This window comes from Lepidochelys olivacea (genome assembly GCF_965140295.1).
Source record: "Lepidochelys olivacea isolate rLepOli2 genome assembly, chromosome: 1".
In the NCBI taxonomy this organism is placed as follows: domain Eukaryota; kingdom Metazoa; phylum Chordata; order Testudines; family Cheloniidae; genus Lepidochelys; species Lepidochelys olivacea.
This window is the reverse complement of record NC_140411.1, coordinates 6534827-6606915: the sequence shown is the minus strand read 5'-3', so window position 1 is coordinate 6606915 and position 72089 is coordinate 6534827. Positions and strand designations below refer to the sequence as shown.

Genomic DNA, 72089 nt, shown 5'->3' with positions numbered 1-72089 from the left:
GCTGGGCCATTTGCAGATGCCCCCACCTTACTCTCCCCAGCTGCTCATTGTGCTTGGCTCCTGGGTTACTTGTGACATGGCCGCCACCCACTATCTTGGCTTTGGCCCCACAGATCATCTGCCTTTCTTTCTCTCCCCATGAGATACTCTCCTTCTGATCAGAAGAAGTGCGTGAATTGGAGCCCTCTCTGTTGAAAAGTTGAAGGGTTTCCAACTCGACTTTGGAACAAAAATGCCCCCTCGCTTGCAAAGGAGCTGGAACTGGCCTGCGTACCTGGCCCACTGCCTCCAGAACTTGGAGATAGGCCTAGTTCCTAGACAGGACCCCAAACTGCAAAAGACCTGGGCACTAATCAGCACTCTCAGGAGAGGGAGAGTTAGAGCAAGAGAGGGCCTTTAAATCTATGAAGAAGAGTATGGCAGACTGTGCAGAACAGAGTAACAGAAGGCTTCATGGTATGCAGATTTCATTAATGAAGGGCATATTAAGGAAGGATTTCAACAAATAAGTAAATATTAATCACAATGATTTACTATGAAGAGCAAGGTAAACATGCTGAAAATTTATATTTTATTATGATGGTATCAATAATGAAGCCACAGTTAAAGTTGAAACAACTTTTGCTCTTAGAGCATGGATTCAATTTCTGTATCTATGAAATATGGTGTAGCCTTACCAGCACGACAAGACTTACTCTCTGAGTGCAGAATGAGTTTTCAGAGAATTTACAAGTCAACCTGCTAAGTAGTTTAGGAATGCATACACGTAGTCTTCCTCCCTTAAAACTCCTTCTTCCTTATACGTATTCCACTGAACACCCTAATTCCCTGGACAAAACAGGATACTTTATTCCAGAAGGAGAAGCTTTAAGGGTACAGGACTGCAGTTTTGCTAACTGGGCTTTTTGGGGGTGAAGAATACAAGCTTTCCTTTTGGGAGGCTGTGACCATGGTCGCTGGAGGGGCTATACTGAGAATGCTCAATCAGGGCAAACTACAAGGAATAGGGCAGACAATCCCCAAATCTGGTGCCTTATTCTTATAATTGATTCACCAAAACAGTAACCAAACAGCTTCTATAATACCTTCCTGGTTCCCAAGAACCCAAAATACAGTTCTCTTTAAGCAATCTAGCCCTTGGCTCTCACCCACACAGCCAAATCCATCTATTAAGGGTTATATAAAATCTTATTCACCATCTGTAAAGTTCTACTACTCTCAAGAGATCGGACACATTTCACACCATGTCAAATAAACACTTACAGACAATTCTTATTCACAAATCTAAGATTTATTTTAAACAAAAAGAAAGAGTTATTGTGGTATGAATCCAGATATGAATCCAGTTCACAGGTCAGTTTCAAAGCAGAAATGGTGAGGCTGCCGATTTGTAGAAATCCTTCTGGAATTAATGGAAAAACTCATAGTCCAATAGGCAGTGAATAAGCAGAGTGTTTTCAAATTCTTCCATGAGAATTGCAGGGCTAATTCACAAGTCCTCCATCTTGTTACTTGAACATCCCCTGAAAAAGCTTAAGCAGATCTGAGATAGTAAGGATCAGGCCCAAAAGTCCCTTTATAGCTGAAATTCAGCTGATTACCTCTTGTCCCCAAATGACCACAGCAGGTCTTCTTTGGGTGAAGAATAAGTAATGTGCATTTTTCCTTTGAAATAAATCTCGATTTGCTATGTCTACACTGATAACTAGCAGCATTGATTAGCAAAAGGCCATTAACCATTGAAATGGTTCACAGGTAGTTGACTAAAAACTTCAAAGAGAAATAAAGACAATGATATTATTACAACACAAGTTTCATCGAAATGGTAATATCCTCTTTTGACCTCTGAGTCAAGAGAATAGGTCATGAAACATGACTTACAGGAACTGAAATTTATCATCTACAAGCTAATTTGGTCACATTGTTGAACTTGTAATAAGATATCGGTAAACCCAGACAAATACAATTAGTATCTACTTTTGATTCTCCAACAATACAGGCCTATATTTCAGGAACTCTAGTTTATTTACAGTGGCTTTCCTAGCTATACATGAGCAATGGCCCAGGTTTACCATTTCAATACTTTTCTTATATGTCCTTAAGGGTTCCTTTTAGGGACAGAGGCACTTGGACACCATGGGCCATATTGGCTCCGAGAGAGACAGATTAGACAAACCAATCAGTGCCCACATTGGAGTCTGTTAGTGGAATAGTTTTGAAAGATCTTCATGATCCGTTTACGAATCTCTTTGGTTTTCATGCTGTATACAACGGGATTGAGCACCGGGGGGAAGAGGAGGTGGAGATAAGACAGAAGAATTTGACTCTGAGGGAGAGCCTGTTTCTTGAACCTGTGAAGCATAGACAAACTGATCAGCGGGGTGTAGAAAAGCAGGATGACGCAGATGTGGGAGACACAGGTGTTCAGAGCCTTGAGACGCTCTTGCCGGGATGTGATACTCAATACAGTCTGAAGGATCATGATGTAAGACAAGACAATGAGCACTGAGTCTAATCCCAGAGAGGAAAAGAGAATAAACATACCATAGAAGCTGCTGGGTGTTGTGTCTGCACAGGCCAACTTCATCACATCTGAATGCAAACAATATGAATAAGAGAGAGGTTGGATCGTGCTGTATGGCCACCTCTTGAGAAGAATGACAGCTGGGATATGCAGAACACTACCCCTGATTATTATCGCCAGCCCTATGTTTCCTATCCTTTCACTGGTTAAAGTCGAAGCGTATCTCAGCGGGTGGCGTATTGCAACAAAGCGGTCAAATGCCATGGCTACGAGTACAGACGATTCCATCATGGAGAAAGTGTGAATAAAGAAAAGTTGGGTCAGACAGACATCAATGCCAATTTCTCTGGTGTTAAACAGGAAGACGCTGAGCATTGTTGGCAAGGTGGAAAGAGATAAGCCAAGGTCTGTGACAGACAACAGAGAAAGGAACAAGTACATGGGCTGATGGAGATTCTGCTGTGTCTTGATCACAAACAGAATCAGACTGTTTCCTAGAATTGCAATGAGGTGCATGGAACAGAAAGGGATGGAGATCCAGGGGCCATCAGCTTCCAGCCCTGGGATGCCTGCCAGGAGGAATCTTGCAGGACTGATGTTGGTTTCATTGCAGGTTGGCATGATGCACTGGGAAGGTTCTGGTCAGTTTATTCAACCACATCCCCTACAATTAAAAGCAACATTATAAAAATGTGACACCATGACAGAAAATATGACCCATTCTGCCCCAACTCTTCAGACAGGTTGGAGTCAGAACCTTGATTAAAAACCCTGGTGGTACTCACACATCCCCAGATCAGTTAGAACATCCCATTACTAATAATATCCTGTTCTTATATAGAGCTTTGCATTTATAAATCTCAAAGTGATTTACAAAGGAGCATAAGTATCAGTGGGTCTGAGTCAAAGCCCATTGACACTCATCAGAAGGAGGATGTAGATCCTCATTTAACTGAGGGGAAAACTAAAGCACAAAACAGGTAAGTAACTTGTGCAAGGTCACTCAGGAGATCAGTGACAGAAGTGAGGTCTCCTGGCTCTCAGCTGACTGCCCCGTCACTATACTAGTCCACACCCTCTCCCCTAGATGGAGCTTGACATATGAAGACTTGTATGAACTCATTATTAAAGGGAACTTAACAAAAGGCGAGTGGACCTGCACCTAAACACTGGATCAATGATGTGTATTGTGAATGGTCCATGGGCTGAGAAGCGTTCATAGAAACTTCTCAGTGATGACTGACAGGGACTTGTCCAAAGCCACACAAGGAGGCTGTGGTAGAACAGGGAACACAATCCAGCTCTGCTGTGTTTTAGCTCTAAATAAGGATGCCCTCGCTGTTGTACATGATGTTATTATTGGAGGGGAAGGGGCCGAAAAGAAAAGGAGCCTCTGAACTCTGTGAATGTTAGCTCTGTCCTATCTTCATTCTAGATGCCTCCTTTGCTCACACTGGGTGAGATCCAGCCCTGTGGAGAGAGCCAGAAATTCCTCAACAGGGAGTTTTGCCATGGGCAAAGTTTACTGTGAAAACCCCTATCCTCAGTTCTATGCATGACTCTGAGGGACATCAAGGGGTCCAACAGGCCCTTACCCAGCAAAACCCTCATTGAAATTAAATTTTGTTGGAGCAAAGACAAAGAGCTCCATTTTCCCACTTATCTGAGCAGACACTCCAGGGGGTGTTAAATGCTAAGCAAGTACCATGCCTTCAGAAGCTGCAGGAAATGCAGGGACTGCAAGTCACCCTTTCAGAGGTTACACACACTCTCCCATTGGCTAGAAACTATGGTCAGATTATTCAGTATTTGCCACTCCAGGGTTAATTGCCCCCCTTCCTGTTAAGTGTCTGGTGCTAGTGACTGTCAGTCAGGTTAAGGGTCTAGATAGACCACAGCTGGGACGTTGTATGGCCATGCTGAGGCTCCTTCTTACCATACACAGCCCCAGGCAAGTGAATGGTACTTACAAAAAAGTGCCACAGGGAGCTAAAAACACAAGCTGGCTTTCACTGGGGTTTGGGTTCTTCACTCATGGAAAATTCCACGCTACATGGGTAATGTTTGCACCATCTGGGCCCTCAGATTGCAAGCACCACAAGGGAGGGACCTGTCTTACAAGGAGTTTGGGTCCTATATACAACAACGAATAACGATGCTGATCATAAGAATGTGCAGGTCTCATTGGTTACAGATTAAACGTTCCAAGCAGTTGAGACTGCCTGTCCCTGTCCGTGAAATAACTCCAGTGTGATCAGCGCACTTACCAAAGCCACGAAAGTAGCAGCTGGAGAGTGTTCATCCTTGACTCCTGAGGAAGCAGAGCTTGAACAGCCTGGGCAGCAGCATTCCCTCTCTCTGTCAGGCACGCAGTGCAGCAATGTTTATAGCCCAGTGGGTAAAAGCTCTGGAGGACAGATAATCAATTGGGAATCACTGTTGATCACATTGTTACCCGTTTTAGCTCGACCAGCACAAATGGAAAAGACTTAAAAGGTGAATGATTTGAAGTCTTTCTGCAGCGACTGGTGCAGTGTATTCCTTCACCCACTTACTTCCCTGGTCCTTCTCGCATGAACAGAGAGCAACAATACCCGAAGTCCAAAGGTGCAAACAATTCAATGTTTATTGGGGTGAACTTCCAGCAAGCATGATTCCAGTTTCCTTCCTTAGTATCCTCCTTCCCAGCTCTGACACCACAAAGCCTTACACCTGTGTCCCTGTTCCCATTCCTGCCCTTAGCCAAACATGATTCCAACTTCCTTACTCCCATTCCCTGTTCCCATTTCCCCCTTTAGCAAAACATGATTCCAATTTTCTTACCCCCATTCCCTGTTCCCATCTCACACACCCACATGCCCACCCCCACCCACACCCAGTCACTTCCTCATTGACTACAGATTATATAGTAAAACTTGAGCTCTGCTTAGCTATACCTTAACCAATCATTTTCCTGAAATTTAACTAACCAATCCTAACATATTGTAACATGATTATGTAACCAATTATATCCCACCACCTCAATTAGTTTACACCCAGCAAAATTAATTATACAGCAGACAGGAACAATCACAGAACCAGACAGAGATTATACAGACAAACAACAGCAAAGTGGGAACTATAATGACAAAACAATGCAGAAGTGAGGATTTCACATCCCAGCTATTGATAAGTGAGTTCTTGCCAGACAGGATGCTATCAAACTAAGTTTCCTTTTACATTTTCTAGGCACTTCCCTTTCTCTGGAGGTGATAGGAATACAATCCTGTCCTGATAGTGCCTAACAGCCCAATAGCACCTTATTTCAATGTGACTAGTTTGGAATGTGAGGATGTGACCGTTCGCTTCCCAGCTTATGGCTGCCTCTGCTGCTTAGCCAAAGGCCTGAGCCTAAGCACAGGGCCACAAACTGTCACAGTAAGAGAAGGCCCTTACACCAGCAGACAGTGGTTTTGATTCTTTCTTTTATACCTCTATCACTAGCCAAGTGATAAGAATACACCTAAATTCTTAGAGTATAGGCCTTTACAGACAGGCCTGAATATCTATATCCTAACACTCCACCCCTTTTTTTTCTTTTTCTTTTGGGATCCTCCTGCCCAGGTATCCCTGGAAAAGCATAGGACATATGGCAACATTTCCTGATAGGGCCAGGCATCAAGGTGGAAGGTGTCGATATTCCATTTGTCCCACTGCCCCTTGTGTAGTATAGTGCCCTGCACCTTCTCTCGTACGGGCATACCACACCTATTCCAATTGGTGTTCCAGACTTCCCATTATAGCAGGCCCGAGAAGGTTGGGTCCGGGTTGTCTAGTACACTGCAGGGTTTGGAGGGCTTATTACTTATAGGTTATCTCCCTATGCAACATAACACAAGTACAGTTAACAATACAAAATCCACAGCAACACCGAGTCCTGACCACTGCAGTATGGTCCAACATCCGAGACACCCCCAAAATACTGCCTCTCCTCCTTCGATGGGGTCACGATCTTGTGTCCAGTTGCTGGCAGTTGCAACGAGCTGCTCCTGCAAGTTTTGTATGCTTTTGTCCATATCACAAGTCAATTGAATGTTCACAGAGAAATGGGATATTGTCCAAACCAGCTTGACCACTTGGTATGGAATCAGGCAGTAAGCCCTGGCTTATTCACAGCAATAAGATTCACAGATCCATTTGTGCACCAAAGTCCATATAGCAGCATGTAGATGGGTGTAGTTTGGTTATGGGCTGGTGTAATTGTGCCCCCAGTAATATGTACATTCCCAGCAAAACACCTTATACACAGTACATCCAATTGTCCACCCCTTGCATAGGCCATTGATCCTGCTCCTCTATAGTCATAGGAGAGGGGCACATCCAAACATCTTCTATTGATTTACACTATTTTACACACCCCTCCATTAATTCCCAGTGAGCTTCTCCCCTTTTCATTATTTCCATAGGGCTTGTGGGGGCCACCTTAGTTGCCATTCCATTTCCAGGTACCACGGTAGCTATTACACAGGTGCTGGCCTCCTAGTTGAGAATTTGCATTCCCATACACATCTTCCCCCCCAAGGCCAGCCTTTGGAAGCCATCCCCCACCCACATCATGAGGTTTTCTGTTCATTAAAACACAACAATGCTAGCAACAAGACAAACACCACAGACAAACAACACAAAACATAGATCCATGGTATTCTGGGTTATTTTTCCGCTGGCGCCAGCTTGCTTGTAGAGTATCTGAAAAACAAAAGAAACAATTTCCACCCCCCTGGTGGGGACAGATTATTGCTTAATAATAATACCACTTTCTTTTACAAATGTCCTTGCTACTTGCAGGAAAAACAGAAGAATTACCTCCAGACTGTCCTTATTTTGTTCTATAGTCAGGCTAGTGAATTACCTCACTCACTGGTCATTTATGAAATTCATGAGATGGTGTACCTCAGTTTCCCCTCTTGTACAACAGACCAAGTTTGCAATAGTTTCTCTGCTGTACCAAGCTTTAAGTTTATTCTCAGGTAATAGCTGAGACACAGCTTCAGATTTTAGCACTGTACACACACACACACACACACACACACCCCTTAAGGTTAACCTGTCCCCCTTATTTTCAGGCTTAACTTGTTTTTTTTTTTTTCACCTCCCTTTCCTGAAGGGCCATAATCTGAGTCTTCTAGTAGCTTGTTTGCTGACCGGATGTATTCATTATTTGCAGCTCCTTTGTGCCCATCAGCTAGGTAATTTGCATTTACACACAGAGGCTTACTAGCTTGCTTTTGGATCCAAAGCTGTTAGCAGCTCAGACACTGTCTTAAAAGGGAAGCATTTTACTTCCACCAGAGTGCTGATTACTTTCCACTTTCATCGCCTGCTCCAAAACACAGCGATCTGAAAAAGAAAGCACAACCTATTGTGGCTCCTTTTGGAGCCCTATTAGGATTTTAATGAAGTACCATGTTTTATTTGCATTTCTTTTACTCCTTTTCCAATATACACTGCACATGTCCTGGGAAAATGCAAATTCCTTCCATATAGTTTAACCTCCATAACATCATATTAGCCAAATTAAATTTACACAAGGTATAACTGCCTCCCCCATGCCTACAGAGTTTTCATGCAGAACCCACCAAAGCAACAATCTGATCCCCCAGAGCCATCCCAAGGCTCAGTGTTCCCATCATTCCTCCCCTTTTCCTTTTCTTTTACCTGTGTGCACACAAACAAAATTCTGTTTTGCCTAACATCCCTTGCACTGTGATTACTCTTTTTTACACAACTGTACCCCGATTACACTTCCATCTTGTACAACTAGACACAACTAGGGGCAGCCAAATTAAGTTCCAAAAGAAACCTCTTCCATCCTTTAGTGATTTTGATTACATTACCCAATAGTAAAATAATTTTGCTCGGATTCTCTCTCTACCTGCTGCCTGCAGCAGTCCCTTATAGACCATTTCTGTGGGAAAAGGGCCCATTTTCCCTCAGAATAGCTATAAAGGCTTCTGGGGACAGAAGCGTAGTGGTGGTAGTAGCCACTCTACCTGACCCCCTTGGATAATTTAATTACCAAGCTTCCATCCAATGTGACTGCACAGAGTTGCACATACAGTTACATTTATATAACTGGGTTTTATCATTAAACAAAAACTTCCTTCTTGACATCTCACATAAGTATCCAAAGTACCCTCCATTAAAACTTCAGAAAAACAAAAGAGTGTGGAAAGGCAGGTTGCACTTTGAAACTTTTATTTTTTTTTTCCTCTACTCCCCCAGGACCAAGTCTCAGATCCAGTCTCTAAAGGTGGTCTGTTAACTCTGCTTTTGACCTTAAATCCTTTTGTGCCAAATCATCTTTCACTACCCCTAACTAATTTACAACCCTTCAGCAGCCCTTGCTGAAGCAGCACCAAACTTGAAAGATTACTGGCAGCTTCCCATAATGCTGCCCTTACTTCAAACCTCTCAAGCAGACTAAAGTGCCTCTTTTCCCTGGGAGGCATTCAGTCCCCATGGGCAGGGACCTTCTTCCCCTACCCATATACCAAGGAGGGTGGGCTCCTCAGCCACCCCCCATACCTCTGGGTCCCCTAACACTTCCTCCATTTCCTTTTTAATCTTATCCCAGGTTGACCCCTGTACCTGGTATGGGCCCTGGTCCTCCCTTATCCATTTATCCAAAAAATCCTTTACCCTGGCTTGCCAGAACCCGCAACACACCATCACGAGAGTTCGCGATACCCCCTCCAAACAGCTGCGCGGACTGTTGGGGACGGGGACTTACAGGCTGCCACTCACCTATCCAATGCGATGCATCCGAGTCACCGGCACCAAGATGTTAGGGGGCTTATTCCTTCACCCACTTACTTCCCTGGTCCTTCTCGCATGAACAGAGAACAACAATACCCGAAGTCCAAAGGTGCAAACAATTCGATGTTTATTGGGGTGAACTTCCAGCAAGCATGATTCCAGTTTCCTTCCTTAGTATCCTCCTTCCCAGCTCTGACACCACAAAGCATTACACCTGTGTCCCTGTTCCCATTCCTGCCCTTAGCCAAACATGATTCCAACTTCCTTACTCCCATTCCCTGTTCCCATTTCCCCCTTTAGCAAAACATGATTCCAATTTTCTTACCCCCATTCCCTGTTCCCATCTCCCCCTTTAGCAAAACATGATTCCAATTTTCTTACCCCCATTCCCATCTCACACACCCACATGCCCACCCCCACCCACCCACACCCAGTCACTTCCTCATTGACTACAGATTATATAGTAAAACTTGAGTTCTGCTTAGCTATACCTTAACCAATCATTTTCCTGAAATTTAACTAACCAATCCTAACATATTGTAACATGATTATGTAACCAATTATATCCCACCACCTCAATTAGTTTACACCCAGCAAAATTAATTATACAGCAGACAGGAACAATCACAGAACCAGACAGAGATTATACAGACAAACAACAGCAAAGTGGGAACTATAATGACAAAACAATACAGAAGTGAGGATTTCACATCCCAGCTATTGGTAAGTGAGTTCTTGCCAGACAGGATGCTATCAAACTAAGTTTCCTTTTACATTTTCTAGGCACTTCCCTTTCTCTGGAGGTGATAGGAATACAATCCTGTCCTGATAGTGCCTAACAGCCCAATAGCACCTTATTTCAATGTGACTAGTTTGGAATGTGAGGAGGTGACCGGTCGCTTCCCAGCTTATGGCTGCCTCTGCTGCTTAGCCAAAGGCCTGAGCCTAAGCACAGGGCCACAAACTGTCACAGTAAGAGAAGGCCCTTACACCAGCAGACAGTGGTTTTGATTCTTTCTTTTATACCTCTATCACTAGCCAAGTGATAAGAATACACCTAAATTCTTAGAGTATAGGCCTTTGCAGAAAGGCCTGAATATCTATATCCTAACAGTAACCCAATTCACAAGATGTTTTGCAACATTCAGCAATCGCCCATCTCAGAGCTGGGGTAAATGGTGTAATGCATGAGTCAGGGGACTGGCACTGACTTGCTTTCAATCAGTATTTGACCCTGATAGTTCTTGTGAAAGGTGCCAGCTTGACAGACCTGGAGATGCGTGTGCTATAAGGAGTCAAAATTCCACACATACTATTGTGGATGGACACCACCAAGGGTTTACTGTTCGGCACATGGGCGAGTGAACTTGTAGTCTTTCCATTACCTGGATTTGAAGCAATTTATTTTATTGTGCAACTTAAACAAAGCAGCCAGATCTCCCCACAGTTCAAGGGAATCTCCCACAGCCCTCAGGTATATTCTGCAGCCACAACATACATCCTCCTAGGAACAGCCAAAGACAACCCCACATCCATCCATTCTCCTCTCGTCTCCATCAAGCCCCGCTCCAACCATGAACTCATTATGCAGGCCCTTCTCCAGCCCAGTATTCCTCTCTCCCCAATCCCCTCCTCACCCTGTCACCCATTTTCCCACTCCAGGCCCCAGAGCCTTCATCCTGCCCTCTCAGTCCCTCCGTGCTGCCCTCCAGCCCCCCATCCTCCTTTGTCTGTGTTTTCACCTACCTGCATGGTTCCATTCTGGACACCAGTTCTCCTACTCCTGGCCTCTTCCACCTCCTCCCTGTCTTGACTCCAACTGCTCCCCCCATTGGATCTTTCCCCTAAATCCCCATGACCAGCTCCCCTCAACTTCTCATCAACCCTGTTCCCGAGCCCCTCACACACCATCAGCCCTGCCATATCCCCTGCCCTGAGGGCACAAGGGGGCCTGTTCCCTGTCCTGACCCTCACACATCAACAGCCCATCCATATCCCTTGCCCTGAGAGGATAAGGGGGCCTGTCCCGCACTCTGCCCCTCACACACCATCAGCCCCTCCGTATTATCTAACCTGAGAGGACAATTCTATTTGCCCTGCCCCTCACAGGCCATTGGCCCCTCCATTTCACTCTTTTGGGCAGTTGTTCAGTGTCATAAATATAAAGGGAAGGGTAAACCCCTTTAAAATCCCTCCTGGCCAGAGGAAAAATCCTCTCACCTGTAAAGGGTTAAGTAGCTAAAGGTAACCTCGCTGGCACCTGACCAAAATGACCAATGAGGAGACAAGATACTTTCAAAAGCAGGGAGGAGGGAGAGAAACAAAAGGTCTGTGTCCGTCGGTACGCTGCTTTTGCCGGGGATAGAACAGGAATGGAGCCTTAGAACTTTTAGTAAGTAATCTAGCTAGGTATGTGTTAGATTATGATTTCTTTAAATGGCTGAGAAAAGAACTGTGCTGAATAGAATGACTATTTCTGTCTGTGTGTCTTTTTTGTAACTTAAGGTTTTGCCTAGAGGGATTCTCTATGTTTTGAATCTAATTACCCTGTAAGGTAATTTTACAGAGCTGATTAGTTTACTTCTATTTACTTCTTTTTCTATTAAAAGTCTTCTTGTAAGAAAAGTGAATGCTTTTTCCTTGTTCTCAGATCCAAGGTTTGGGTCTATGGTCACCTATGCAAATTGTTGAGGATTTTTATCAAGCCTTCCCCAGGAAAGGGGGTGTAGGGCTTGGGAGGAAGGTGGGGGGGGGAGAAGTTTCCAAGTGGGCTCTTTCCCTGTTATATTTGTTAGATGCTTGGTGGTGGCAGCAATAAAGTCCAGGGAAAAAAGGTAAAATAGTTTGTACCCTGGGGAAGTTTTAACCTAAGCTGGTAAAAGTAAGCTTAAGGGTTTTTCATCCACGTCCCCACATCTGTACCCTAGAGTTCAGAGTGGGGAAGGAACCTTGACACCACCAAATGTCCAGGTGACTGAATCGCTTTCAGTACTAAGTCCTTCACGACCTAGGTTGGCTGATAGCTGATTTTCCCCATAGTTTTGTGGAGACCTTGGACAATTGGAGCAGCAGTGGAGATATTTGCCTATGGTTCATTGCCCTCATACTCAGAACAACCAAGTAGAGAAGATTTGGGTTGAACGTCTCAAACGCATGGATGCCACTCGGGACAAAGACTTTATTGAATTTGACTTCTTTTCTCTTGCTCTTGCTACATTTTAGCAAAGTTACATTTCAAATACTGTTTTCTCAGATGAACTTGATAAAAACAAAACTGTGCAGCAAGAGGAACTTTTCGAAAACATTCTTCATATTTGGGCGCATATGCCATCAGGGTTCCTCCCCAACTCTGAACTCTAGGGTACAGATGTGGGGACCTGCATTAAAACCTCCTAAGCTTACTTTTACCAGCTTAGGTTAAAACTTCCCCAAGGTACAAATTAATTTTATCCTTTGTCGTTGGAATATCCACTGCCACCACCAAACTCTAACTGGGTTTACTGGGAAACGTAGTTTGGACACGTCTTTCCTCCCAAAATCCTCCCAACCCTTGCACCCCACTTCCTGGGAAAGGTTTGGTAAAAATCCTCACCAATTTGCATAGGTCACCACAGACCCAAATCCTTGGATCTGAGAACAAGGAAAAAGCATTCACTTTTCTTACAAGAAGATTTTTAATAGAAGTAAAGGAATCAGCTCTGTAAAATCAGGATGGTAGATACCTTACAGGGTAATAAGATTCAAAACATAGAGAATCCCTCTAGGCAAAACCTTAAGTTACAAAAAAGGTACACAGACAGGAATAGTCATTCTATTCAGCACAACTCTTTTCTCAGCCATTTAAAGAAATCATAATCTAACACATACCAAGCTAGATTACTTACTAAAAGTTCGAAGACTCCGTTCCTGTTCTGAAGCAGCATGCAGACAGACACAGAGCCTTTGTTTCTCTCTCTCCTCCCAGCTTTTGAAAGTATCTTGTCTCCTCATTGGTCATTTTGGTCAGGTGCCAGGGAGGTTACCTTTAGCTTCTTAACCCTTCGCAGGTGAGATGATTTTTCCTCTGGCCAGGAGAGATTTTAAAGGGTTTACCCTTCCCTTTATATTTATGACACGCCCCCCAAATCTCAGCTAGGGTGAAACACTGGCTGGGATTTCTTCCTGGAGCTCTAGGAAAAACAGAGTTAATAAGACACATGCATCTCTAAATATACTACCAAGTACATAACGACTAACAATATTTTCTACATCTCAAGGACGATTTTAACCAGTTGATTCTGGGAAACTTTCATGGGAGAGTTCATCAGCCACTTTGTTAGAAGCTTCTGAGATGTGTTGGATGTCAAAATCAAAATCTTGGAGGCTAAACTCCACCGAAGAAGTTTTTTGTTATTTTCTTTGACGGTGTGAAGCCACTTCAGTGCAGCATGGTCGGTTTGCAGGTGGAAACGCCGTCCCCAAACGTATGGGCGTAGCTTTTCCAGAGCTTAGACAATGGCGTAACATTCTTTTTCAGTGACTGACCAGTTGCTTTCCCTCTCAGACAGTTTTTTGCTGAGAAACACTACAGGGTGGAATTCTTGATCAGGTCCTTTCTGCATTAAAACTGCTCCCGCACCACGCTCGGACGCACCTGTGGTTACTAGGAACGGTTTGTCAAAGTCTGGGGCCCTTAGTACAGGGTCAGACATGAGTGTCACTTTAAGCTTATTAAAGGCCTTCGGACACTTTTCGGTCCACTGAACGGCATTTGGCTGTTTCTTTTTGGTTAGGTCTGTCAGTGGGGTGGCGATTTGGCTGTATTGCGGTACAAATGGTCTCTAATAACTGGCCAAGCCTAAGAAGGATAGAACCTGTTTCTTTGACTTTGGGACAGGCCACTTTTGGATAACATCCACTTTGGCCTGTAGGGGGCTGAAAGTTCCTTGACCCACCTGGTGTCCAAGGTAAGTCACTCTGTTTAGGCCTATTTGACACTTCTTAGACTTAAGAAGTTAGTCCTGCCTCCCTTATGTACTCAAGGACTTTTTGTAGATGTTCCAGGTGTTCTGCCCAGGAATCTGAAAATATGGCCACATCGTCAAGGTAGGCGACTGCATATTCTCCTAATCCCGCTAGGAGACCATCTACAAGTCTTTGGAAGTTGGGTGGTGCATTCCGCAGCCCAAAAGGGAGGACATTAAATTCATGCAGCCCGACATGGGTGGTGAAGGCTGACCTTTCCTTGGTGGATTCATCTAGCGGTACCTGCCAGTACCCCTTGGTTAAGTGCAAGGTAGAGATGAACTGGGCCCATCCCAGTTTCTCTAACAGTTCATCTGTGTGTGGCATTGGATAGTTGTCTGGGCGAGTTACAGGATTTAGCTTAAGGTAGTCCATGCAGAAACGTATCTCCCCATCTGCTTTGGGAACTAGAACCACTGGAGATGCCTAGGCACTGCCAGAGGGGCGGATTACCCCCATCTGTAGCATATCCTGGATCTCCCGTTCTATAGCGGTTTTAGCTTGAGGAGACACCCGGTAAGGGTGGACCCTAATTGGGTGAGCATTACCTGTGTCAATGGAGTGGTATGCCCGTTCAGTCAGTCCTGGGGTGGCTGAGAACGTTGGCGTGTAGCTAGTGCACAGCTCCTGGATCTGCTGTCGCTGCATACGCCCAAGGGTCATGGAGAGGTTCACCTCTTCCACACCACCAGCACATTTCCCTTCGTAATAGACACCTTCAGGCCACTCAGCGTCGTCTCCTCCCTGGGCTGTAAACTGACAAACCTTTAATTCTCTGGAATAAAAGGGCTTTAGAGAATTAATATGATACACCTTAGGCTTTCGGTTGGAGGTGGGGAATGCTATGAGATAATTAACAGCTCCCAGGCGCTCCTGGACCACGAATGGCCCTTCCCACGATGCTTCCATTTTATGGGCCTGGAGTGCCTTTAAGACCATGACCTGGTCTCCTACTTTGAAGGAACGCTCTCTGGCATGTCTATCATATCAGGCTTTTTGCTCTTTTTGAGCATCCTGTAAGTTTTCTCTAGCAAGGGCTAAAGAGGTTCGGAGGGTGTTTTGTAGGTTGGTTACAAAGTCCAGAATGTTAGTTCCTGGAGAAGGTGTAAATCCCTCCCATTGCTGCTTCACCAACTGCAATGGCCCCTTAACCTCACGGCCATATACAAGTTCAAATGGGGAAAACCCTAAACTGGGATGTGGTACAGCTCTGTAGGCAAAGAGCAACTGCTGCAATACTAGGTCCCAATCATTGGAGTGCTCATTTACAAATTTACGTATCATGGCCCCCAAAGTTCCATTAAACTTCTCCACCATGCCATTTGTTTGATGATGGTAAGGAGTGGCAACCAAGTGATTTACCCCATGAGCTTCCCAAAGGTTTTTCATAGTTCCTGCCAGGAAATTAGTCCCTGCATCTGTGAGGATGTCGGAGGGCCAACCTACCCTGGCAAAAATGTCTGCTAGTGCCTGGCACACACTTTTAGCCCTGGTGTTGCTTAGAGCTACTGCTTCCGGCCATCGGGTGGCAAAATCCATGAAAGTCAGTATGTACTGCTTTCCTCTGGGTGTCTTTTTCGGAAAAGGACCCAGAATATCCACAGCTACTCGCTGAAATGGAACTTCAATGATGGGGAGTGGCTGGAGAGGAGCTTTGACCTGGTCTTGGGGTTTTCCCACTCTTTGGCACACCTCACAAGACTGGACATAGGTAGAAACATCCTTGCCCATTCCCTCCCAGTGGAATGACCCCCCCAAACGGTCTTTGGTCCTGTTCACCCCAGCATGGCCACTAGGGTGATCATGGGCTAAGCTCAAGAGCTTGGCCCGGTATTTAGTTGGAACTACCAACTGTCTCTGAGGATGCCAGTCTTCCTGGTGTCCCCCAGAAAGAGTTTCCTTGTATAAAAGTCCTCTTTCTACAACAAACCTGGATCGATTAGAAGAGCTGAGAGGCGGTGGGTTGCTCTGTGCCGCCGTCCAAGCTCTCTGGAGGCTTTCATCTGCTTCCTGTTCGGTCTGGAACTGTTCCCTTGATGCTGGAGACATCAGTTCCTCATGGGATTGTGGACCTAGGCTTGGTCCCTCTGGAAGCGATATAGGGGATGGAGCTGTTTCTGTTGACTGTGAACCGCTCTCCGCTGGTGCACTATGTTGGGATTCAGGCTCCGGCTGAGCCTCTTGTGTAGGGTTATCGGCTGCTGCCAGTTCAGGTTCGGTGGGGCCCTCTGGTGTTGAGGTTGCAAGTACTGGATTCAGTGCTGACACGGGGTCTGGTGTTGGTTGTTCGGCTGGTTCCGGTTCTGGGACTGGTTCCGTCTGGATCTCTGGGACTGGATCCACTACTGCTGTTGCAGACATTGGCCTGGGGTCCAGGTCCATCACCTCTGACTGGGTCCTGATAGAAGTTTCCGGAACAGAGCTAGGCCTCACGGCTTGTTTAGCCTGGTTGCGGGTGACCATTCCCACCCTCTTGGCCTGCTTCACATGATTGGCCAAGTCTTCCCCCAACAGCATGGGGATGGGATAATCATCATAGACTGCAAAAGTCCACATTCCTGACCAGCCCTTGTACTGGACAGGCAACTTGGCTGTAGGCAAATTGAAAGAGTTGGACTTGAAGGGTTGAATCGTCACTTGGATCTCTGGGTTGATTAAATTGGGGTCCACTAAGGAAGCATGGATAGCTGACGCTTGTGCTCCGGTGTCCCTCCACGCGGTGACCTTCTTCCCACCCACACTCACAGTTTCCCTCCGCTCCAAGGGTATCTGGGAGGTATCTGGGCCTGTGGACCTCTGGTGTGATTCCGGTGCAATGAACTGTAATCTGTTGGGGTTCTTGGGGCAGTTGGCCTTTACATGCCCCAGCTCGTTACACTTAAAACATCGTCCAGCTGACGGGTCACTGGGGCGAGGAGGGTTGCTGGAGAACGGGGTGGTGGGACGATAAGGGGTCTGGAGGGTTCTTTGGGAGGTAGGTGGGGCTTTGGGCGGCCCCCGGTAATAGGGTGTGGTCTGGGGTGGTCCCTTCTGGTCTCCGCTCCAACTGCGACCAGTTTTCTTCTTCTCTGCCACCTCCAACCATCTGGCTCCAATCTCTCCTGCCTCAATTACAGTTTTGGGTTTCCCATCTAGGATGTATCTTTCTATTTCCTCAGGAACACCCTCTAAGAATTGTTCCATTTGCATTAGGAAGGGCAAATTTACTGGAGATTCAACACTTGCTCCTGATATCCAGGCATCCCAATGTTTTACAATGTGGTAGGCATGTCGGGTAAATGACATGTCTGGTTTCCACCTTAGGGCTCTGAACCTCCGACGAGACTGCTCGGGTGTTATCCCCATTCTGACTCTCGCCTTGGATTTAAACAGTTCATACTTGTTCATGTGTTCTTTAGGCATTTCAGCTGCCACCTCAGCTAAGGGTCCACTGAGCTGCGGCCTCAGCTCTACCATGTATTGGTCAGTAGAGATGTTGTACCCAAGGCAGGCCCTTTCGAAGTTTTCTAAGAAGGCCTCAGTATCATCACCTGCCTTGTAGGTGGGGAACTTTCTGGGATGGGAAGTGGTACCTGGAGAAGGATTGCTAGGGTTTGTTGGTATATTCTGCTGGGCCTTTATCCTCTCCATCTCCTCCACATGCTTCCTCTCTTTTTCCTTCTCCTCCTCCACATGCTTCCTCTCTTTTTCCCTCTCCTTCTCCTCCTTCTTCAGCCGCATGAGTTCTATCTGTCTTTCATGTTCCCTTTGTTTTTCCTCAGCCTGAAATTTGGCTAATTCCAGCTGTAGTCGAGCTGAGGATTTGGCCATTCTAACCTCTCTGTTTTTAACTAACTTTACACCCGAGGTTTAGAAATAAACAAACAAAACTTGGCTGTAAAATTTTGCTGTGCTGGAATAGAATACCTATTCTCTGATAGTGATTGTCAGCCTACAGAAAAAGACAATTCCCTTGTCTCTGCTCTGGGCCCAAATTAAAGCAAAAAACCTCCAACTACTTGGAAACCTGCTTACCCAGCCCAAAGAAGAAAAAAAATTTCTTTTCAAACCTGTGCTCCTTGTAAAACAAAAAAAAAAATCAAAATCCTAAAAAAAACCCTGCCACTTTTGTCTCCAGGCAAATGGGTAGAGCACACACCCCCTATTTACTTTTAGGAAGAAAAGAAAAAAAAAAAACCTCTGGGTTGGAAGACTGTGAATTTCCCTGCAGGAGTTAAGTACCCTGCCTCCAGGCAAAGAAAACCTGCAATTCACAAGATAATCCCCTTTTGTCTCTGCTTGGCCACAAAGCAGAGAGAAACCAAGCTGCTTTCAGTTTCAAAGCTGCTTCCTGGACTTCCTAAAAATTCCTTTTTAAAATCTGTATTTCTAGTTCAAAAAATCTCAACTGGATCTCAAAATGATTTCAGGTTAATCCCACCACTGTGCCACCATGTCACGGTTCCTCCCCCACTCTGAACTCTAGGGTACAGATGTGGGGACCTGCATGAAAAACCTCCTAAGCTTATCTTTACCAGCTTAGGTCAAAACTTCCCCAAGGTACAAAATATTACCCCCGTTATCCTTAGACTGGCCGCTACCACCACCAAACTAATACTGGTTACTGGGGAAGAGCTGTTTGGACGCGTCCTTCCCCCCAAAATACTTCCCAAAACCTTGCACCCCACTTCCTGGACAAGGTTTGGTAAAAAGCCTCACCAATTTGCCTAGGTGACTACAGACCCAGACCCTTGGATCTTAAGAACAATGAACAATCCTCCCAACACTTGCACCCCCCCTTTCCTGGGAAATGTTGGATAAAAAGCCTCACCAATTTGCATAGGTGACCACAAACCCAAACCCTTCGATCTGAGAACAATGAAAAAGCATTCAGTGTTTTACAAGAAGACTTTTAATAAAAAAATAGAAGTAAATAGAAATAAAGAAATCCCCCCTGTAAAATCAGGATGGTATATATCTTACAGGGTAATTAGATTCAAAAACATAGAGAACCCCTCTAGGCAAAACCTTAAGTTACAAAAAAGATACACAGACAGAAATAGTTATTCTATTCAGCACAATTCTTTTCTCAGCCATTTAAAGAAATCATAATCTAACACATACCTAGCTAGATTACTTACTAAAAGTTCTAAGACTCCATTCCTGTTCTGTCCCTGGCAAGCGCAGCATACAGACAGACACAGACCCTTTGTTTCTCTCCCTCCTCCCAGCTTTTGAAAGTATCTTGTCTCCTCATTGGTCATTTTGGTCAGGTGCCAGCGAGGTTACCTTTAGCTTCTTAACCCTTTACAGGTGAGAGGAGCTTTCCCCTGGCCAGGAGGGATTTCAAAGGGGTTTACCCTTCCCTTTATATTTATGACAGGCCACTAGGGTGATCCTGGGCTAAGCTCAAGAGCTTTACCCGGTACTTAGTTGAAACTACCAAGTGTCTCTGAGGATGTCAGTTTTCCTGGTGTCCAGCAGAAAGAGTTTTCTTGTATAAAAGTCCTCTTTCTACAACAAACCTGGTTTGATTAGAAGAGCTGAGGGGCAGTGGATTGCTCCGTGCCACCATCCAAGCTCTCTGGAGGCTTTCATCTGCTTCCTGCTCGATCTGGAATTGTTCCCTTGATGCTGGAAACATCAGTTCCTCATTAGATTGTGAACCTATGTTTGGTCCCTCTGGAAGCGATGTTGGGGATGGAGCTGTTTCCGTTGACTGTGAACCGCTCTCCGCTGGGGCACTACATTGGGGTTCAGGCTCTGGCTGAGACTCTTGTGTAGGGTTATCGGCTGCTGCCAGTTCAGGTTCGGTGGGGTGATTGTCAGCCAACAGAAAAACCCTTTAAAAAAAACATAACACTTTTGCATCTGATGAAGTGAGCTGTAGCTCACGAAAGCTTATGCTCAAATCAACTGGTTAGTCTCTAAAGTGCCACAAGTACTCCTTTTCTTTTTGTGAATACAGACTAACATGGCTGCTACTCTGAAACCTAACACCTTTGTCTCCAGGCAAATAGACAGAAAAAGACTCTCGTTGCTCTTAGCTAAAAAAAAGAAAAAAACTTTGGGTCTGTAAAGACTTGTGCATTTCCCTGCAGGAGGTTAACTACCCTGCCTTTAGGAAGAGAAAACTCCAGCTCACAAAAGACAATCCCCTTTTGTCTCTGCTCTGGCCCCCAAGCAGAGACAAAAAACCCTCTAACTGCTTTCTGCTTAAAATCTGCTTTTTAGCAGCCCAAAGGAAAAAAAAATGCTTTTAAAATCTGTGCTTCTGCTTCAAAAAATCTCAAAATGATTTCAAGTTAATCCCACCGCTCTGCCACCATGTCAAGGTTCCTTCCCCACTCTGAACTCTAGGGTACAGATGTGGGGACCTGCATGAAAAATCCCCTAAGCTTACTTTTACCAGCTTAGGTTAAAACTTCCTCAAGGTACAAACTATTTTACCTTTTGTCTCTGGACTTTATTGCTGCCACCACCAAGCGTCTAACAAATATAACAGGGAAAGAGCCCACTTGGAAACGTCTTCCCCCCCCATTCAAATCCCCCCAAGCCCTACACCCCCTTTCCTGGGGAAGGCTTGATAAAAATCCTCACTAATTTGCATTGGTGAACACAGACCCAAACCCTGGGATCTTAAGAACAATGAAACAGCAATCAGGTTCTCAGAAGAAAAATTATAATTAAAGAAAAAGTAAAAGAATCACCTCTGTAAAATCAGGATGGTAAATACCTTACAGGGTAATCAGATTCAAAACATAGGGAATCTCTCCAAGCTAAACATTAACTTACAAAAAGACACAACAACAGGAATACACATTCCATTCAGCACAGCTTATTTTATCAGCCATTTAAACAAAACAGAATCTAACACATATCTAACTAGAGTGCTTACTGACTCTTTACAGGAGTTCTGACCTGCATTTCTGCTCTGGTCCCAGCAAAAAAAAAACACACAGACAGAGAGAACCCTGTGTTTCCACACACACCCCCCTCCTGCTTTGAAAGTATCTTGTCTCCTCACTGGTCATTTTGGTCAGGTGCCAGCGAGGTTGTCTTAGCTTCTTAACCCTTTACAGGTGAAAGGGTTTTTCCCTCTGGCCAGGAGGGATTTAAAGGTGTTTTACCCTTCCTGTGGCGGTTCAATACAAGACAGGACACGGCTTTAGGCAAGCAAGTGGCTGGTCTGCTGACGGGGTTCTTCTCTGTCATAGAGAACTTCAGCTGGAGACCCTCCCTCGGGAGTAAAGAAATGATTCTCTGATCCCAGAGGCTCAGGTTGTCAGGACAAACTGAGTCTTCCAAATTGTTCAGCCTGTTGACAAATGTTTGGCTGTGTGAGTTTCTTTTTTCTGCCTCCTGTACTGACTTTGGCCAGATAGCCCACAGAGCAGGCTCCAATTGAACTGCCCAATAAATCCACAGAGTCGGTTGTCAGTGAAGGAACTTGGTCAGTTTTATTGTGAACGAGGCACTGTGCTAATTCCCCAGATCAGGGTTACAGGTACACGAACACATGTATGCCAAAACAATGGACTGGCTACATGAATGGCGGGACTTTCTATTCTCTCCTCATTCAGAGAAAGACATTGCCTCTGAGATACATCTTTATGCATAGATGCAAACAAGTTAAGTATTACTCCTGATGTATCAGGGTACCACCCTCTAGTGTATTGACGTGCCACCCATTGATGTGTCCAGGTGCCATCCATTCCTTGTACATATTGGTTTCCTCAAATATCTCTATCCATTATGCCGTTCTCCTAACATTATCCTTCAGATGGGTCAGTGTCTTCCTGTTATCTTTGGGGAATGGGTTTGGCATCGAGGTGTTCTGGTATCAGCTTTCTGGAAACTGTTTGCATGTTTATTCCTGTGCTGAGCACTACTTAGGAATGTGTGTTTCTGCAATATCAGTCCTGTTCCTGCCACATTCTGTAAGCCGAGCCTGTCCCTTGCTCACAACTTAACTTTGCTTTATAGCTGCAAAGTTTTGACTCCTTTAACCCAGGTCTCAGGCCTCACACCAGGCCTCGACTACAAGGGATTATATTTCAGGCCCTCTTCCTCCTACACAGCTTAACAACTGATGATGACTTTCTTTTGTGTGTAATATACTGCCATCTGCACTGTGTGTGGGAAATGATTCCGTAAGCTATGGGAGCAAAAAGCATTTTCAATGGATCGTAGCAGCATAGCGCTGCATACCACCCATGCAGTAGCAATATTTCGTCGATTATCTGTGAGAAGTAACTGCCACCCTGTGAAGGCCAAATGACGTGATCCGAAATTAATACAGGCCAAAGGGCATGAAAAAGGATTTCTTCTCCCAGGATACTGCCATCAACAGTATTTGTCAGTGTCTTCTTGTGAGGTCTCAAGTGGATATATATCTGGCAACTCTCAATTGTTCTAGTAATTCATCTTCTCCTTCGATTGGGTAAGCATGACATTTCAATAGTGTGTACATCTTTCAGAAATCGATGTAAAAAGAGGTTGTGCTATCCTGAGTCAGAATTAGTACCATGGGGACTTCTACACTCACTGTGTGATTCCTTCACCACTCCCAGGGCCAAAATCACCTGGCGTTCCTCTCACACAGTATCCCACATTGTAGAAGGGAACAGCCATGGAATTTCCCCAATCTTTGCCCTGCAGCCATTTCAGTATGGTGCTATTTTAGGTAGGTGTGCCCTGCCAGGGTGAGAACACAGGGGAAAGGAATCAAACAACTTCTACATCTGGATATTTTGTTCGGGCTGCCGTCTCTCCCCCATACTTGCAGGTGTTTCCAGGAGTTCTCTTGTTTGGGGAGGGAAGTCACTAAATGATGTCTCACTCCACCTTATGTAGAATTAACATCGAGTGGGAATCCTTTGTTCCAAAAACCGTTCCCAATCCAGTTTGTGGAAACATACAGGTACCCAAAATGGAGTTCAGGGTCATGTGGTCTATTCACATGCTTTTGCATGCCCTGCTGAGTCATAGCAGTGATTAGCCATACACAGTCTGGAGGGTTTTCAGGAAGGCTCACCAGATGAGGGATAAGGCCAGTTCATTACCCTGAATAGGTCCTTCACAATCCATTGTCAAGACTGGAAGCATTTTGCCTTGTGGGCGTCACCCAGTTGTAACTACATTTGAAATACAGATACATAGTCAATATTCATAACTCCACATACAAAAATGGTACATGCACACAAAGAGGATAATCCTTTTCAGCAAATCATAACTTTTCCAGTAACACCTGACAAGACATATCTTGTATGAAATGTATGATAATTATGTCAGAATTATATCAGAATCATTCAACTATGAAGAATATGGGGCACAGTGTCACAACGAGGTCATGAGGAGAATCCCCTCCATGGCTTTTAAAAGATTCAAATGACAGCAGTAAAGCACATTAGAAAAGAGAATCTCAACTACACATACAAAATGATGGGGTCTAAATTAGCTGTTACCAATCAAGAAAGAGATCTTGCGGTCATGGTAGAGAGTTGTCTGAAAACATCTGCTCCATGTGCCACAATAGTCCAAAAAGTTAACAGAATGTTGTGAACCACTAGGAAAGTGATTGATAAGAAGAAAGAAAATATAATAATGCCACTCTGTAATATAAAATATAAAATATAATATAATATAATATAAAATGCCACACAACAGACAGTCAACCTGTGGAACACCTTGCCAGAGGAGCTTGTAAAGGCCAAGACCATAATAGAGTTCAAAAAAGAACTATATAAATTCTTGAAGGATACGTCCATCAATGGCTATTAGCCAGAAAGGGCAGGGATGGTGTCCCTAGCCTCTGTTTGCCAGAAGCTGGGAATGAGCAACAGGGGATGGATCACTGGATGATTCCCTGTTCTGTTCATTCCCTCTGGGGCACCTGACACTGGCCACTGTCGGAAGACACAATACTGGGTTAGATGGACCTTTAGTCTGACCCAGTAGGGCCATTCTTATGTACTTATGTTTATTTTTGTGCTGAGCTGTCATAAAAATAAAGGGAAGGGTAAAACCGTTTAAAATCCCTCCTGGCCAGAGGAAAAATCCTCTCACCTGAAAGGGTTAAGAAGCTAAAGATAAACTTGCTGGCACCTGACCAAAATGACCAATGAGGAGACAAGATACTTTCAAAAGCTGGGAGGAGGGAGAGAAACAAAGGGTCTGTGTCTGTCTGCATGCTGCTTCAGAACAGGAATGGAGTCTTAGAACTTAGTAAGTAATCTAGCTAGGTAAGTGTTAGATTATGATTTCTTTAAATGGCTGAGAAAAGAACTGTGCTGAATAGAATGACTATTCCTGTCTGTGTACCTTTTTTGTAACCTAAGGTTTTGCCTAGAGGGATTCTCTATGTTTTGAATGTAATTACCCTGTAAGGTATTCACATCCTGATTTTACAGAGGTGATTCCTTTACTTGTATTAAAAGTCTTCTTGTAAGGAAACTGAATGCTTTTTCCTTGTTCTCAGAACCAAGGGTTTGGGGCTGTGGTCACCTATGCAAATTGGTGAGGATTTTTACCAAACCTTTCCCAGGAAGTGGGGTGCAAGGGTTGGGAGGATTTTCGGAGGAAAGACGAGGAACCCAGATAAATTTTGATGGTGGCAGTGGAAATTCGAGGGCAAAGGGTAAAATAATTTGTACCTTGGGGAAGTTTAAACCTAAGCTGGTAAAAGTAAGCTTAGGAGGTTTTCATGCGGGTCCCCACATCTGTACCCTAGAGTTCAGAGTGGGGAAGGAACCTTGACAGGTTGAGGAGAGGATGGACGCAGCAAGCGGCAAGCATGGTTCCATGGAGAAGGAGAGTCAGTGAGTGTTGGGTGCAGGGCCACAAGGGTGGGAGAAGGGGAGAGACTCAGTGGGTGGCAGGGTCTCTCGGAGGAGAATGGGAGGCACTCAGTGAGAAGCAGCAGGTGGCAGGGGCCTCAGTGGAGGGTGGAGCAGGGACAGAAAGAGGTGGAGCCTGGGCAAAGCCATGGGAGAAAAGCAGAAGAGTGCTTGGGGCAGAGCACAGGTGGGGTCACCATGGCCCAGGTGTCCGCACTCTCAAAGGCGGCGGGTCAGGGGCTGCATGGCTGGGGAGGTTTAGCCTCCACTGGCCTATTCTACCCCCCACCTATGTAAGGTGGCCCTCCCTGGGCCACTTCCTACCACCGCCCTACGAATGTCCCAAGGCCTCCTTCTGGGGTAAGGCAGCCTGAAGGGTGTCTGCTCACCCCAAGGCACTTTCTGGTGGTTGCGTGTAGCAAGACCATTCTCCTACTCTCTTGGGAAGCAACTGCCTCTTTCTGTGGTATGGCCGAACCACCCGGGGACAGCTCAGTCGAAGGGCTCTCCCCTGCTGGGATAGTCCAAACAACAAATAAAGGGGATCAATCAAGCCCAGCTTTCACAGAAGAGATGAATGATTTCCTTTCAGGCTGTCCCTGCAGCGCCTCCCTTCCCTCAGGGAGAGACCTTTGAGCAGTTGTTCATGGGGAGACTGCCTTTCCTCCGATCATCTCCCCTAGAGCTGCCGGTAGCAGGTCTGCTCTGCTCCCTGGTTTGCCACAAAATGAGCTGCTCTCTTGCCTTCCTGCCTTTATCACGCACTTCTTTTCGGACTTGATTTGTCTGCCCCATTTTCCAGATAATTTACTTACTAAATGTTTGGCTTCTTTCAACTCATTTTGAAGTGTAGCTACACTTTCAGTGGCTTTGGGAAGTAATCCTGCTGCTTCGTATAGATTTGAGTCTTTGGATTGTTGCAGTTTTGAAACAGCATTTACGATTTCCAGAATCTTTCTTTGGAGCACAATATAAAACACAAAACTAAAATTTTCAACTAATTTCTTTAGTGCTGAAGGCTTGAAAATTCAACTGCATTTTTCCTCAGAAGAATGATTTCCGTGGGTGCCTTCATTGTGTGTAATTACTGAATGTGAGAGGAAGGAGTGATTCATACTGGTTGTTGATCAATTGTGTAGTCAATTGCTTGACCAAGATTTCATTTCTTAGGAAATATTTTTCAAATAGCCAAATAAACAATGACCGGTTTACAGCTCTAACCTTGTCAAAGTTTGACTCAGACTCACAATTTATCAGACCACTCTGTTTTATTAGCAAAGCTGCTCTGCTATTACATTTACAAGTGAGCCCCCCGAGTGGGGCCTGTGTCTTTTAATTTATACAGTTTTTTGGAGAACAAGTTACAGAGAAGTTACAGACAAAAGAAGAAAAAGATTTTAGTCACCACCCTTCGAGATCCCTGAGACCAGTCACGTATCTTCAATTACCTGCAACCCTTAACAATCTCCTTTAACAGCTTCCAGTTAACTTAACTAATTGCCCTTCACACCTTCCATTCTGATGCCTGCTTCTTAGACGTGCTGGCTCTATCTTAATTGCTTCTCCATTCAAAAGCTAACTGTCCCTACGTGTGCTCCCTCAGATACTTTGTAACATGTTTTGGCATGCCCTCTCATATACAATGTATCCAGCATGTCCCCTTATACAACGTTATACTTATACAATGTTATACTTCCACATCTCATAAGAAAATAGTGCAGAAAAAAGGATTTATCTGATTCCAGTATCTGGGAAGCCGTCTCGTGCAGTGGTGTTACATTCACCTTACGCAGAAAGTGTGCTCCCCAAAGTTACACCTTTCAACTTTCACCATTTATATGAAGATTTCACAAGGTACACATCTCTTTACACGTCACTAAAATCCAACCCATCAGTTTGTCCCAGTTCCCCACTATAAGCGGGAGAATGGTACTACTATTGTGGGAAACTTTCCTGGCTTCTGCACTACCCTGGTGGAATTGGCTAGCCAAAGAGTCTGAATCCTCATTTCCACTCCCTTTACCCAGAGGCCTGCCTGACCTCAAGGACTCCCCTTCCACTCTCCTGTGTGGCAGAGTCCGTGTAATTGTGACACAGCTGGGACCAGGATTCCTGGGAGGCTGAACCCCCAGTCTCATCGTGGGGGCTAGGGTGTTCCCTCGGACAGGGGCTAGGGTGTCCCCATTCCTGGGTACTCTCTTCACACCAGACCCTTCTCTAACCCACTGATCACTACATAGTTCAAAGAAAATATAATTTTTAAACAGCAGCTGTAAAAAAAGGAAAAAAATGGGAAATTTTTGCGGAAACAAGGAACCCTGCTTTGTGGGCATGGGATACACCACCAACAGCCATTTCTGGGATGTAAGAAATGTTCCCAATTTGTTCCTCACACATCCCCAGCCCAGTGCCCAGGCCCTGGCTGCTCTGTGGTGATACTGCAAGTAAAGAACCTGCTCTGGCGGTGGGCACACTCCCTCCGGCTCTAGATGACAGGACCTTTCTCCCCAGCATCTGTCCTCCCAGCAGATTCACATCCCACCTTCTGAGTCCAGCCTTCAACGCCCTCTTCTCTAGTGACGTCTCCCTGTGCTGGGCACCACAGATCATCTGTCTTTCTTTCTCTCCCCACAAGATACTCTCCTTGCGATCAGAAGAAGTGCTTGAGTTGGAGCCCTCTCTCTTGAAAAGTTGAAGGGTTTCCAATTTGACTTTGGAACAAAAATGCCCCCTCTCTTGCACAGGAGCTGGAACTGGCCTGGGTACCTGGCCCACTGCCTCCAGAACTTGGAGATAGGTCTAGTTCCGAGACAGGCACCCAAACTGCAAAAGACACGGGCACTAATCAGCACTCTCAGGAGAGGGAGAGAGTGAGCAAGAGAGGGCCTCTGAATCTGTGAAGATGAGTATGGCAGACTGTGCAGAACAGATTGAGAGAAGGCTTCATGGTATGCAGATTTCATTAATGAAGGGCATATTAAGGAAGGATTTCAACAAATAAGTAAATAATAACCACAATTATTTACTATGAAGAGCAAGGTAAACATGCTGAAAATTTATATTTTTTTATGGTGGTATCAATAGTGAAGCCACAGTTAAAGTTGAGTCAACTTTTGCTCTTAGAGCAGGGATTCAATTTCTGTATCTATGAAATATGCTGTAGCCTTAGCCAACACGACAAGACTTACTCTCTGAGTGCAGAATGAGTTTTCAGAGAATTTACAAGTCAACCTGTTAGGTAGTTTAGGAACACATATACGTAGTCTTCATCCCTTAAAACTCCTTCTTCCTTATATGTATTCCACTGAACACCCTAATTTCCTGGACAAAACAGGATACTTTATTCAAGAAGGGGAAGCTTTAAGGGTACAGGTCTGCAGTTTTGCTAACTGGGATTTTGGGGGGTGAACAATACAAGCTTTCCTTTTGGGAGGCTGTGACCATGGTCGCTGGAGGGGCTATACTGTGAATGCTCAATCAGAGTAAACTGCAAGGAATAGGGCAGACAATCCCCAAAACAGATGTCTTATTCTTACAATTGATTCACCAAAACAGTAACCAAACAGCTTCTATAATACCTTCCTGGTTCCCAAGAAGCCAAAATACAGTTCTCTTTAAGCAATCTAGTTCTACTGCTCTCAAGAGATAGGACACGTTACACATCAGGTCAAATACACACTTTCAGACAATTCTTATTCACAAATCTAAGATTTATTTTAAACAAAAAGAAAGAGAGTTAATGTGGTAAAAGATTGTTATACATACAGATATGAACAAAGTTCACAGGTCAGTTTCAAAGCAGAAATAGTGAGGCTGCCGATTTGTAGAAATCCTTCTGGAATTAATAGAAAAAGTCATAGTCCAATAGGCAGTCCATAAGCAGAGTGTTTTCAAATTCTTCCATGAGAATTGCAGGGCTAATCCACAAGTCCTCCATCTTGTAATTTCAACATCCCCAGACAATGCTTAAGCAGCTCTGAGATAGTAAGGATTAGACCGAAAAGACCCTTTAGAGCTGAACTTCAGCTGATTAACCTCTTGTCCCCAAATGATCACAGTAGGCCTTCCTTGGGTGAAGAATAAGTAATGTGCATTTTTGCTATGAAATAAATCTCTATTTCCTATGTCTACACTGATAACAAGCAACATTGATTAGCATAAGGCCATTAACCATTGAAATGGTTCCCAGGTAGTTTACTACAAACTTCAAAGAGAAATAAAGACAATGATATTATTACAACACAAGTTTCATCTTAATGTTAATATCCCCTTTTGACCTCTGAATTAACAGAATAGGTCATGAAACATGACTTACAGGAATTGGAATTTATCATCTACAAGCTAATTTGGTCACATTGTTGAACTTGTAATAAGATATAGGTAAACCCAGACAAATACAATTAGTATCTACTTTTGATTCTCTAAAAATACAGGCCTATATTTCAAGAACTCTAGTTTATTTACCATGGCTTTGCCAGCTATCCATGAGGAATGGCCCTGTTTACAATTTTAATACTTTTCTAATATGTCCTTAAGGGTTGCTTTTAGTGACAGAGGCACTTGGACACCGAGGGGCATACTGGCTCAGAGAGAGACAGATTAGACAGACCATATCAGTGCCCCCATTGGAGTCTGTTAGTGGAATAGTTTTGAAAGATCTTCATGATCCGTTTATGAATCTCTTTGGTTTTTATGCTGTATACAATGGGATTGAGGGGGGAAGAGGAGGTGGAGATAAGACAGAAGAATTTGACTCTGAGGGAGAGCCTGTTTCTTGAACCTGTGAATCATAGACAAACTGATCGGCGGGGTGAAGAAAAGCAGGCTGACGCAGATGTGGGAGACACAGGTGTTCAGAGCCTTGAGACGCTCTTGCCGGGATGTGATACTCAATAGAGTCTGAAGGATCATAATGTAAGACAAGACAATGAGCACTGAGTCTAATCCCAGAGAAGAAAGGATAACAAACAAACCATAGAAGCTGCTGGGTGTAGAGCCTGCACAGGCCATCTTCATCACATCTGGATACAAACAATATGAATAAGAGAGAGGTTGGATCTTGCTGTAAGGCAACCCGTTGAGAAGAATGACAGCTGGGATATGCAGACCAATACCCCTGATTATTATCGCCAGCCCTATATTTCCTATCCTTGCACTGGTTAAAGTCGAAACGTATCTCAGCGGGTGGCGTATTGCAACAAAGCGGTCAAATGCCATGGCTACGAGTACAGACGATTCCATGATGGAGAAAGTGTGAACAAAGAAAACTTGGGTCAGACAGACATCAATGCCAATTTCTCTGGTGTTAAACAGGAAGACGCTGAGCATTGTTGGCAAGGTGGAAACACACAAGCCAAGGTCGGTGACAGACAACATAGAAAGGAACAAGTACATGGGCTGATGGAGATTCTGTTGTGTCTTGATCACAAACAGAATTAGACTGTTTCCTAAAATTGCAATGAGGTACATGGAACAGAAAGGGATGGAGATCAAAGGACCATCAGCTTCCAGCCCTGGAATGCCTGCCAGGAGGAATCTTGCAGGACTGATGTTGGTTTCATTGCAGGTTGGCATGATGCACTGAGGAGGTTCTGGTCAGTTTATTAAACCCCATCCCTTACAATAAAAAACAACATGATTAAAAATATGTGACACCATGAGAGAAAATATGGCCCATCCTACCCCTGCTCTTCAGACAGGAGTCAGTACCTTGATTAAAAACCCTGGTGGTACTCACACATCCCCAGATCAGTTATAAAATCCCATTACGAACAATATCCTGTTCTTATATCGAGCTTTGCATTTATAAATCTCCAAGTGATTTACAAAAGAGCACAAGAATCAATGGGTCTAATTCAAAGACCTTTGACGCTAATCAGAAGGAGGATGTAGATCCTCATTTAACTGAGGGGGAAACTGAAGCACAAAACAGGCAAGCAACTTGTTCAAGGTCACTCAGGATATCAGTGACAGAACTCAGGTCTCCAGGCTCTCAGCTGAGTGCCCCTTCACTAGACTAGACCACACCCTCTCCCCTAGGTGGAGCTTGGCATATGAAGACTTGTATGAACTCATCATTAAAGGAAACATAAGAAAAGCAGAGTGGACCTGAACCAAAACATTGGATCAGAACACTCGTACGTTCTGGAAGAAGATTTCAGTCTGGATCCAGATTTCAACTTTTTAGCTTTGGTCCATGATAAAATACTAAATGGTTTAGCTATTTAACAATCTTGTGAGAGGAGAACAATGATGTGTATCGTGAATGGTCCATGGGCTGAGAAGCGTTCATAGAAACTACTCAGTGATGACTGACAGGGACTTGTCCAAAGCCACACAAGGAGGCTGTGGTAGAACAGGGAACACAATCCAGCTCTGCTGTGTTTTAGCTCTAAATAAGGATGCCCTCGCTGTTGTACATGATGTTATTATTGGAGGGGAAGGGGCCGAAAAGAAAAGGAGCCTCTGAACTCTGTGAATGTTAGCTCTGTCCTATCTTCATTCTAGATGCCTCCTTTGCTCACACTGGGTGAGATCCAGCCCTGTGGAGAGAGCCAGAATTTCCTCAACCGCAAGTGTTGCCATGTGCAAAGTTTACTGTGAAAACCCCTATCCTCAGTTCTATGCATGACTCCGAGGGACATCAAGGGGTCCAACAGGCCCTTACCCAGCAAAACCCTCATTGAAATTAAATTTTGTTGGAGCAATGACAAAATGCTCCATTTTTCCACTTATGGTATCCTAGCAGACACTCCGGGGGGGTTATATGCCAAGCAATCACCATGCCTCCAGAAGCTGCAGGAAATGCAGGGAGTGCAAGTCACCCTTTCAGAGGTTACTCACACTCTCCCATTGGCTAGAAACTATGGTCAGATTATTCAGTATTTGCCACTCCAGGGTTAATTGCCCCCCTTCCTGTTAAGCATCTGGTGCTAGTGACTGTCAGTCAGGTTATGGGTCTAGATAGACCACAGCTGGGATGTGGTATGGCCATGCTTAGGCTCCTTCTTGCCATACACAGCCCCAGGCAAGTCAATGGTACTTACGAAAAAGTGCCACAGGGAGTTAAAAACACAATCTGGCTTTCACTGGGTTTGGGTTCTTTACTCATGGAAAATTCCGTGCTACAAGGGTAATGTTTGCACCATCTGGGCCCTCAGCTTGCAAGCACCACAAGGGAGGCACCTGTCTTCCGAGGAGTTTGGGTCCTATATACAACAACAAATAATGATGCTGATCATAAGAATGTGCAGGTCTCATTGGTTACAGATTAAACGTTCCAAGCAGTTGAGACTGCCTGTCCCTGCCCGTGAAATAACTCCAGTGTGATCAGCGCACTTACCAAAGCCACGAAAGTAGCAGCTGCAGAGTGTTCATCCTTGACTCCTGAGGAAGCAGAGCCTGAACAGCCTGGGCAGCAGCAATCCCTCTCTCTGTCAGGCACGCAGTGCAGCAATGTTTATAGCCCAGTGGGTAAAAGCTCTGGAGGACAGATAATCAATTGGGAATCACCGTTGATCACATTGTTACCCGTTTTAGCTCGACCAGCACAAATGGAAAAGACTTAAAAGGTGAATGATTTGAAGTCTTTCTGAACCGACTGGTGCAGTGTCCTGGATTTAGGGGTAACCCAATTCACAAGATGTTTCGCAACATTCAGCAATCGCCCATCTCAGAGCTGGGGTAAATGGTGTAATGCATGAGTCAGAGGACTGGCACTGACTTGCTTTCGGTCAGGATTTGACCCTAATATTTTTTTCTCAAAGAGACGTTAGTTCTTGAAAGGTGCCAGCTTGACAGACCTGGAGATGCCTGTGCTATAAGGAGCCAAAATTCCACACATACTATTGTGGATGGACAGCACCAAGGGTGTACTGTTCGGCACGTGGGCGCGTGAACTTGTAGTCTTTCCATTACCTGGATTTGAAACAATTTATTTTATTGTGCAACTTAAACAAAGCAGCCAGATCTCCCCACAGTTCCAGGGAATCTCCCACAGCCCCCAGGTATATTCTGCAGCCACAACATACATCCTCCTAGGAACAGCCAAAGCCAACCCCACATCCATCCATTCTCTTCTCGTCTCCATCAAGCCCCGCTCCAACCATGAACTCATTATGCAGCCCCTTCTCCAGCCCAGTAATCCTCTCTCCCCAATCCCCTCCTCACCCTGTTACCCGTTTCCCCACTCCAGGCCCAAGAGCCTTCATCCTGCCCTCTCAGTCCCTCCGTGCTGCCCTGCAGCCCCCTGTCCTCCTTTGTCTGTGTTTTCACCTACCTGCATGGTTCCATTCTGGACACCAGTTCTCCTACTCCTGGCCTCTTCCACCTCCTCCCTGTCCCGACTCCAACTGCTCCCCCCAATTGGATCTTTCCCCCAAATCCCCATGAGCAGCTCCCCTCAACTTCTTGTCAGCCCTGTTCCCCAGCCCCTCACACACCATCGGCCCCGCCATATCCCCTGCCCTGAGGGCACAAGGGGGCCTGTCCCCTCTCCTGCCCCTCACACACCAACAGCCCTGCCAGATTCCCTGCCCTGAGAGGACAAGGGGGGCTGCCATTTGCCCTGCCCTGAGATAATCAATATTACTATGTATGAATATATCTCATAATATGTTAATCTATAGAGTAAGTGTACCCGAAGGTGTCTCTGGGTAAGGAAATAGGAAATTGGGCATGATAGGCTGTGTCCTGATTGTGGAAGGGCCAGCACCCTATAAGAGGGCAAACAACCATGCAGGAGGGGGGCTCTCTCCCCACTCTGTGGTACTCTCTTCACACCAGACACTTCCCTGACCCACTGATCACTACATTAAGTTCAAACCAAATATAAGTTATTAAACAGCAACTGTAAGAAAAATTTGCAAAAAATGGGAAAGGTTCAAGGAAACAAGGAACATCGCTCAGTGGGCACAGGGACATCACAGACAGCTGTCTCTGGGACATAAGGAAAGATCGCAGGCTGTTCCTCACATGTCCCAGGCCTCCTGCCCAGGCACTGACTGCTCTGCTGTGATACTGCAGGAAAGGCACCTTCTCTGGCAGTGGCCACACACGTTCAGGGTCTAGGTGGCAGGACCCTTCTCCCCAGCATCGGCCCTTTCATCAGCTGGGGAGAGCAAGGTGGCTTAGAGAATGACCCATTACAGATAGTTGACAAGAAGACATGAGTAACAGGAGGGAGACATTTGTATTGGAGAAATTAAATTTAGATTTTGTAATGACCCAACCACTCCCAGCCTCTGTTCAGGCCTAATCGGATGGTATCCAGTTTGCAAATTAATTCCAATTCAGCAGTCTCTCATTGGAGTCGGTTTTTGAAGTTTTGCTGCTGAAGAATTGCCACTTTTAGGTTTGTTTTTGAGTCATCAGAGGTATTGAAGTGTTCTCCAAGTGGTCTTTGAATGTTATGATTCCTGATGTCAGATTTGTGTCCATTTATTCTTTTGTGTACAGACTGTCCGGTTTGGACAATGTACATGGCATCGTTATTTTTGCCGACACAGACTTTCACAGCTACCACTCTGAAACCTGACAATCCTGAAGAGTACAAGTCAACTTGCTGCTGAATTCCTGCCCAGATCGTTCTTGACATGAACCTGGAACGCTTCCTGAGCCCTCAGGAATAACTTAAATACAGAAATAGGCAACTCACCAAAATGCCACTCTGCAGAGAGACGATATCTCCTTACTGCACCAAGAAGGCAGAGCCCTGAGAATCAGTGTATGAAACTCATGTCTGACACTTGCCATGCTGAACAGCAACTTTATGATTTTCCTGAACAGTCCCTGAAGACTGCCAGATGATTCCCAGACAATTCCCTCAGCTGTGTGAGCAGCAGGAGGAGCAGAAAATAGACATTAGAGAACTTCAGCTGGAGAGCCTCCCCCGGGAGTGAAGAAATGATTCTCTGATCCCAGGGGCTCAGGCTATCAGGACAAACTGAGTCTTCCAAATTGTTCAGCCTGCTGACAGATGTTTGGCTGTTTGCCTTCGTTCCTTCTGCCGGCTGTACTGACTCTGGCCAGATAGCCCACGCAGCAGGCTCCAGTTGAACTGCCCAATAAATTCTCAGAGTCGGTTCTCAGTGAAGGAAATTGGTCAGTTTTATTGCCAAGGAGCCACTGTGCTAATGCCCCATATCAGTGGTTACATGTACACTAGCACATGTATGCCAAAACAATGGACTGGCTACATGAATGGCGGGACTTTCTATTCTCTCCTCATTCACAGAAAGACATTGCCTCTGAGATACATCTATATGCACAGACGCAAACAAGTTAAGTATTATGCCTGATGTATCGGGGTACCGCCCTCTAATGTATTGAGATAGCACCAATTTATGTGTCCAGGTGCCATCCATTATCTTGCACATATTGGTTTCCTCAAATATCTCTATCCATTATGCCGTTATCCTGACCTTATCCTTCAGATGGGTCAGCGTCTTCCTGTTATCTTTGGAGAATGGGTTTGGCATCCACGTATTCTGGTATCAGCTTTCTGGAAACTGTTTGCATGTTTATTCTTCTGCCGAGCACAACATAGGAATGTGTGTTTCTGCAATATCAGTCCTGTTCCTGCCACATTCTGTAAGCCGGGCCTGTCCCTTGATCACAACTTAACTTTGCTTTATAGCTGCAAAGTTTTGACTCCTTTAACGCAGGTCTCATGGCCTCACACCAGGCCTCAACTACACGGGATTATGTTTCAGGCCCTCTTCCTCCTACACAGCTTAACAACTGATGATGGCCTTCTTTCCTGTGTGTAATATACTGCCATCTGCACGATGTGTGGGAAATGATTCCATAAGCTATGGACCAAAAAGCATTTTCAATGGATCGTAGCAGCATAGCTCTGCATACCACCCATGCAGTAGCTATATTTCGTCAATTAGCTGTGAGGTGGAGGCCAAATGACGTGATCCAAAATTAATACAGCCCAAAGGGCACGGAAAATGATTTCTTCTCCCAGGATACTGCCATCCACAGTATTTGTCAGGGTCTTGTTATGAGGTATAAAGTGGATATGTATCTGGCAACTCCCAGTTGTTCTCGTAATTCATCTTCTCTTTTGATTGGCTAAGCATCAAATTTCAATAGTGTGTAGGAAGAGGTTGTGCTATCCTGTGTCAGAACTAGTCCCATGGGGACTTCTCCTTTCACTGTATGATTCCTTCACCACTCCCAGGGCCAAAATCACCTGGCGTTCCTCTCACACGGTATCCCACATTGTACAAGGGAACAGCCAGGGAATTTCCCCAATCTTTGCCCTGCAGCAATTTCAGTACGGTAGTATTTTAGGTAGGTGTGCCCTGCCAGGGTGAGAACACAGGGGAAACGAATCCAACATCTTTTACTTCTGGATCTTTTGTTCCGGCTGCCCTGGTGAGTCATAGCAGCAATTAGCCATAGGCAGTCTGGAGGGTTTTCAGGAAGGCTCACCAGATGGGGGATAAGGCCAGTTCATTACCATGAATAGGTCCTTCACAATCCATTGTCAAGACTGGAAGCATTTTGCCTCGTGGGCATCACTCAGTTGTAACTACATTTGAAATACAGATACATAGTCAATATTCATAACTCCACATACAAAAATGATACATGCACACAAAGAGGTTAATCCTTTTCAGCAAATCATAACTTCTCCAATGACACCTGACAAGACATATCTTGTACAAAATGTATGATAATTATGTCAGAATTATATCAGAATCATTCAAATATGAAGAATATGGGGCACGGTGTCACAACGAGGTCATGAGGAGAATTCCCTCCATGGCTTTTAAGAGATTCAAATGATAGCAGTAAAGCACATTAGAAAACAGAATCTCAACTACACATAGAAAATGATGGGGTCTAAATTAGCTGTTACCAATCAAGAAAGAGATCTTGCGGTCATGGTAGAGAGTTGTCTGAAAACATCTGCTCCATGTGCCACAATAGTCCAAAAAGTTAACAGAATGTTGTGAACCATTAGGAAAGTGATTGATAAGAAGACAGAAAATATAATAATGCCACTCTATAATATAATATAGTATAAAATGCCACACAACAGTCAGCCTGCAGAACTCTTTGCCAGAGGATCTTGTGAAGGCCAAGACTATAACAGGGTTTTAAAAAGAACTCGATACGTACCTGGAGGTTGGGTCCATCAGTGGCTATTAGCCAGGATGGGCAGGGATGATGTCCCTAGCCTCTGTTTGCCAGACGCTGGGAATGGATGACATGGGATGGATCACTTGATGATTCCCTGTTAGGTTCCTTCCCTTTGGGGCACCTGATAATGTCCACGATCAGAAGACAAGGAACTCAGCTAAATGAGCCTTTGGTTTGTCTCAGTATGGCCGTTCTTATGTTCTTATAATCCTCTGAAAGAACTCAATGGGTTTAGATACTAAGATAGGGTGTCTTGTTTCGAGGGGCTGGTGTAGCATGCAGGGCCGCATCTTGTTCTTTGTCAATACTTTGCAACATACAACTCATGGAGGTCTCGGTGCATGGCTGGACCCGCGCCATGTTAAGCCTAGTTTGAAATAAGCTTCATCATATTTTCAGATTCTGTGTTTTGCCAGAACCTCCACTGCTGCCCTCACTTTGGCTTGTGTTGTACACTTTTCTCCCATGGTCACAAAATGATCCATTTCTCAGGTAAGTTGTTTCTCCCTGTAAGCGCGCTGCTGATACTGGTTTTAAGTTTGTTTTTAAGTACTTGGGGGAACCACACAACGGACATCTGAGGTGTCACAGTTGCTAAGAGAGCCCTTCACGGGACTACTGTAGATTCCTACAGCACCTGGTGTGTCATCCCAGGCTTCCGCTGCCACCCTGTGTTGGCCGAGGCTCCGGCTGTCCCCTTTATGCCCTCCTCTGGGTGTGCACGGCCCTTCTGCCTGAGTTACAGCTGCCTGGGTCTGAGAGCTGGAGCTCTTTCAAAAAGAACCACATAGCTTGCGCCTCCCTTTACACATTCCCGTGCCTCCCATAGTTTGAGAACTGGTGCTCTAAAGGGATCGGACTGAAAGCAACTGTCCAGGAAAAGCCCAAGAAATGTCTGTTGGAACCATTGAACTCCCATGACAGCGGCGTCATCATAACACTGGACTCGGACCGGCAAGTTTGCAGTCACCGATGTTTGTAAGTACTGCTTAAAGTTGTGATAGATGACGCCAGCATCCCCTTGCTCAGAGCAATCAATGAATCCTACAAATCGTCCCTTTATTCCCAGATTTTCTGTGTCTCTCTCACACAGAATGCATTTCTTCTGGTTTAAAACTGTGCGCTTCATCCACAATAACTGTGCAGAACCCATTCTCCTGGACTTTCTGAATGATTGCGCTTTTCACAATGTCAGCAGCAGCAACTTGGAAGAACTCTTTCTAGTTGAGCGGCTTCTGAGATGGAAAGGACCCTTCGTTTTCTTTCTGAGTGCTTCATCACACTGTGAAAAGAACTTTTCATAGTTCCAGAAAGTTTCCATAGTTTGCTGATTCTTCTCTCTCCTCCTGCCCCCGCCGTGGAATTCCTTGGTTAGACAGGGAAAGAAATATATTGGTGGTTTTTGCAGCATACTCTCCGCTTTCATGTAACACCATCTTGTGAGAATGTGACAACTGTGCCACTCGAGAGCCCACGTCTTTTGACTGTTTGAAAAAATGCCACCTTTCCGATCACTGCTTGTGTATGGCAGATTGTCTATTTTTCCAGCCTCTTATTCCACTTTCAGTGAACGCAGGGGTCTCTCAACTGGAAAACTGTCTGCAAGGAAAAGAGAAAACTGCAGCTGCCTTCTCACTGTACTCTAAAAATGTTTTGTTATATTCCAATGTAAATGAGAGAGACTGAGACACAACTTTGCTTAACATAGTGTCCGTAGTTCACTTTCTCTCCTTCTTTGGACTTTATGCCTCTTGATAATCTCAGGCATTTGCATTTCTCTGCTCTTTATTTGGTGTCTTGCTCCTATTACCTGGCCCAGCTGTGGGACTCTTGCTGGTGTTTTTCACTGGCCAGCGGTGGGGGCCTTGGTGGAGCAGGTGTTGGGGGTAGACGAGAGGAGAGGAGGCAATCAGTGAGCAGCAGGCTGGGGAGCCATGGAGGAGGGGTCGTGGAGGACAGGAGGGAGTCAGTGAGTGGTGATTGGTGGGCCATGGAGGTGGGCGGAGGAGGAGGGGAGGGACTCAGTCAGTGTTGAGTGGCAGAGTCAAGGGGGTAGGGGTGGAGGAGAGGATGGACGCAGCAAGCGGCAAGAGTGGGTCCGTGGAGGAGGAGAGTCAGTGAGTGGTGGGTGTGGGGCCACAAGGGTTGGAGGAGGGGAGAGACTCAGTGGGTGGCAGGGTCTCTCGGAGGAGAAGAAGAGGCACTCAGAAAGAAGCGGCAGGTGGCAGGGGCCTCAGTGGATGGTGCAGTAGGGACAGGAAGAGGTGGAGCCTGGGCAGAGCCATGGGAGAAAAGCAGAAGGGTCCTTGGAGCAGAGCACAGGTAGGGTCACCATGACCAAGATGTCCGCACTCTCAAAGATGGCGGGTTAGGGGCTGCATGGCTGGGGAGGTTTAGCCTCCATTGGCCTATTCTACCCACCACCTATGTAAGGTGGCCCTCCCTGGGCTACTTCCTACCACCGCCCTGCGAATGTCCCAAGGTCTCCATCTGGGGTAAGGCAGCATGAAGGGTGTCTGCTCACCCCAAGGCACTTTCTGGTGGTTGTGTGTAGCAAGATCATTCTCCTACTCTCTTGGGAAGCAATTGCCTCTTTCTTCGGTATGGCCGAACCACCCGGGGACAGCTCAGTTCAAACAACAAATAAAGGGGATCAATCAATCCAGCTTTCATATGAGAGATGAATGATTTCCTCTCAGGCTGTCCCTGCAGCACCTCCCTTCCCACAGGGAGGGAGCTTTGGGCAGTTGTTCATGGGGAGATTCTGCCTTCTGTCAGCTCACCTCCCCTGGAGCTGCTGGGAGCAGGCCTGCTCTGCTCGCTGGTCTGCCACAAAATGAGCTGCTCCCCTGCCTTTCTGCCTTTATCAAGCACTCCTTTTCGGACTTGATTTGTCTACCCCATTTTCCAGATAATTTACTGGCTAAATGTTTGGCTTCTTTGAACTCAATTGGAAATGTAGCTACACGTTCAGTGGCTTTGGGAAGTAATCCTGCTGCTTCGTATCGATCTGAGTCTTTGGATTGTCGCAGTTTTGAAACAGCATTTACCATTTCCAGAATCTTTCTTTGGAGCACAATGAAAAACACAAAACTAAAATTTTCCATTAATTTCTTTCATGCTGAAGGCTTGTAAAATTCAACGACATTTTTGCTGAGAAGAATGATGTCCGTGAGTGCCTTCATTGTGTCTAAACACTGCATGTGAGAGGAAGGAGTGATTCATACTGGTTGTTGATAGGTAAGAAGTTTTTTGCAGGAGTGGTGCGTGAAATTCTGTGGCCTGCGTCGTGTAGGAGGTCAGACTAGATGATAATAATGGTCCCTTCTGACCTAAATATCTATGAATCTATCAATTGTGTAGTCAGTTGCTTGACCAAGTTTTCATTTCTTATGAAATATTTTTCAAATGGCCAAATAAACAATGTCTGGTTTCCTACTCTAACCTCATAGGAAAATAGCGCAGAAAAAGGGATTTATCTGATTCCAGTCTCTGGGAAGCCGTCTCATGCAGTGGTGTTAAATTCACCTTACGCAGAAAGTGTGCTTCCCAAAGTTATACCTTTCAACTTTCACCATTTATTTAAAGATTTCACAAGGTACACATCTCTTTAAACGTCACTAAAATCCAACCCGTCAGTTTGTCCCATTCCCCAATGTAAGCAGGGGAATGCTCCTGCTATTGTGGGAAACTTTCCTGGTTTCTGCACTACCCTGGTGGAGTTGGCGAGTCTGAATCCTCACTTCCACTTCCTTTACCCAGAGGTCTGCCTGACCTCAAGGACTCGCCTTCCACTCTCCTGTGTGGCAGAGTGTAGCCAGACAGCCAGCCCCCCCCCCACCCCCCCTCTCAGACCAGCATTGCTGGAAACACAGGAGGAAGCAGGAACAGGGCACTTAACATATATTCCAGCACAGCCTTTGAAGCTGTGAAAGCACAGGTGTGCTGCTACAATGTGCCTCTGGGAGCAGATACAAGGATTAAGCTCACAGCAGGCAGAGGTCCTGTGACAGACATGGCTCTTAGCCCCTACTAAATAGCGTGATGCACACACACCAACATCCTAGGTGGGAAAATATTTACCCTGATAAAAGAAATGTCCAGTAGTTGAAACTTATTGTTTCTCTCCTTTGCAAGTGTAAACTACTCTTGCAAAAGCTGGCGTCACCCCGACAGACCAGCCTTAATTTGGCATAAGAAAGGAGAAAGAGAATAAAGGAGTACAGAGGTATAAGTAGGGGACCTACAGCACCATGATTTTTGAGTGCTTTTCACTGTCTATCTGCTGGTCAGATAAGTGACAGCCTCCCAAGGCTTCTGCAGCTAAGAGGGTCCCTACGCCTTGTCCCTTATTCGTCTTTCCGCGGAATTGAGTGGCCGATCCTGGCTTGGCACCGCTGGAATCGAGAGATGCAAGGAGGGTAAGAAGCACCCACACCTGATCTCCTATCTTTAGTGTACACATATTTTGAAATAGAGCTCTATACTTTGTTTTCTTTCTTTGGGATTGTGGCTTCAGTTTTGTAACTTGTTTGTGTGTGTAACATCTCTACATTTAAATAAGTAGGCACTATCAATTTTGTAACCACATGATTAGAATCTAGCTTAATAAATTTTGGTAACCATTTGTGCATAAGCCTGACTTGTTTTCTCTGGTTTACTGTAAAGCAGCCAACACAATTAAAGAACCTCAGCCGTTTTGGCTCTAAAGCCTGGCCATTAGGTGAGAGTACTAAGAGCCTAGCGTTGAGTTGTGCCGCCTCCACGGGGCAAACTCTTGGGGCACCTGTCAGTCAATCCTGGCTGCCCGCTGCGAAGGAGCTCTGAGCTCTAGCAGTTAAAGTCACGGGTGTGGAGAGGCTCTTAGTGCTGCCATTGGGGCACCTGTCAGTCAGTATTGACTGCCCGCTGCGAAGGAGCTCTGAGCTCTAGCAGTTAAAGTCACGGGTGGTTAGGACCTTGGGGCATCCGTCAGCCTAGCCCGGGCTGCCCGCCGCGAAGGGACAGTGCGTCCTAGCGGTTAAAGTCACGGATGGTATAAACGGGCATAGCTGGCACCTCACCAAACATCCTTGGCCGTCGGCTAACAGAAATTGGCGTCACGAACAGGATTGTGATATAGGCTGCACTACAGTAACACAATGAAACCAGTTATGATAAACACCACAGAATTCCCTGAGCTAGAGAAAAGTTTGACCCAAGAGGGATGGGGAAATCCTCTGTGGAGCAAAGAACTGCTGGAGAAATATTGGGGAAAACCAGCAGAGATCTGGCAGCATTTCTGTAACTGGAGAACTGCCTGCAAGATGAAGAAAGGGAAAGGAAAAGGTGCTTGTATATGGCTGCTTACTAACGTTTGGCAAGCTGCCTGTAAGGATTATCATGGTCTGGCAATAGAATTTAATAGGCTACAACAGGAAAGGGACACACTGCGCCAGGAATGCCAGAATTTAGATACCAGAGTAAGAACACTGAATAGGGATATGAAACATCTTCAGAAAAGATTACTTCCCTTAATTGAGAAAGAAGGGATAGAACGAAGGGAAAAACTGGAGACTAAAACACGCAGTATCAACCGGGCTAAAGTTGAGACTGCTCTCTGGCTAGACCCTGAGGAATGGGATGGAGACATTTGGGATTCAGCAAATGAGTCCCCCTCCTCTGAGGAGGAAGGTCCCTCTGTAAAATTAAGACCAGCTATCACACATCAGAAATCAGAAGAACATGAGGAAAATTTGAGTGGGGCAGAGCTGGATGAAGAAGGGGATGACAATTATCCATCCACCTCTTCAAAAACAAAGAAGGGAGGTAAAAAGGGAAAAGGGAGTAAAGCTCCAACACACTTTACCAAAATTACCACCCGCCAATATACTCCCATGGAGTTAAAAACAATCCAGGGAGATTTTGCTAAAAAGCCTGAGGAAGGTATAATAGAGTGGCTGGTCCGCCTCTGGGACACTGGGGGTGGATATATACGCCTGACAGCCCAAGAAACTGAGCGCCTTAACTTAGGTGCAGGAATATTCCTGGAACACTCAGAGGGGAACACCCCTAAAACACTTTGGTCTCTGGCTTGTCAATGGGCAAGAGGAATTTACCCAGCAGACCGAGATGAACCCACAGTAATGCACTGGACCAACATAGATGAGGTAAAAACAGCTCTATTAACTGTGGCTGTCATTAGCATGCTTGGCCAAAACCCTCAAGAGTTAGCCTATGACAGTCCATGGGAGGGTCAGGTAGATGTAGATGATCTCAGACCCCTGCTTAAGGGAGTTCCGAGTAACCACAGGGCTATGGCACTGTCCCTTAGATCAGAAGCTGCAGCACATAACAGTACCTTTCGGGCACTGCTAAACCTTCTGGTGTCATACTTTAGAGAATTCGGAGACATCAGAGCACTGACAGGCAAAGCTAAGATGCGTTCCCTTCAGGGAAACAAGGGGGCACCATCTAAAGGACATAAAAACAAGCGAGAGCCAACCCAGGAGGAAAAGGAGCTTAGAGCCAAGTTGTGGAGACAATGTCTGGCTTTAGGTTATCCCAGAGATGTGATAAATGGACTGCCCACAGAGCGGCTAAAATTATTCACCACCTTTAAAAGAGCTGACTGGGAGACAACTCATGCGACTCCCAGTGCACCTCTGCAGCTCTCTCCTCTTTCCCCACCTGCAGACACCCGGTATACTCCATTGCTGCGGCAACTGCAAGAGTTACCAGAGCAGGGAAACTAGCTTGCGGGGGTCAATCTCCTCTCCTAATAAACCAGCTTAAATCCAAAGAGGAGAAAACAACAGCAAAAGACCCCCGGATACATGTAACTGTAAATGACAAACACATTATTCCTTTCTTAATGGACACAGGGGCTCAAAGGTCCATGATTAAGCGAGAAAGTTTTCAGGGCTCGCCGCCTACTGGCGGAAAGCAGGTACTTGTTACAGGGTTAAATGGCAGTACCATAACTTACCCATTAGTTAAGATAAAACTGGATATTCCCTTGCAACCCCACCATCAGCCCCGAAAATATGAGGTGATTTTGGGCAATGCCAACATACTGGGCATGGACGTTTTAAGAGGAAAGAAGGGAAGGATTAATGGGGAAAGATGGGCTTTTGGAGTCAGTTCTGTTCCTCATGCCACCCACCTGGAAGAGGAAAGCCCTCCCCACTATTCTGTAAACTTACTTAGCAGCACGCCTGCTCTCCCGCCCTCAACAGTAACAAACACAAAGCAGTATAATGTCCCAGCTGAGGCCATAAGCCCTGTTACTGACCTGATCAAAGATTTGGAACAGCGAGGAATTTTAATTCGTACCCACTCTAGCTTTAATTCTCCTGTGTGGCCCATCAAGAAACCAAATGGCAAATGGAGACTCACTATAGACTGTAGGAAGCTAAACAGTAACACTGGACCATTAACTGCAGCAGTCCCTAGCATAACAGATATTGTAAACACCATGCAAACCTGGGATAAACCCTGGCTAGCAGCATTAGATGTAAAGGACATGTTCTTCATGGTCCCTTTGCAACCAGCTGACCAGGAAAGATTTGCTTTTACTTGGAAAGGTGTACAATACACTTTTACCCAAATGCCACAAGGGTTTAAACACTCACCCACTATTTGCCATGGGGCACTGGCAAAGGTCCTAGATGACCTTATCCTGCCACCCAATGTACAAACTGTGCAATACATTGATGACATCTTAATAGGTGGGAAAACCTCAAAAGAGGTACAGGAGGCTATGAATCAAACCAAAGGAGCACTAGAAGCCCTTAATTTAGAGTTACCAGCTGAGAAATGCCAAGGTCCCTCCCAAGAGATAAAATTCTTAGGTACTGTATGGATGGGAGGTAGGAGGTCTGTGCCTAATGACACTGTGCAAGAGCTAAATCGGGCACCCTCCCCTGAAAGTAAAGATCAATTGAGACAGATTTTGGGAACCCTGGGGTTTTGGAGAAAACATGTACCTGGCTTTGCCATTATCACCAGACCATTGTACAATTTGTTAAAGAAAAGTGCTGCCTGGGAATGGGCTCCTGCCCATGAGGAAGCCCTCAGGCAACTGATAGGGGAGATACACACCTATCAGGCTCTGGGTCCCATACATCCTGAAGCCCCACTCCATTTGTACCTAACTGTGGGAGCCACTGGAATGTCTTATGCTCTCTGGCAAGAAAGTGACACTGCTCCCAGACGACCAATTCAGTTTGGTTCCACGTCATGGCAAGGGTCACAGGCTAACTACACGCCTTATGAGAAGGTGCTTCTGGCAGCTTACACAGCCTTGAGAGAAACTGAGGAATTAACTCAGGATAAGGACATCACAATTCACACTCCTCTTCCAATCATTAAACCTATATTGGAAGGGAAAGAGTTACCACCTGGTGTAGCACAAAAGATGACTATCCAAAGATGGGCACTTTACATACACCACAGGGTAGGGAGTGCAGACACTGCACAAAACCCCACTATGATTCAGGAATCCCTATGGAAAGTAGGAATGCCTGATGAATACCGCCTACCTCCACAGCAGTCTCCCATTAAGGATGCTGCCCCATTTGATCCTTCTAAGCCTGAGGGAGTATGGTTCACTGATGCCAGTGCCAGGCTGGTCAAAGGAAAATGGAAGGGAAAAGCTGCAGCAGTGCCTGCAGACCTCTCTGCAGCACCCCTAACTGCTGAAATTGATGGGTCAGCACAACTTGCAGAATTAGCTGCAATTAAACTGGCCTGTGAAGCAGGAGCCACCGCAGTATATACGGACTCCTATGCGGTATGGGCAGGTGCCACTCAGTGGATCACTAACTGGAAAAATAACCACTGGGAAATAGGAGGTAAACCAGTCTGGGGACTGGAATACTGGAAGTGGTTATATCAGCATGCCCTGCAACAACCCCTGTCTATAGGACATGTCTCAGCTCATCAGAGGAATAATACCCCAGCTGCACAGTTAAACGATTTAGCCGATGCAGCTGCCCAGCTCTTTACCACACAAGTAGAATGGGAACGCTTATATTCATGGTTACATGATAATTTAGGACACACAGGAAGTGATGAGTTAGTGCGGCAAGCACATATCAGGGGGTGGCCTATCACCCACAGACAGGCTAGAGACCTGGTGCAAGCCTGCACTATTTGTGCTGAGACTAGAAAACATATAGCAGAAGGACAAAGGTTTGCCAGGCTAAGAGATGGAAAAACACTATGGGCAACCTGGCAGGTCGACTATGTCGGACCACTGCCCACTACAAGGCAGAGGTGGAAATACATCTTGACTGGAGTAGAAATTGTTTCAGGGATTGGTTTTGCATATCCAACCCGATTGGCAACAGGGTTGTCCACAGTTATGGGACTAAACCGCTTAACAGCAATTGTCCCAATGCCTCAAGAAATCCAATCAGATAATGGTTCGCATTTTAAGAATAAACTTGTAAGGGAATGGACCCTTAACCATGGAGTCCAATGGACCTTCCACCTTCCATATCGACCTCAATCTAATGGCATGGTCGAGCGCTGGAATGGGTTGCTAAAGAATCACTTGAAGCCTACTGATGGCACATGGGGAGACAGACTGGACGAAGTGGTGCAGAGATTAAACAACAGACAGACTCCTACAGGAAGTCCAATCAGCAGGGGATTCTTCCCTACAGGGAAAGCTATCTCCCCTGCCAGAACACCACTGCACAGTTCCAAGTATGCTCCCGGAGATACTGTTGTGATTAAACACCCAGCCCTGGGAACCTTTACCTGCGTTTTGCACGCCTATAAAGAGAAAGGTGTATGGAGTGCCTTAAATGCTGATAAAAGGCTAATAACCATTACAGAGGCTTGGATCGCATCCAAGACCGGCTGACCATGTGATTTATTGCAGGAATGGTCCCATGGTTCCGAGCAACCTGCCAGCTAACCTGTCAGCAAAATGGACCATGCAGCAGACCTGTTTGATCACTAGAGACTACTATGGACTGTTGATATATTTGCCATTACTTATAATAACAGGTGTAATTTTTGCTTTTGGTTTTAAAATAAGTTTTTTAGCTAGAACACGACCCACCAGAGATATGTTCCTGCAAGCCCTCATGATCCTTCTGTTGGCTCCAGTCACCTTGGCAATACCAGAACATCCTCTTCGGGGAGCAATCCAAACCATCGCCTCAGCTGCTGGTGCTACAAATTGCTGGATGTGCACCTTGCTGGATTCAACCAATGGACTGGGAATTGAATTTGTACCACTACATGCAGTGGCTGAGAATGGACAAACCTCATGGATGCAATGGTTAGCTCAACACTTGGGATTTTCCCTCTCCCCGTTTTTACATTCGGTTGTAAATACTGTTTTAACCATTTTAATTATTGTAATTGTTTTTTGTGTAACTTTATGTATTATGAAGCGTTTGATTCAAACTGCTCTTTCCTCCACGCAAATCAGATACCTAGAGCTAAAAAGGGATCCTACCCAATTCCGCGAACCCTCATCCTCTAATTTGGTTGTTGGGTATTTCTAGATTTCCCCAAGGAGGGCAAGAGGTGCTGGCATCACCGCCACCTTGCAATCTGGGATGTAGTGTGGTGCATCAGGGGGTGGAATGTAGCCAGACAGCCAGCCCCCCCCCCCCCGCCTCAGACCAGCATTGCTGGAAACACAGGAGGAAGCAGGAACAGGGCACTTAACATATATTCCAGCACAGCCTTTGAAGCTGTGAAAGCACAGGTGTGCTGCTACAATGTGCCTCTGGGAGCAGATACCACGATTAAGCACACAGCAGGCAGAGGCCCTGTGACAGACATGGCTCTTAGCCCCTACTAAATAGCGTGATGCACACACACCAACATCCTAGGTGGGAAAATATTTACCCTGATAAAAGAAAATGTCCAGTAGTCGAAACTTATTGTTTCTCTCCTTTGCAAGTGTAAACTACTCTTGCAAAAGCTGGCGTCACCCCGACAGACCAGCCTTAATTTGGCATAAGAAAGGAGAAAGAGAATAAAGGAGTACAGAGGTATAAGTAGGGGACCTACAGCACCATGATTTTTGAGTGCTTTTCACTGTCTATCTGCTGGTCAGATAAGTGACAGCCTCCCAAGGCTTCTGCAGCTAAGAGGGTCCCTACGCCTTGTCCCTTATTCGTCTTTCCGCGGAATTGAGTGACCGATCCTGGCTTGGCACCGCTGGAATCGAGAGATGCAAGGAGGGTAAGAAGCACCCACACCTGATCTCCTATCTTTAGTGTACACATATTTTGAAATAGAGCTCTATACTTTGTTTTCTTTCTTTGGGATTGTGGCTTCAGTTTTGTAACTTGTTTGTGTGTGTAACATCTCTACATTTAAATAAGTAGGCACTAGCAATTTTGTAACCACATGATTAGAATCTAGCTTAATAAATGTTGGTAACCATTTATGCATAAGCCTGACTTGTTTCTCTGGTTTACTGTAAAGCAGCCAACACAATTAAAGAACCTCAGCCGTTTTGGCTCTAAAGCCTGGCCATTAGGTGAGAGTACTAAGAGCCTAGCGTTGAGTTGTGCCGCCTCCACGGGGCAAACTCTTGGGGCACCTGTCAGTCAATCCTGGCTGCCCGCTGCGAAGGAGCTCTGAGCTCTAGCAGTTAAAGTCACGGGTGTGGAGAGGCTCTTAGTGCTGCCATTGGGGCACCTGTCAGTCAGTATTGACTGCCCGCTGTGAAGGAGCTCTGAGCTCTAGCAGTTAAAGTCACGGGTGGTTAGGACCTTGGGGCATCCGTCAGCCTAGCCTGGGCTGCCCGCCGCGAAGGGACAGTGCGTCCTAGCGGTTAAAGTCACGGATGGTATAAACGGGCATAGCTGGCACCTCACCAAACATCCTTGGCCGTCGGCTAACACAGAGTCCGTGTAGTGGGGACACAGCTCGGCCCAGGATTCCTGGGAGGCTGAACCCCCAGTCTCATCGTGGGGGCTAGGGTGTTCCCTCGGACCGGGGCTAGGGTGTCCCCACTCCTGGGTACTCTCTTCACACCAGACCCTTCTCGAACCCACTGATCACTACATTAAGTTCAAACCAAATATAATTTATTCAACAGCAGCTGTAAAAAAAGGAAAAAATGGGAAATGTTCGAGGAAACAAGGAACCCCGCTCTGTGGGCATGGGAAACACCACCAACAGCCATCTCTGAGATGTAAGAAATTTTTCCCAATTTGTTCCTCACATGTCACCGGCCTATTGCCCAGGCCCTGGCTGCTCCGTGGTGATATTGCAGGGAAGGAGCCTGGTCTGGCGGTGGGCACACTCCCTCACGCTCTAGGTGGCAGGACCTTTCTTGCCAGCATCTGTCCTCCCAGCAGATTCACATCTCACCTTCTGAGTCTAGCCGTCAACGCCGTCTTCTCTAGTGACGTCTCCCTGTGCTGGGCCATTTGCAGATGTCCCCACCTTACTCTCCCCAGCTGCTCATTGTGCTTGGCTCCTGGGTTACTTGTGACATGGCCGCCACCCACTATCTTGGCTTTGGCCCCACAGATCATCTGCCTTTCTTTCTCTCCCCATGAGATACTCTCCTTCTGATCAGAAGAAGTGCATGAATTGGAGCCCTCTCTGTTGAAAAGTTGAAGGGTTTCCAACTCGACTTTGGAACAAAAATGCCCCCTCGCTTGCAAAGGAGCTGGAACTGGCCTGCGTACCTGGCCCACTGCCTCCAGAACTTGGAGATAGGCCTAGTTCCTAGACAGGACCCCAAACTGCAAAAGACCTGGGCACTAATCAGCACTCTCAGGAGAGGGAGAGTTAGAGCAAGAGAGGGCCTTTAAATCTATGAAGAAGAGTATGGCAGACTGTACAGAACAGAGTAATAGAAGGCTTCATGGTATGCAGATTTCGTTAATGAAGGGCATATTAAGGAAGGATTTCAACAAATAAGTAAATATTAATCACAATTATTTACTATGAAGAGCAAGGTAAACATGCTGAAAATTTATATTTTATTATGATGGTATCAATAATGAAGCCACAGTTAAAGATGAGACAACTTTTGCTCTTAGAGCATGGATTCAATTTCTGTATCTATGAAATATGGTGTAGCCTTACCAGCACGACAAGACTTACTCTCTGAGTGCAGAATGAGTTTTCAGAGAATTTACAAGTCAACCTGCTAAGTAGTTTAGGAATGCATACACGTAGTCTTCCTCCCTTAAAACTCCTTCTTCCTTACACATATTCCACTGAACACCCTAATTCCCTGGACAAAACAGGATACTTTATTCCAGAAGGAGAAGCTTTAAGGGTACAGGACTGCAGTTTTGTTAACTGGGCTTTTTGGGGGTGAAGAATACAAGCTTTCCTTTTGGGAGGCTGTGACCATGGTCGCTGGAGGGGCTATACTGAGAATGCTCAATCAGGGCAAACTACAAGGAACAGGGCAGACAATCCCCAAATCTGGTGCCTTATTCTTATAATTGATTCACCAAAACAGTAACCAAACAGCTTCTATAATACCTTCCTGGTTCCCAAGAACCCAAAATACAGTTCTCTTTAAGCAATCTAGCCCTTGGCTCTCACCCACACAGCCAAATCCATCTATTAAGGGTTATATAAAATCTTATTCACCATCTGTAAAGTTCTACTACTCTCAAGAGATCGGACACATTTCACACCATGTCAAATAAACACTTACAGACAATTCTTATTCACAAATCTAAGATTTATTTTAAACAAAAAGAAAGAGAGTTATTGTGGTATGAATCCAGATATGAATCCAGTTCACAGGTCAGTTTCAAAGCAGAAATGGTGAGGCTGCCGATTTGTAGAAATCCTTCTGGAATTAATGGAAAAAGTCATAGTCCAATAGGCAGTGAATAAGCAGAGTGTTTTCAAATTCTTCCATGAGAATTGCAGGGCTAATTCACAAGTTCTCCATATTGTTACTTGAACATCCCCTGAAAAAGCTTAAGCAGATCTGAGATAGTAAGGATCAGGCCCAAAAGTCCCTTTATAGCTGAAATTCAGCAGATTACCTCTTGTCCCCAAATGACCACAGCAGGCCTTCTTTGGGTGAAGAATAAGTAATGTGCATTTTTCCTTTGAAATAAATCTCGATTTGCTATGTCTACACTGATAACTAGCAGCATTGATTAGCAAAAGGCCATTAACCATTGAAATGGTTCACAGGTAGTTGACTAAAAACTTCAAAGAGAAATAAGGACAATGATATTATTACAACACAAGTTTCATCGAAATGGTAATATCCTCTTTTGACCTCTGAGTCAAGAGAATAGGTCATGAAACATGACTTACAGGAACTGAAATTTATCATCTACAAGCAAATTTGGTCACACTGTTGAACTTGTAATAAGATATAGGTAAACCCAGACAAATACAATTAGTATCTACTTTTGATTCTCCAACAATACAGGCCTATATTTCAAGAACTCTAGTTTATTTACAGTGGCTTTGCTAGCTATCCATGAGGAATGGCCCAGGTTTACCATTTCAATACTTTTCTTATATGTCCTTAAGGGTTCCATTTAGTGACAGAGGCACTTGGACACCATGGGCCATATTGGCTCCGAGAGAGACAGATTAGACAGACCAAATCAGTGCCCACATTGGAGTCTGTTAGTGGAATAGTTTTGAAAGATCTTCATGATCCGTTTACGAATCTCTTTGGTTTTCATGCTGTATACAACGGGATTGAGCACCGGGGGGAAGAGGAGGTGGAGATAAGACAGAAGAATTTGACTCTGAGGGAGAGCCTCTTTCTTGAACCTGTGAAGCATAGACAAACTGATCAGCGGGGTGTAGAAAAGCAGGATGACGCAGATGTGGGAGACACAGGTGTTCAGAGCCTTGAGACGCTCTTGCCAGGATGCGATACTCAATACAGTCTGAAGGATCATGATGTAAGACAAGACAATGAGCCCTGAGTCTAATCCCAGAGAGGAAAAGAGAACAAACAAACCATAGAAGCTGCTGGGTGTTGTGTCTGCACAGGCCATCTTCATCACATCTTGATGCAAACAATATGAATAAGAGAGAGGTTGGATCGTACTGTATGGCCACCTCTTGAGAAGAATGACAGCTGGGATATGCAGACCACTAGCCCTGATTATTATCGCCAGCCCTATGTTTCCTATCCTTGCACTGGTTAAAGTCGAAGCGTATCTCAGTGGGTGGCATATAGCAACAAAGCGGTCAAATGCCATGGCTAATAGTACAGAGGATTCCATGACAGAAAAAGTGTGAATAAAGAAAAGTTGGGTCAGACAGACATCAATGCCAATTTCTCTGGTGTTAAACAGGAAGACGCTGAGCATTGTTGGCAAGGTGGAAAGAGATAAGCCAAGGTCTGTGACAGACAACATAGAAAGGAACAAGTACATGGGCTGATGGAGATTCTGCTGTGTCTTGATCACAAACAGAATCAGACTGTTTCCTAGAATTGCAATGAGGTGCATGGAACAGAAAGGGATGGAGATCCAGGGGCCATCAGCTTCCAGCCCTGGGATGCCTGCCAGGAGGAATCTTGCAGGACCGATGCTGGTTTCATTGCAGGTTGGCATGATGCACTGGGAAGGTTCTGGTCAGTTTATTCAACCACATCCCCTACAATTAAAAGCAACATTATTAAAAATATGTGACACCATGACAGAAAATATGACCCATTCTGCCCCCACTCTTCAGACAGGTTGGAGTCAGAACCTTGATTAAAAACTGTGGTGGTACTCACACATCCCCAGATCAGTTAGAACATCCCATTACTAATAATATCCTGTTCTTATAGAGAGCTTTGCATTTATAAATCTCAAAGTGATTTACAAAGGAGCATAAGTATCAGTGGGTCTGAGTCAAAGCCCATTGACACTCATAAGAAGGAGGATGTAGATCCTCATTTAACTGAGGGGAAAACTAAAGCACAAAACAGGTAAGTAACTTGTGCAAGGTCACTCAGGAGATCAGTGACAGAAGTGAGGTCTCCCGGCTCTCAGCTGACTGCCCCGTCACTATACTAGTCCACACCCTCTCCCCTAGATGGAGCTTGACATATGAAGACTTTTATGAACTCATTATTAAAGGGAACATAACAAAAGGCGAGTGGACCTGCTCCTAAACACTGGATCAATGATGTGTATTGTGAATGGTCCATGGGCTGAGAAGCGTTCATAGAAACTTCTCAGTGATGACTGACAGGGACTTGTCCAAAGCCACACAAGGAGGCTGTGGTAGAACAGGGAACACAATCCAGCTCTGCTGTGTTTTAGCTCTAAATAAGGATGCCCTCGCTGTTGTACATGATGTTATTATTGGAGGGGAAGGGGTCGAAAAGAAAAGGCGCCTCTGAACTCTGTGAATGTTAGCTCTGTCCTATCTTCATTCTAGATGCCTCCTTTGCTCACACTGGGTGAGATCCAGCCCTGTGGAGAGAGCCAGAAATTCCTCAACAGGGAGTTTTGCCATGTGCAAAGTTTACTGTGAAAACCCCTATCCTCAGTTCTATGCATGACTCCGAGGGACATCAAGGGGTCCAACAGGCCCTTACCCAGCAAAACCCTCATTGAAATTAAATTTTGTTAGAGCAAAGACAAAGAGCTCCATTTTCCCACTTATCTGAGCAGACACTCCAGGGGGTGTTAAATGCTAAGCAAGTACCATGCCTTCAGAAGCTGCAGGAAATGCAGGGAGTGCAAGTCACCCTTTCAGAGGTTACACACACTCTCCCATTGGCTAGAAACTATGGTCAGATTATTCAATATTTGCCACTCCAGGGTTAATTGCCCCCCTTCCTGTTAAGTGTCTGGTGCTAGCGACTGTCAGTCAGGTTATGGGTCTAGATAGACCACAGCTGGGACGTTGTATGGCCATGCTGAGGCTCCTTCTTACCATACACAGCCCCAGGCAAGTCAATGGTACTTACAAAAAACTGCCACAGGTTGTTAAAACAAGCTGGCTTTGACTGGGATTTGGGTTCTTCACTCATGGAAAATTCTGTGCTACATGGGTAATGTTTGCACCATCTGGGCCCTCAGATTGCAAGCACAACAAGGGAGAGACCTGTCTTACAAGGAGTTTGGGTCCTATATACAACAACAAATAATGATGCTGATCATAAGAATGTGCAGGTCTCATTGGTTACAGATTAAACGTTCCAAGCAGTTGAGACTGCCTGTCCCTGTCCGTGAAATAACTCCAGTGTGATCAGCGCACTTACCAAAGCCATGAAAGTAGCAGCTGGAGAGTGTTCATCCTTGACTCCTGAGGAAGCAGAGCTTGAACAGCCTGGGCAGCAGCATTCCCTCTCTCTGTCAGGCACGCAGTGCAGCAATGTTTATAGCCCAGTGGTTAAAAGCTCTGGAGGACAGATAATCAATTGGGAATCACCGTTGATCACATTGTTACCCGTTTTAGCTCGACCAGCACAAATGGAAAAGACTTAAAAGGTGAATGATTTGAAGTCTTTCTGCAGTGACTGGTGCAGTGTCCCGGATTTAGGGGTAACCCAATTCACAAGATGTTTTGCAACATTCAGCAATCGCCCATCTCAGAGCTGGGGTAAATGGTGTAATGCATGAGTCAGGGGACTGGCACTGACTTGCTTTCAATCAGTATTTGACCCTGATAGTTCTTGTGAAAGGTGCCAGCTTGACAGACCTGGAGATGCGTGTGCTATAAGGAGCCAAAATTCCACACATACTATTGTGGATGGACACCACCAAGGGTTTACTGTTCGGCACATGGGCGAGTGAACTTGTAGTCTTTCCATTACCTGGATTTGAAGCAATTTATTTTATTGTGCAACTTAAACAAAGCAGCCAGATCTCCCCACAGTTCCAGGGAATCTCCCACAGCCCCCAGGTATATTCTGCAGCCACAACATACATCCTCCTAGGAACAGCCAAAGCCAACCCCACATCCATCCATTCTCCTCTCGTCTCCATCAAGCCCCGCTCCAACCATGAACTCATTATGCAGGCCCTTCTCCAGCCCAGTAATCCTCTCTCCCAAATCCCCTCCTCACCCTGTCACCCATTTTCCCACTCCAGGCCCCAGAGCCTTCATCCTGCCCTCTCAGTCCCTCCTGCTGCTCTGCAGCCCCCCATCCTCCTTTGTCTGTGTTTTCACCTACCTGCATGGTTCCATTCTGGACACCAGTTCTCCTACTCCTGGCCTCTTCCACCTCCTCCCTGTCTTGACTCCAACTGCTCCCCCCATTGGATCTTTCCCCCAAATCCCCATGAGCAGCTCCCCTCAACTTCTCATCAACCCTGTTCCCCAGCCCCTCACACACCATCAGCCCTGCCATATCCCCTGCCCTGAGAGCACAAGGGGGCCTGTTCCCTGTCCTGACCCTCACACATCAACAGCCCATCCATATCCCTTGCCCTGAGAGGATAAGGGGGCCTGTCCCGCACTCTGCCCCTCACACACCATCAGCCCCTCCGTATTATCTAACCTGAGAGGACAATTCTATTTGCCCTGCCCCTCACAGGCCATTGGCCCCTCCATTTCACTCTTTTGGGCAGTTGTTCAGTGTCATAAATATAAAGGGAAGGGTAAACCCCTTTAAAATCCCTCCTGGCCAGAGGAAAAATCCTCTCATCTGTAAAGGGTTAAGTAGCTAAAGGTAACCTCGCTGGCACCTGGCCAAAATGACCAATGAGGAGACAAGATACTTTCAAAAGCAGGGAGGAGGGAGAGAAACAAAAGGTCTGTGTCTGTCGGTACGCTGCTTTTGCCGGGGATAGAACAGGAATGGAGCCTTAGAACTTTTAGTAAGTAATCTAGCTAGGTATGTGTTAGATTATGATTTCTTTAAATGGCTGAGAAAAGAACTGTGCTGAATAGAATGACTATTTCTGTCTGTGTGTCTTTTTTGTAACTTAAGGTTTTGCCTAGAGGGATTCTCTATGTTTTGAATCTAATTACCCTGTAAGGTAATTTTACAGAGGTGATTAGTTTACTTCTATTTACTTCTTTTTCTATTAAAAGTCTTCTTGTAAGAAAAATGAATGCTTTTTCCTTGTTCTCAGATCCAAGGTTTGGGTCTATGGTCACCTATGCAAATTGTTGAGGATTTTTATCAAGCCTTCTCCAGGAAAGGGGGTGTAGGGCTTGGGAGGAAGGTGGGGGGGAGACATTTCCAAGTGGGCTCTTTCCCTGTTATATTTGTTAGATGCTTGGTGGTGGCAGCAATAAAGTCCAGGGACAAAAGATAAAATAGTTTGTACCTTGGGGAAGTTTTAACCTAAGCTGGTAAAAGTAAGCTTAAGGGTTTTTCATCCACATCCCCACATCTGTACCCTAGAGTTCAGAGTGGGGAAGGAACCTTGACACCACCAAATGTCCAGGTGACTGAATCGCTTTCAGTACTAAGTCCTTCACGACCTAGGTTGGCTGATAGCTGATTTTCCCCATAGTTTTGTGGAGACCTTGGACAATTGGAGCAGCAGTGGAGATATTTGCCTATGGTTCATTGCCCTCATACTCAGAACAACCAAGTAGAGCAGATTTGGGTTGAACGTCTCAAACGCGTGGATGCCACTCGGTACAAAGACTTTATTGAATTTGACTTCTTTTCTCTTTTCTTGCTCTTGCTACATTTTAGCAAAGTTACATTTGAAATACTGTTTTCTCAGATGAACTTGATAAAAACAAAACTGTGCAGCAAGAGGAACTTTTCGAAAACATTCTTCATATTTGGGCGCATATGCCGTCAAGGTTCCTCCCCCACTCTTAACTCTAGGGTACAGATGTGGGGACCTGCATTAAAACCTCCTAAGCTTACTTTTACCAGCTTAGGTTAAAACTTCCCCAAGGTACAAATTAATTTTATCCTTTGTCGTTGGAATATCCACTGCCACCACCAAACTCTAACTGGGTTTACTGGGAAACGTAGTTTGGACACGTCTTTCCTCCCAAAATCCTCCCAACCCTTGCACCCCACTTCCTGGGGAAGGTTTGGTAAAAATCCTCACCAATTTGCATAGGTCACCACAGACCCAAATCCTTGGATCTGAGAACAAGGAAAAAGCATTTTGTAAGAGTTTTCTTACAAGAAGACTTTTAATAGAAGTAAAGGAATCACCTCTGTAAAATCAGGATAGTAGATACCTTACAGGGTAATTACATTCAAAACATAGAGAATCCCTCTAGGCAAAACCTTAAGTTACAAAAAAGGTACACAGACAGGAATAGTCATTCTATTCAGCACAACTCTTTTCTCAGCCATTTAAAGAAATCATAATCTAACACATACCTAGCTAGATTACTTACTAAAAGTTCGAAGACTCCGTTCCTGTTCTGAAGCAGCATGCAGACAGACACAGAGCCTTTGTTTCTCTCTCTCCTCCCAGCTTTTGAAAGTATCTTGTCTCCTCATTGGTCATTTTGGTCAGGTGCCAGGGAGGTTACCTTTAGCTTCTTAACCCTTCACAGGTGAGATGATTTTTCCTCTGGCCGGGAGGGTTTTTAAAGGGTTTACCCTTCCATTTATATTTATGACACGCCCCCCAAATCTCAGCTAGGGTGAAACACTGGCTGGGATTTCTTCCTGGAGCTCTCGGAAAAACAGAGTTAATAAGACACCTGCATCTCTAAATATACTACCAAGTACATAAAGACTAACAATATTTTCTACATCTCAAGGACGATTTTAACCAGTTGATTCTGGGAAACTTTCACGGGAGAGTTCATCAGCCACTTTGTTAGAAGCTTCTGAGATGTGTTGGATGTCAAAATCAAAATCTTGGAGGCTAAACTCCACCGAAGAAGTTTTTTGTTATTTCCCATGGCGGTATGAAGCCACTGTACCGCACTGTGGTCGGTTTGCAGGTGGAAATGCCGTCCCCAAACATATGGGCGTAGCTTTTCCAGAGCATAGACAATGGCGTAACATTCTTTTTCAGTGACTGACCAGTTGCTTTCCCTCTCAGACAGTTTTTTGCTGAGAAACACTACAGGGTGGAATTCTTGGTCAGGTCCTTTCTGCATTAAAACTGCTCCCACACCACGCTCGGACGCATCTGTGGTTACTAGGAATGGTTTGTCAAAGTCTGGGGACCTTAGTACAGGGTCAGACATGAGTGTCACTTTAAGCTTATTAAAGGCCTTCAGACACTTTTCGGTCCACTGAATGGCATTTGGCTGTTTCTTTTTGGTTAGGTCTGTCAGTGGGGTGGCGATTTGGCTGTATTGCGGTACAAATGGTCTCTAATAACCGGCCAAGCCTAAGAAGGATAGAACCTGTTTCTTTGACTTTGGGACAGGCCACTTTTGGATAGCATCCACTTTGGCCTGTAGGGGGCTGAAAGTTCCTTGACCCACCTGGTGTCCAAGGTAAGTCACTCTGTTTAGGCCTATTTGACACTTCTTAGCCTTAAGAAGTTAGTCCTGCCCCCCTTATGTACTCAAGGACTTTTTGTAGATGTTCCAGGTGTTCTGCCCAGGAATCTGAAAATATGGCCACATCGTCAAGGTAGGCGACTCCATATTCTCCTAATCCCGCTAGGAGACCATCTACAAGTCTTTGGAAGTTGGGGGGTTCATTCCACAGCCCAAAAGGGAGGACATTAAATTCATGCAGCCTGACATGGGTGGTGAAGGCTGACCTTTCCTTGGTGGATTCATCTAGCGGTACCTGCCAGTACCCCTTGGTTAAGTGCAAGGTAGAGATGAACTGGGCCCATCCCAGTTTCTCTAATAGTTCATCTGTGTGTGGCATTGGATAGTTGTCTGGGCGAGTTACAGGATTTAGCTTAAGGTAGTCCATGCAGAAACGTATCTCCCCATCTGCTTTGGGAACTAGAACCACTGGAGATGCCTAGGCACTGCCAGAGGGGCGGATTACCCCCATCTGTAGCATATCCTGGATCTCCCGTTCTATAGCGGTTTTAGCTTGAGGAGACACCCGGTAAGGTTGGGCTCTAATTGGGTGAGCATTACTTGTGTCAATGGAGTGGTATACCCGTTCAGTCAGTCCTGGGGTGGCTGAGAACGTTGGCGCGTAGCTAGTGCACAGCTCCATGATCTGCTGTCACTGCATACGCCCAAGGGTCATGGAGAGGTTCACCTCTTCCACACCACCAGCACATTTCCCTTTGTAGTAGACACCTTCAGGCCTCTCAGCGTCATCTCCTCCCTGGGCTGTAAACTGACAAACCTGTAATTCTCTGGAATAAAAGGGCTTTAGAGAATTAATATGGTACACCTTAAGCGTTTGGTTGGAGGTGGGGAATGCTACGAGATAATTAACAGCTCCCAGGTGCTCCTGGACCGTGAATGGCCCTTCCCACAATGCTTCCATTTTATGGGCCTGGAGTGCCTTTAAGACCATGACTTGGTCCCCTCTTTTGAAGGAACGCTCTCTGGCATGTTTATCATATCAGGCTTTTTGCTCTTTTTGAGCATCCTGTAAGTTTTCTTTAGCAAGGGCTAAAGAAGTTCGGAGGGTGTTTTGTAGGTTGGTTACAAAGTCCAGAACGTTCGTTACTGCAGAAGGTCTAAACCCCTCCCATTGCTGCTTCACCAGCTGTAATGACTCCTTAACCTCACGGCCATATACAAGTTCAAATGGTGAAAACCCTACACTGGGATGTGGTTCAGCTCTGTAGGCAAAGAGCAACTGCTGCAACACTGGGGCCCAATCATTGGAGTGCTCATTTACGAATGTACGTATCATGGCCCCCAAAGTCCCATTAAATTTCTCCACCATGCCATTTGTTTGATGATGGTAAGGGGTGGCAACCAAGTGATTCACCCCATGAGCTTCCCTAAGGTTTTCCATCTTTCCTGCCAGGAAATTAGTCCCTGCATCTGTGAGGATGTCGGAGGGCCAACCTACCCTGGCAAAAATGTCTGTTAGTGCCTGGCACACACTTTTAGCCCTGGGGTTGCTTAGAGCTACTGCTTCCGGCCATCAGGTGGCAAAATCCATGAAAGTCAGGGTGTCCTGCTTTCCTCTGGGTGTCCTTTTCAGAAAAGGACCCCGAATATCCACAGCTACTCGCTGAAATGGAACTTCAATGATGGGGATTGGCTGGAGAGGAGCTTTGAACTGGTCTTGGGGTTTTCCCACTCTTTGGCATACTTCACAAGACCGGACATAGGTAGAAACATCCTTGCCCATTCCCTCCCAGTGGAATGACCCCCCCAAACGGTCTTTGGTACTGTTCACCCCAGCATGGCCACTAGGGTGATCGTGGGCTAAGCTCAAGAGCTTTACCCGGTACTTAGTTGAAACTACCAACTGTCTCTGAGGATGTCAGTTTTCCTGGTGTCCAGCAGAAAGAGTTTCCTTGTATAAAAGTCCTCTTTCTACAACAAACCTGGTTTGATTAGAAGAGCTGAGGGGCGGTGGATTGCTCCGTGCCACCATCCAAGCTCTCTGGAGGCTTTCATCTGCTTCCTGTTCGGTCTGGAATTGTTCCCTTGATGCTGGAAACATCAGTTCCTCATTAGATTGTGAACCTATGTTTGGTCCCTCTGGAAGCGATGTTGGGGATGGAGCTGTTTCCGTTGACTGTGAACCGCTCTCCGCTGGGGCACTACATTGGGGTTCAGGCTCCGGCTGAGACTCTTGTGTAGGGTTATCGGCTGCTGCCAGTTCAGGTTCGGTGGTGCCCTCTGGTGTTGGGGTTGCAAGTAGGGGATTCAGTGCTGGTAATGGGTCTGGTGCTGGTTGTTCCGCCGGTTCTGGTTCTGGGACTGGCTCTGTCTGGGTCTCTGGGACTGGATCCACTGCTGCTGTTGCAGACGTTGGCATGGGGTCCGGTTCCATCACCTGTGACCGGGTCCTGGTAGAAGTTTCTGGAATAGAGCTAGGCGTCACGGCTTGCTTAGCCTGGCTGTGGGTGACCATTCTCACCCTCTTAGCTAGCTTCACATGATTGGCCAAGTCTTCACCCAACAGCATGGGGATGGGATAATCATCATAGACTGCAAAAGACCATGTTCTTTTCTTTTTCTTGTACTGGACAGGCAACTTGGCTGTAGGCAAACTGAAAGAGTTGGACTTGAAGGGTTGAATTGTCACTTGGATCTCTGGGTCGATTAAATTTGGGTCCAATAAGGAAGCATGGATAGCTGACATCTGTGCTCCAGTGTCCCTCCATGTGGTGATCTTCTTCCCGCCCACACTCACAGTTTCCCTCTGCTCCAAGGGTATCTGGGAGGTATCTGGGCCTGAGGACCTCTGGTGTGATTCCGGTGCAATGAACTGTGATCTGCTGGGGTTCTTGGGGCAGTTGGCCTTTACATGCCCCTGCTCATTACATTTAAAACATCATCCAGCTGACAGGTCACTGGGGCGAGTTGGGTTGCTGGAGAACGGTGTGGCGGGACGATAAGGTGTCTGGAGTATTCCTTGGTGTGTAGTTGGAGCCTTGGGCTGCCCCCGGTAGTAGGGTGTGGTCTGAGGGTGTCTCTTCTGGTATCCGCTCCAACTGCAACCAGCGTTGTTCCTCTCTCCTCCCTCGACCCGTTTTGTTCCGGCTTGCCCCGCCTCTCTGGCCATCTGGGACTGCTCGTATCGTTCAGCAGAAGAAGCAAGACTTTCTGCTGAGTCCATTTCCTTATCCCATTAACTCTGTTTTATTCCCTCCTTGGACGTAGTCAGGAATTGCTCCTGAGCTATCAAATCACACATTCCGTCAAAGCTAGTGACACCCCTTCCTTGGACCCATTTATCTAACAGATCCTTCATCTGGTTTTGATAAGCCACATTACTTAGTCCAGGCCCTCTGTTAAGGGTTCATAATTGTACTCTGTACGTTTCAGATGTAATTTGAAATTGCTTTAAAACCAAATCCTTGAACTTATTATAGTCAGAAGCCTCATCAATATGCATCTTATTGAATATGTCCAGAGCTCTTCCAGTTAATTTTGTGAACAATGTGGTCATCTTGTCAGCTTCAGGAATTTGATGGAGAGTGCACAATCTCTCCAAGGTGAGAAAATATTCAGCAATATCACTGTATTCATCATACTGTGGACATAGTTGGTCCCATTTGTGGATTGTTGGGGAAGGATGGTTAGGGTTATCCAGTAGATTCCGCTCAGCCTTTGCCTTCTCCATCTCCAGGGCATGCTTCCTCTCTTTTTCCTTTTCCTCCATTTATTTTTCCTTTGTCTCTATAGCTCTACTGTGGGCAGCCTCTTTGCCTGTTTCTGCCTTGGGCTCTGTCATGTTTGCCTCTCTGTTTTTAACTAACTTTACACCCTAGAGTTAGAAATAAAACAAACAAAGAAAGAAAGAAACAAAACTTGGCTTGTCAAAAACAAAAATAGGTTGTGCTGTAGCCGAAGATGGATGTTCTCTGATAGTGATTGTCAGCCAACAGAAAAACCCTTTAAAAAAAACATAACACTTTTGCATCTGATGAAGTGAGCTGTAGCTCACGAAAGCTTATGCTCAAATCAACTGGTTAGTCTCTAACGTGCCACAAGTACTCCTTTTCTTTTTTGTGAATACAGACTAACATGGCTGCTACTCTGAAACCTAACACCTTTGTCTCCAGGCAAATAGACAGAAAAAGACTCTCGTTGCTCTTAGCTAAAAAAAAGAAAAAAAACTTCGGGTCTGTAAAGACTTGTGCATTTCCCTGCAGGAGGTTAAATACCCTGCCTTTAGGAAGAGAAAACTCCAGCTCACAAAAGACAATCCCCTTTTGTCTCTGCTCTGGCCCCCAAGCAGAGACAAAAAAACCTCTAACTGCTTTCTGCTTAAAATCTGCTTTTTAGCAGCCCAAAGGAAAAAAAAAATCCTTTTAAAATCTGTGCTTCTGGTTCAAAAAATCTCAAAATGATTTCAAGTTAATCCCACCGCTCTGCCACCATGTCAAGGTTCCTTCCCCACTCTGAACTCTAGGGTACAGATGTGGGGACCTGCATGAAAAATCCCCTAAGCTTACTTTTACCAGCTTAGGGTAAAACTTCCTCAAGGTACAAACTATTTTACCTTTTGTCTCTGGACTTTATTGCTGCCACCACCAAGTGTCTAACAAATATAACAGGGAAAGATCCCACTTGGAAACGTCTTCCCCCCCCCCCCTTCAAATCCCCCCAAGCCCTACACCCCCTTTCCTGGGGAAGGCTTGATAAAAATCCTCACTAATTTGCATTGGTGAACACAGACCCAAACCCTGGGATCTTAAGAACAATGAAACAGCAATCAGGTTCTCAGAAGAAAAATTATAATTAAAGAAAAAGTAAAAGAATCACCTCTGTAAAATCAGGATGGTAAATACCTTACAGGGTAATCAGATTCAAAACATAGGGAATCTCTCCAAGCTAAACATTAACTTACAAAAAGACACAACAACAGGAATACACATTCCATTCAGCACAGCTTATTTTATCAGCCATTCAAACAAAACAGAATCTAACACATATCTAACTAGAGTGCTTACTGACTCTTTACAGGAGTTCTGACCTGCATTTCTGCTCTGGTCCCAGCAAAAAAAACCACACAGACAGAGAGAACCCTGTGTTTCCACACACACCCCCCTCCTGCTTTGAAAGTATCTTGTCTCCTCATTGGTCATTTTGGTCAGGTGCCAGCGAGGTTGTCTTAGCTTCTTAACCCTTTACAGGTGAAAGGGTTTTTCCCTCTGGCCAGGAGGGATTTAAAGGTGTTTTACCCTTCCTGTGGCGGTTCAATACAAGACAGGACACGGCTTTAGGCAAGCAAGTGGCTGGTCTGCTGACGGGGTTCTTCTCTGTCAGCTTTTCCACCTCTCTTTTATTTCTCTCCCCCCTGCGCATTACATACTCCGACCGCAAAAGGCATCAACAAAGGAAATCATAGAATCATAGAATATCAGGGTTGGAAGGGACACCTGAAGGTCATCTAGTCCAACCCACTGCTCGAAGCAGGACCAATTCCCAGTTAAATCATCCCAGCCAGGGCTTTGTCAAGCCTGACCTTAAAAACCTCTAAGGAAGGAGATTCTACCACCTCCCTAGGTAACGCATTCCAGTGTTTCACCACCCTCTTAGTGAAAAAGTTTTTCCTAATATCCAATCTAAACCTCCCCCACTGCAACTTGAGACCATTACTCATCGTTCTGTCATCTGCTACCATTGAGAACAGTCTAGAGCCATCCTCTTTGGAACCCCCTTTCAGGTAGTTGAAAGCAGCTATCAAATCCCCCCTCATTCTTCTCTTCTGCAGACTAAACAATCCCAGCTCCCTCAGCCTCTCCTCATAAGTCATGTGTTCTAGACCCCTAATAATTTTTGTTGCCCTTTGCTGGACTCTCTCCAATTTATCCACATCCTTCTTGTAGTGTGGGGCCCAAAACTGGACACAGTACTCCAGATGAGGCCTCACGAATGTCGAATAGAGGGGAACGATCACGTCCCTCGATCTGCTCGCTATGCCCCTACTTATACATCCCAAAATGCCATTGGCCTTCTTGGCAACAAGGGCACACTGCTGACTCATATCCAGCTTCTCGTCCACTGTCACCCCTAGGTCCTTTTCCGCAGAACTGCTGCCTAGCCATTCGGTCCCTAGTCTGTAGCGGTGCATTGGATTCTTCTATCCTAAGTGGAGGACCCTGCACTTATCCTTATTGAACCTCATCAGATTTCTTTTGGCCCAATCCTCCAATTTGTCTAGGTCCTTCTGTATCCTATCCCTCCCCTCCAGCGTATCTACCACTCCTCCCAGTTTAGTATCACCCGCAAATTAGCTGAGAGTGCAATCCACACCATCCTCCAGATCATTTATGAAGATATTGAACAAAACCGGCCCCAGGACCGACCCTTGGGGCACTCCACTTGACACCAGCTGCCAACTAGACAAGCTCAGACAATAATATGACTTTGATTAATATTCTTATTTACCAGCCTCTATCTACTACAGTCTTTATTCTCAGGCCTTGAGCCTAGGCCAAGGAAGCTTCACACGATTGATGTCCTTATTTTGACTTCCCAGATGGTCCATGTTTCCATGGTCCATGTCCTTGGACAGAGCAGAGCAATGTGTGCATTGCTCCTATACAACAGTCAGGGTGTGCCCTGACTGTTTCCAGGTGCATGAACGCTACATGAACTCTTCACCCTTCCCTTTATATTTGTGACAGGTTGCAATCTCTGTTTAGAAAGCTTATGCTCAAATAAATTTGTTAGTCTCTAAGGTGCCACAAGTCCTCCTTTTCTGTTTCATCTGTTTCACAAACTCCAAGATGAAATCTTGACACCTATTTTTGATGTCTTGGACAATGGGAATGGTTAGTGTGTATTTTGAAAGTTCCAATTGAAAGCAACTTCAAAATCGACTGCGCAAAGCGGAAAGTTATTGGACTCCAAGGCGATATTGCAGTTTAACACAGCACTCCATTACCCAAGTTGTTCAGAACCCCCAGCAGGGGCAACCTAACTATTTCATGCCAGGCGGTGTCAGGAATAAATCAATGGAAACACAGAAATTCTGTCTGATCAAGGATTAAATGCAAGTAAGCATGCTCTTGTCTAAAACTGCAGTTTATTCAATTTTTAGGCACACACAGACATTAGACCAGCCTCTATCTACTACAGTCTTTATTACAGGTTTAGAACTTCCCAGATATTTACCTAACATCTGCAACACTATTTAACAAACGACAGCAGGTTCTCAGTGGCGAGTTGCTCACCAGCAGGGAAGAAAGGATTTCACGAAAAACATTTCTCAAGATGGCTTCAGAGGATTGCTCCATACACTGTATTATCTAAACTTTTTCAACTTCTACAAAACACATAGGTCATAGTGACCTCTACTCAATCATCACTTTTCCTAAGTTTCAATGAACTTTATTTCTCACTTATTTACTTGTCTCATAAGTCCAATCCTTCCATTCTGATTAGCAGAAACTGACAGCTAAATGTTTACTTTGCATCTAAAATCCTGCTTTAAAATTAACCCCAAAGTATGTAATGTTCTATTTTATTAATTCATTGTGGCTGAGTGCACATCTTATGGTTACAATTGGCTTGATCATATTCTGGGGTACACATCCCTGAAATCCAGGGTAACACAATGCAGTTCTCAAAAACACAGTTTCACAACGCTCACCAATAAGCACTAGTAGAATGTCTTCAATTCTTGCAGCACCTTTCCTGTATTAGAACTATCCAGTGGAAACTTTTAGTTTGTCCTCCAGGCTTCCTGAAGAATTGGACATAGGAAAATAAGGCAAATTTTGTTCACTGGATCATTGTACATGTGATAAAGAAGTTCAGTATTGTAGTTGCTTCCTTTGTCTTCGTCTATCAGAAAGCGTACCTTCAGTTTTTCAAGGTGATCAAGAAGTCTGTTCGCACAGGGTCTAATGGAAAGTCACCTTGCTTCAGAAAGATGCAATATCTTCTAGAGGTCTGGATGTCACTGAAAGGCCGAGTGATACGGTATGTGGAGGTGGGGGTGGATGCGTGACACTGAAAGGGATCAGGTGATGGTCAGAAAGAGGGAACTCAGAAGTGGAGAGAGCAGTGCTTGGTGATGGAATGATAAGAGGTTAGGTGTGAGATGCTTCTCAGACTCTGAACTTCCACAAAATGAGAAGCTCAGACAAACTGGGACAGAACGCCCTTGGTTGACAAGGAAGTATCCTTTCCCCCTCTCGTCATGCAGGTTTAAAGTCAGTGGCCCCCAAGTGAGTACATTCTGCAGGTGTATTTGCCCAATTTCTCACGAAGCTCTTTGGTTTTGGCCCCATAAATGATGGGGTTGAGTGTGGTGGGGAGGAGGAAATAGAGGTTAGCCATGATGATGTGAATGTGGGGAGCGATGCCCTGACCATACCGGTGTGTCACAGTGGAGAAGAGGACGGAAGGATAAGACATCATCATCACACAGATGTGTGCTGTGCAGGTGTTGAGGGCTTTCTGGTGGGCTTTCTTGGAGGAGATTCTGAGGACAGCCCTGATGATCAGATCGTAGGAGAGGGCAATGAGTGTCAGGTCTAACAAGTTGACGACAAATGATATCACCAAGCCATACATCCTGTTCACTGTGATGTCCCCACATGACATCTTTGCCACAGCCATGTGGTCGCAGTAGGTATGGGGGATAATGCGGTTGGCACAGAATGTCTGCCTGCTCAGGAGCAGGGGTAGGGGCAGAGCAAAGAGAACAGCTCTCATTAAACACACTAGCCCTAGCTTAGCTATTCTTTCGTTGGTGAGGATGGTGGCATATCTCAGAGGGTTACATATGGCAACATAGCGATCGATGGCCATTGTCACAAGGATGGCTGAGTGCATCCCAGTCCCCGTGTGAAAGAAGAACATCTGGGTGAGACAGCCACCCACCGAAATAACTTCCAATTTGAACCAAAATATACACAGTGCCTTTGGTATGACAGAGCTAGACATGCTGATGTCTGTGAGTGCCAGCATGCAGAGCAGCAGGTACATCGGCTTGTGTAGGGTCTGCTCTTTACCTACAACAAACAGAACCATGAAATTTCCCAACAGGCTGATAATGTAGAACATAGAGAAAGGGATGGAAATCCAGACGTGGGCAGCCTCCAGGCCAGGGATACCCATAAGCATGAATGTTGAACCGTCAGACGGGGTGAGATTGAAAACTGCCATGACTTGGTTGATGTGCACATCAGGCTCAGAAATGCTCAATGTGCCTGTGAAGGGAGAGAAGAACAGTGACGGGGGTTACACACTTTATAACACATAGTAAAGCAAACAGTTTATAGTTCTTACCAATCTAGAAAGGGGGGTGATAAGTGAGGTGGCAACATTTACAAATGGCACCATGTTATTTAGGTGATAGTCAAGTCCACAGAAGTCCTCAGAGAGAGCTGACCAAGCCTGGTCAATGGGTGGCACGATAGCAGATGAACTTGGATGTTGTCAAGGTTCCTTCCCCACTCTGAACTCTAGGGTACAGATGTGGGGACCTGCATGAAAACCTACTAAGCTTACTTTTACCAGCTTAGGTTAAAACTTCCCCAAGGTACAAATTAGTTTTATCCTTTGCCCCTGGATTTCCACTGCCACCACCAAACTTTAACTGGGTTTACTGGGAAATGTAGTTTGCACACGTCTTTACCCCCAAAATCCTCCCAACACTTGCACCCCACTTCCTGGGGAAGGTTTGGTAAAAATCCTCACCAATTTGCATAAGTGACCACAGACCCAAACCCTTGGATCTGAGAACAAGGAAAAAGCATTCAGTTTTCTTACAAGAAGACTTTTAATAGAAGTAAAGGAATCACCTCTGTAAAATCAGGATGGTAGATACCTTACAGGGTAATTACATTCAAAACATAGAGAATCCCTCTAGGCAAAACCTTAAGTTACAAAAAAGGTACACAGACAGGAATAATCATTCTATTCAGCACAACTCTTTTCTCAGTCATTTAAAGAAATCATAATCTAACACATACCTAGCTGGATTACTTACTAAAAGTTCTAAAACTCCATTCCTAGTCTATCCCCGGCAAAAGCAGAATACAGACAGCCACAGACCCTTTGTTTCTCTCCCTCCTCCCAGCTTTTGAAAATATCTTGTCTCCTCATTTGTCATTTTGGTCAGGTGCCAGCAAGGTTACCTTTAGCTTCTTAACCCTTTACAGGTGAGAGGATTTTTCCTCTGGCCAGGAGGGATTTTAAAGGGGTTTACCCTTCCCTTTATATTTATGACAGATGTCAATAACTGAAATGTGTATGCACATTGGAGGGAAAAGCTTGAACTCATCAAACACGTAACAAGGTTCTAATTAAACTGTATGAACTCAGGACATGGATCTGCGTGTCATGGTACACAGCTCTGTGAAAGCCTGCTCAAAGTGCAAGGTTTGACAGAAAATAAACAAAACTTTGGAATCCAGGAGGACTGGGATTGGGACTCATATAGAAAAAACAATGTCATTCGATCAGTCAGTAAATGTTTCACCCTCCTCTGGACACCTCTGTGTAGTACTGGGCACCCTTCTCACACATGATATTGCAGAATTAGCGGGGCTCAGGCAAGGGCAACAAGAATGCCGAAGGGTTTGTGGAAACTGTCATACAGTGAGAGGTGAAAAAGACTGGGATTGTTTCCTTACAAAGGAGATCAATTAAAGGGGACATGAGAAAAGTCTATAAAATACTGACTCATAGAGAGTGGATTGAGAATGTGTCTCCCTGTCTCATAAAACAAGATCAAGAGGACATTCAATTAAACTGAAATGTGGTAAAGGAGAAATGGTCTGAAGTAAATAGGATGAAATTCAATAAGCACAAATGCAAAGTACTCCACTTAGGAAGGAACAATCAGTTGCACACATCCAACATGGGAAATGACTAACTAGGAAGGAGTACTGCGGAAAGGGATCTAGGGGTCATGGTGGACGTCAAGCTAAATATGAGTCAACAATGTAACACTGTTGCAAAAAAAGCGAACATCATTTTGGGATGTGTTAGCAGGAGTGTTGTAAGCAAGACACGAGAAGTAATTCTTCTGCTCTACTCTGTGCTGATTCGGCCTCAACTGCAGTATTGTGTGCTGTTGTGGGTACCACATTTCAGGAAGGATATGGACAAATTGCAGAGAGTCCAGAGAAGAGCAACAGAAATGAAGGAATGTCGAGAAAACATGACCTATTAGGGAAGAGCCTCATAAGGTCCCTTCCAACCCTGATATTCTATGATTCTATGATTCTATGGAGGAGGTATAAATACATGAAAGGATGGGGGTCGCTTTACCAAGTGTGAGGTAAGTCTAACAAGATAAATCAATTAACAGAAGGATAACAAGGGAGGAAAATTACCTTTTGAAGTGGTGAGAGAATGGCCCGTTACAGATAGTTGACAAGAAGGCATGAGTAACAGGAGGGAGAAATTTGTATTGGGGAAATTAAATGTAGGTTTCGAAATGACCCAACCACTCCCAGCCTCTGTTCAGGCCTAATCGGATGGTATCCAGTTTGCAAATTAATTCCGGTTCTGCAGCTTCATGTTGGAGTCTGTTTTTCAAGTATTTTTGTTGAAGAATTGCCAATTTTAGGTCTGTTATTGAGTGACCAGAGATACTGAAGTGTTCTCCGACTGGTTTTTGAATGTTATGATTCCTGATGTCAGATTTGTTTCCATTTATTCTTTTGTGTAGAGACTGTCCGGTTTGGCCAATGTACATGTCATCGTTATTTTTGCTGACACAGACTATCACAGCAACCACTCTGAAACCTGACAATCCTGAAGAGTTCAAGTCAACTTGCTGCTGAATTCCTGCCCAGATGGTTCTAGACATGAACCCTGGAACCTTTCTTGAGCCCTCAGGACTAACTTAAATACAGAAAAAGGCAACTCACCGAAATGCCACTCTGCAGAGAGAGGATATCTCCTTACTGCACCAGGAAGGCAGAGTCCTGAGAATCAGTATATGAATCTCACGTCTGACACTTGCCGTGCTGAACACCAACCTTTATGATTCCCCTGAACAGTCTCTGAGGACTTTCAGGTTGGCCAGGATTCCCAGACAATTCCCTCAGCTCCGTGAACAGCAGGAGGAGCAGAAAATAGACAATAGAGAACTTCAGCTGGAGAGCCTCCCTCGGGAGTAAAGAAATGATTCTCTGATCCCAGAGGCTCAGGTTGTCAGGACAAACTGAGTCTTCCAAATTGTTCAGCCTGCTGACAGATGTTTGGCTGTGTGAGTTTCTTTTTTCTGCCTCCTGTACTGACTTTGGCCAGATAGCCCACAGAGCAGGCTCCAATTGAACTGCCCAATAAATCCACAGAGTTGGTTGTCAGTAAAGGAACTTGGTCAGTTTTATTGTGAACGAGGCACTTTGCTAATTCCCCAGATCAGGGTTACAGGTACATGAACACATGTATGCCAAAACAATGGACTGGCTACATGAATGGCGGGACTTTCTATTCTCTCCTCATTCAGAGAAAGACATTGCCTCTGAGATACATCTTTATGCATAGATGCAAACAAGTTAAGTATTACTCCTGATGTATCAGGGTACCACCCTCTAGTGTATTGACGTGCCACCCATTGATGTGTCCAGGTGCCATCCATTCCTTGTACATATTGGTTTCCTCAAATATCTCTATCCATTATGCCGTTCTCCTAACATTATCCTTCAGATGGGTCAGTGTCTTCCTGTTATCTTTGGGGAATGGGTTTGGCATCGAGGTGTTCTGGTATCAGCTTTCTGGAAACTGTTTGCATGTTTATTCCTGTGCTGAGCACTACTTAGGAATGTGTGTTTCTGCAATATCAGTCCTGTTCCTGCCACATTCTGTAAGCCGAGCCTGTCCCTTGCTCACAACTTAACTTTGCTTTATAGCTGCAAAGTTTTGACTCCTTTAACCCAGGTCTCAGGCCTCACACCAGGCCTCGACTACAAGGGATTATATTTCAGGCCCTCTTCCTCCTACACAGCTTAACAACTGATGATGGCCTTCTTTCCTGTGTGTAATATACTGCCATCTGCACTGTGTGTGGGAAATGATTCCGTAAGCTATGGGAGCAAAAAGCATTTTCAATGGATCGTAGCAGCATAGCTCTGCATACCACCCATGCAGTAGCAATATTTCGTCGATTAGCTGTGAGAAGTAACTGCCACCCTGTGAAGGCCAAATGACGTGATCCGAAATTAATATAGGCCAAAGGGCATGAAAAAGGATTTCTTCTCCCAGGATACTGCCATCAACAGTATTTGTCAGTGTCTTCTTGTGAGGTCTCAAGTGGATATATATCTGGCAACTCTCAATTGTTCTAGTAATTCATCTTCTCCTTCGATTGGGTAAGCATGACATTTCAATAGTGTGTACATCTTTCAGAAATCGATGTAAAAAGAGGTTGTGCTATCCTGAGTCAGAATTAGTACCATGGG

The 72089-nt window shown here is 45.3% G+C and overlaps 2 protein-coding genes and 1 pseudogene across 3 annotated transcripts in view; all 3 read right to left on the bottom strand.

Moving 5' to 3' along the window:
* LOC311514530 (olfactory receptor 51G2-like) overlaps window positions 1-2899 on the bottom strand; it is a 13282-nt pseudogene extending 10383 nt beyond the window's left edge. Inside the window, exons 1-2 of the transcript in view lie at window positions 2728-2899; window positions 2371-2511 (exon numbers count right to left, since the gene is read on the bottom strand). The product of the transcript in view is annotated as an olfactory receptor 51G2-like (transcript). The remainder of the gene's footprint in view (window positions 1-2370; window positions 2512-2727) is intronic.
* A 48961-nt stretch (window positions 2900-51860) lies between these two features.
* On the bottom strand, window positions 51861-52826 carry LOC311514529 (olfactory receptor 51G2-like; the record flags this gene model as incomplete). The annotated part of the gene is made up of 1 exon (XM_084617092.1): window positions 51861-52826. The coding sequence occupies one exon, from the start codon at window positions 52824-52826 to the stop codon at window positions 51861-51863; it is 966 nt and encodes a 321-aa protein (XP_084473218.1).
* A 14053-nt stretch (window positions 52827-66879) lies between these two features.
* Window positions 66880-67836, bottom strand: LOC311513374 (olfactory receptor 52N4-like; the record flags this gene model as incomplete). Its single annotated transcript, XM_084615157.1, has 1 exon — window positions 66880-67836. One exon carries the CDS (start codon window positions 67834-67836, stop codon window positions 66880-66882), a length of 957 nt encoding a protein of 318 aa, XP_084471283.1.
* Between the last annotated feature and the right edge of the window lie 4253 nt (window positions 67837-72089).